Genomic DNA, 72,089 nt, shown 5'->3' on the forward strand with positions numbered 1-72,089 from the left:
AAACAACGGAGGAAAGCGAGGGTTTTGAGCAAGTGAGAGGCAAGGGAGGGTTGGGTTATGGTTGCGAGGACTGGCGAGGACGAAACAGGGAGAATCTTGGTTACTAATAAATTTTTGAAAAAGTCTTTCCAGTAGGATCCCAGTAAAGTACGATCTTTGAAAATGCTTTTTTCGAGTGTACATAAATTCTGCACACCTTGAAAACCTAACCAAGAAGTCGTGGTAGAAGGAAAATTGATACACATACCATAGTATACATACTGTTTGGTAGCAATCCTTCAATCCTTTGTCTTCCCTAGATTTGGCCTATGGCATTTTCTTACAATCTGAATGTTCTTAGATTGCTACAATTTAGATGATTAGTAAACGAATACTTTGCATTTGATGTGCCTCTTTGCACCAATTATCATTCTAGTACCTCAAGTCTGTTAGTATTCTCCTCCATCAAAGACAAGCAACTACATGTTTTATTGGACAACAGGATTGAGTGAGCAAAGAAAAAAACAAATAAGAGGAGGGAGAGAGAGAGAGAGAGAGAGAGAGAGAGAGATTCTAAAATCATGGTGATCTTTTCGATCTTAAACTTTTAAAAAGTTTGATGTTTTTATGGTAGGCTTTGTGATTTATCAATTTTTTTTAGATCTTTTCTATCTTAAACTTTGATGTTTTTATGGTAGGCTTTGTGATTTATCAATTTTTTTTAATTGAAAGAAAATTGATTCAGTGGTTGGTCCATCCCAGGCAGCATTAAACTCTCTCTCTCTCTCTCTCTCTCTCTCTCTCTCTCTCTCTTCCGCCCGCCCCCCCCACCCCCACAACACACACACATCATTAGACACTTAGGCTCATATCACACATATGACGGCCATGTGTGATAGGGCCTTACTTGGGCGAGTGTGGTTGATTGCCCTACCCAGTCACACTAAGTGGATGGTCGGTCCTTAGTAGCACTTTAGAAAATTTTGAAAACAGCTTTTGTGTCATCGACAAATGTGCTAACACAGCTCTGCGCGAGGGCTGGACGAGGGTAATGAATTGCTCATCATGAGGGTAGTGCTGGACATGAGATGGCAGCCACGTTGGAGTAGAAAGCCATGGCCGTTGTGTGTGATAGAGAACTGCCATGGCGACATCTTTGATTGGGCCACTCATACTCAGCGGCATCGTCCGAACTCATCTGCTGACATTTCCTTATTTGTACATGAACAGCCTTGTTATGTTAGGCCAAATACACACTATCGAAGCCTCTGCCAATCCCCTCAGGGGACGAGCAAGGACGCTTTAGACACTGATATGCCCAAGTTGCAATAAAATAATAAAAGAAACTTCCACTTGCATGAAAAGGTGCTTATTCTACTGGTTGCACCCCTTGCCTTTATCCGTGAGGCTTGAGGTTCAACTCCTGCCCGTGGATGGGCGGGGGAGCTTGCTTGTCCACGGAGTTGTCCAGCGCACATTTCACGGAGCAAGTAATATTTTGGCAGTTGGCCACCAGGTCAGTTCATGTACCCACTGCCCAAGTATGGGCAGCCGATCTGTAACCGCCCTTAATATACCAAGTTTTTTGTTGGGCATACTCAACTTTATGAACTTGGTCGCATGGAGTGCTACCCTGCTATTCAGTCGGTCACCAATCGATTGCGTAGAGAGAATGCATCCATTAACTCTATCAAATCACATAAAAAGGCCAACTTTTTGGTTTGCATTCCTTCGAAATTGGTGGGATCTTGGTTTCATTGAGGTAACATAGCCGCTAGGTAATAGTAGCGAACCCTTTTCCCACCCCTCTCACCGAACAGTTCATTAGCTATGTTCTATTGTGATGATGGCACTTAGTGGGCCATGCTGGCCCGAGGTTGGCCCGAGGTTCAGGCCCGAGGTTCAACATTTTATATCCAACCTCTATAGACTTTAATATGGTGGATAAAATCTTAGGCAGATTGAACAACTTAGGGAGAGTTGTTTATGGTATAGAAAGGGTTGCATTGAATAACTTGGTGGACTCTTCTTGTATGATGGACATATCATGGACATATCAGAGGATCCATGACATACATGAGCTAGCAAGCAATCAAATACCTACTTTAGTGCCTCAAGACCTGATTGGGTTTACATCTCCAATTTCTTGTTTCACAAGTTTCAAGTTGCAAGTGGATTTTTTATTCTTGTTATGTGATCATATCCATGTCTTATTTGAGTTACTTGTCAATTATGCGGTTGTGAATTGAGTGTGGCATCACTTGGATCAGTCTTTTCTTAAGCGTAAAATGGTCAAAGGTTGTGTATACTACTATGCTATGCTAAGCTACAAGAGTAATACAAGTGAGGAGATTTTTTTTTCCTCGTATGTTACTGTTGGAATTAGGGTTGCAGAGAAACACACACATCTTGGAGAAGACGAGGGAAGCTCAAGGCACACAATAGAGAGTGTATAACTTGATGTGCAATGGAAAGATAGATAGCCCTAGAGTGATGGGCGTATATACAATGCACGGGGAAAAAACCTCCTAAAGAGGGAAAAAATGCCCCGGCGGTCCTAGTGTGTTCACACACATCACTACCACATGTATATGGTAACAAATCCCCCCTGGAGTGATGCGGTGAACGAGAGCTAGCACATGGCACATGGGTAAAGGGAAGTGCCATGCCTTGAGGACAGGATCAGTCCACAAAGGGGAGTAAGCCCAAATCTTTGCGGAAAGCTTCAAGCTTCTCACGAGACAATGCCTTTGTGAAAAGATCTGCAAGGTTGTCCTGTGTTGGCACATAAGCCAAGATGATCTCTCCTGTTGAGAGCCTCTCCCTGACATAGTGGTAATGCACCTCAATGTGCTTTGTGCGAGCATGAAAAACTGGGTTCCTCGCAATTGCCAATGCGCTCTGACTATCAGTGTAGATAGTGTTGGCAGTGTTCTGTCCAACACCCAAATCAGCCATAAGGCGTTTGAGCCATACACACTCAACCGTAGTTGTGAAGACTGCCCTGTACTCAGCCTCACAACTCGAAGTGGCCACAGTAGGTTGCTTCTTGCTCAACCATGATATACATGAACTGCCAAGCATGAAACACAAAAACCACTTGTGGACACTCGCGTGCCAAAACAACCAGCCCAATCTGAGTCCGAAAAAGCATGTAAGTCTGGCGGCAATGATCCCCCCTTGGGATAAAACAAGCCAAGATGTAAAGTGCCACTAAGGTAGCGGAAAATCCTCTTGACAGCCTGCCAATGATTAGACCCTAGGCTATGCATAAATCTGTTGACCTGTGAGACTGCAAACTGAATATCCGGCCTCGTGTTGCATACATAAATGAGGCAGCCAATAGCAGTTTGGTAAAGAGTGACATCAGCAGGATCGCCAACATCATGTAGACTCAACTTCAAACCTGTTTCCATGGGAGTGGCAATAGCTTTGCAATCCTCAAGTCCAAACTTACATAGCAATGTCCCTATGTAACTTTTCTGACACAAGGCAATACCACCATCACACTGCTTAAACTGTATACCCAAATAATGATGCAACAGCCCCAAATCTTTCACCTTGAAAGTAGCATTCAAATCAGCCTTAAATTCAGCAATATGTCTCTCATTTGGTCCAGTGATCAACAAATCATCAACATAAAGAACCACGATGAGAAATACATCACCCTCACGCTTTACATACAATGTGCTTTCTGTTGGACTGTTACGAAAGCCTTGTTTGACCAAATGAGTGTCAGCTTTCTCATACCAAGCACGAGGAGATTGCTTCAACCCATACAAAGCCTTGTTACATTCGCACACTTTGTCCTCTTGTCCTTTTATGACAAAATCGCGAGGCTGCGTTACATAAACTTCCTCAAATATGTCACCATTCAAGAAAGCAGTAACAATGTGTGATTGATGTACATCCCAACCAAAATGAGCTGCCAATGCACATAGAAAAATCATAGTAGTCATACGACAAGTGGGAGCAAAAGTCTCTTCATAATCTATGCCTTTTTGTTGTGCATAACCCTTTGCAACAAGTCGAGCCTTATGGCGGATCTCACCATCCGGCTTGCATTTCAACTTGTAAACCCACTTCGTACCAATGGCCTTTTTGCTAGGAGGCAAATCACATAAAGTCCATGTGTCATTTTCTATAAGTGCATCATATTCTGATTGCATGGCAGCCATCCAATTTTTTGAATTCTATGCTTCATCAAAAGACAGAGGCTCCTCAACATCATGTAAACTAGACACAGCCAAAGCATAACAATCTGATGCATAAGATGCATGGTGAGAGCCTGAACGAGTACGACTAGACAAAGGTGCATCCAATTTACTGTCACGCAAAGTGTGCACCAACCATTTTGGCATACCTCTAGCCTGTTCATTTTCAGCCCTTTCCTCATCAAGTACATCATGTACATCTGCATCAGTAATAGGCTGATCTAAAACATTTTCAGAAACCCCCATAGCCTGTACATTTGCCTCATTGGAACTTACATTCGTATTTCCACCACTGAAAAGAGGCAACAAAGTGTCAGAAATGTCCTGTGAGCTTACATTACTGTCTCTAGTACATGACAACAAGGGCTGAACAGAATCTTCCACAAACACTACATCCCGTGAAACCAGAATACGTTTTGTTTGCGGATGATACAACCTGTAACCTTTGCTTTCAGCACTATAACCAACAAAAATACATTTGATAGCCTTATCATCCAATTTTCTGCGCTACACTTGTGGCACCAAAGCATATGCCAAACAACCAAAAACACGCATGTGCTCAATAGAAGGCTTTCTATCATGCCATGCTTCATATGGAGTAATAGACTGCAAAGCTTTCGTAGGTCACCTGTTAAATACATAAGTGGCACACATGATGGCCTCAAGCCAAAAAGAATGCGGTATGTATATATATACACACATATACATATATAAAGAATTCATTAATATATACGTGCGTGTGTATATATATATATATATATATATATATATATATACACGCACACCATAATAAAGGAAAGAAAAATTGATGAAATATGTGAGAACTTAGTTCAAAAGTCCACAAATTTATTTATGCTAGTATTTTTTGTTCGCTTCTTTGTAAGAAGGAAACTTGATCGCTTAGTAAGAAAGACATTCCTGAACAATGCTTCACCTTATATAATTCTAGTTAAACCTAGTGGAATGATTTTATCAATTTCTTATTGTTTTAGAATGCCACCGTGACCCTTTCACTTGTTTCCAAAAAATGTAATCTTACCACATGTTTTAAAATACTAGTGTCTCTTTCTATTCTTACCTCTCACAAAAAAGCCTTTATTATGAAACTCTTCTCGATAGCCTTATGTAGGCCATAGTGAATTTTCACCTTGTTTTGCTTGTATCTTGCATCAAGATGAGAGTTTATAACTTTGACCGTTCTAAGAAAAAACATTTGGATAGGTCAATATTACATCAATTTTTTATAAAGTTCGACTGTTCAAGAAATAACAGCTGGATACACCATCATTACATGGGGAGAATTTGACAGATCAAGAAAATTAGTTGAGGCTTGAAAGCTTAAGTATGTCCCTCAAACGATTTCTTCCTTTCTTTTTGTAGGAATCAACGAAGATGCTTGGACAAGAGTTTGGATTAAAAAAGGGGGAGGGGGGGGGGGTGGGGGGGGGGGGTTGGGGGGTGTGGGGTGTTTATGTGGAGGAGATAGAGAGAGGGAAAGAAAGAGATTTTTTGTTTGCACGAACGCCAAAATGAGGCAGATGTTTTTCGAACGCAAAGAAAATCACGAGGTCTTGGCGGGTGAGCCCCAGCTGTAAGCCATGGATGGAGCCACGCAGAAGGGTTTTACGCCAAGGTGGGTTGGAGATGCAGTGCTCAAAGCCATTGAGCTGGTCCTCCTTGCCGTTTTCAGCCTCTTTTTCTCATGGCGCTTTGCATGTGCTTTGATCATTCACGTTTGTATGCAGACACACTTGGGTGGGCAGCTCGCAAACAGAGAAAACAGAGCAATGGTTGAAAAGTAGTTGTGGAGGGGTTTGGCACATGTTGCTAATGGAAAGCAAGGGAGAGCAAGACGACGTCATGAGGCACAGGTAGCGATCAAAGCAGCTACAGGCATGAAAGAATGGAAGAGACTAGCGACGACTCTGTGTAGTTGGGAGGCAACGCGGTTCCTAGGTCTCTCTCTCTCTCTCTCGTGCGTTCGTTTGTCTACTGCAGGGATGGCCAACTCGCGGTGTGGCTTCATTGCTCCTTCTAGCGAAGCCTGCAATGTGTCACCATGCGCGCATAATCTCTCTCTCTCTCTCTCTCTCTCTCGTGATGCGTGGGAACAAGAGCAGACGAGCTTGTTTTGCTTTAACACTAGTGTCTTGAGGGAATCTTTGTTTCTAATTAATTAATGAATCGAAGAAGGACCTAGTATGCATATTAGTAAACAAATACTTTGCATATGGAAGAAACTTAGCTTTGAGCAATCTCACAACAATTGTATCAAAGAATTACACATAGCGATTATACAAATGTTCCGAGGTATCCAAATTAAGAATGCCCCAAGCATATCGGCACAATAAAGAGCACATATTAGCATAGGAAATCGTCAAAGAGTGTGAAAGTATGCATGTGCTGCCACTTCCACACTGTGTGTGTGTGTGTGAGAGAGAGAGAGAGAGAGAGCATATTAAATTGCTCACCCGTGCAATATTGTGCATGCACATTGCTTACAGCGCCTTGAGATAGCCAACCTCATCGTGCTTGTCTACCTTGACATCTATTCTCTAGATCGCTTCTTGCCTACCTCTACATCCATTCTCTAGCTGGCTTCTTGTCACCCTCGACCTCAACTATTACTCCTTGCTTCAAGCCTTCCTAACACCATCTCCAATTCCTCCCTTCTCTCCACCCTCTTGCTTTCTAGCAACACTCTCTGGCTCCAATCTCTCCTCTCTGGCCAACATCTCTCACGTCCTCTGTGTCGATCTTTCCTCCAATGCCGCCCTCACCTACTAACCTTCGTTGTGGTCTCGCTCGGCCTTCAACCTCCACATCCTCGACCTTAGCTAGTAAGCCTTATTCAGCCCCTTTCCTTCTTGGATTTCCTCTCAAACCAAGCACTATGTGGTCTTGAGGGTTGACTAGCCTTCTCAAAAGCTACGCTAAGGAGAAACCCACTGATTAAACTATGCAGCTGCAACACCTTCACAAGGATAGTGCCTTGCGACAAGCAGCTCTCATATCAAAATTGCTCATGGCCATGGCTTCGAGTCTTCTTGCCCTCTCCCACATCGATCTGAACTACCACCTCATCCATGGCAGCATCTGCGAAAAGCTCTCCTACCTCTATCTCACCTTTCGAGGCCACTCCCCTTCACTCTTTGGCTAAAAACAACCTATCCAGCCACATAGCTTCCTTGGTAACTTTGTGGGTAAAGTCGGGTTGTGAGAGTCTTGGTCTTCACTAGGTGCTGGGAAGACCTAAATACACATCACCTTTTTCTATAGGCAACTATCCTCACATGCTTGAGAGAGAGAGAGAGAGAGAGAGAGAGAGAGAAGAAGAAGAAGAAGAAGAAGATTGTTTTAATGGCGTAGGAAACTATCCCAAGAGACCTTAACAATCTATCCGACGAGGAGAGTTGAACTTAAGACCTGTTATTCAAGAAGGAAATGGCATAACCAATCTACCACAATTGGGTGATAGAAAGGTTATACCTTTTTATGAGCTCGCGCGCACCCCCCCCCCCCCCCCCCCCCAAACACATACACTTGAGAAGTGACAACTTGATTTCTTAACCAATAGGAAAATTATAATTTTAAACAAGGTGAAATTTCACTATGGCCTACATAAGGCTATTGACAAGAATTTCCTACTAAAATACTTCTAGATAGCGACACTATTATTTTTAAACATGTAGTGTCACAATACAATATTGTGTTTTTTTGAAAACCAATATAATAATGAACTATTAACATTTCAATATATTCCAAAGGCATAAAAAAATAATATTTGACACAAACTCAATGCTCCTCTTTAAAGACACAAGTACACAAATGTCAACACCCTCTCACAGAGCCTTAAAAAAATCATTTAAAATTATCATTAGCTTGCTATGTGGCATTAATCGGCAAGCTTTTTTCAAAGGTCCAGATTTGCACCGAAAAATCCACCCTTCACTAAGGACTCCTTAGTTCAAAAATTATCAGATGGAATTTTAGATTTAGCAAAGAAGAGTCATCACTAAGGCGCCTTCGGCAAGCCCAAAAAAAAAGAGGAGAGACAGAGAGGGGGAGAGAGATCAGCGCCGCCTCGATGGCACAACCACCTACAACAGATTCTCAAGTCACTAGCCACAGGAGCACGCATACGGGAATGGAGAGAAGAATAAAACTGAACTCAGACCAAAGGCGAGTACAAAGATCTTTCTGAGGAATTTTTTATGCTTTGCGCACCCGTACGCTTGATGAGCATGTTCGTCATGAAATAGCAAACAACCAAGCATTATCTACCCTAAATTATATGCTTCAACAATATGGAAAACGACTTGTTGACTATTCTGGAATGCCTAGGATAGATCAAGCACGTTTATTCCAACGTAGTGGTGGATTGCTAAGTGAGGAGACAATATTCAATGCACATGAACAAAATGATTTGGCAGATAGAATGGAGAGTTCTTTGAATCAAGGGCAACACATTGCATATAATGAAGTCTTGGAGGCAATTGAAAAGGCAGAAGGAAGTATTTATTTTCTAGATGGACCGGGTGGAACTGGAAAAACATATCTTTATAATGCCTTGCTCTCTCGCATTCGTGGTCAACAAAAAGTTGCTTTGGCATGTGCATCATCCGGCATTGCAGCTTTACTTCTTAGCAATGGAAGGACCGCTCACTCAAGGTTTAAAATACCATTAGAGTTGCATTCAGAATCATCATGTAGTATCAAAGTGAACAGTCAGCTTGCTGAACTTTTGAAGAGAGCTGCCTTGATCATATGGGATGAAGCTCCCATGAACTATTGATATGCTTATGAGGCACTAGATCGAACGTTAAGGGACGTGATGCAAAATGATGTATTGTTTGGAGGAAAAGTGCTTTTGTTTGGAGGTGATTTTAGACAAATCTTGCCTGCTGTCCTCAAAGGAAGTCGTGCAGATATTGTGAATGCATCTTTGTGTCACTCACACATATGGAAATATATAAAGGTTTTGCGGCTAACAGACAATATGCGTGTGTTTCAAGGCTCAAATAATGCACTTGCAAGAGAATTTGCAGATTGGATACTTTGCATTGGTGATGGTCATGGAGATTTGAATGACTGTGTCCCATTGCCAAATAACATGCTTCTTCCAGGAAATAGTCTTGAAGGGCTCATTGATTGTATATATGGAGATATGCAACACATTCAAGATTACAAGAGGTTTTTTAAGGATAGAGGTATCCTTGCTTCTCGCAATAAGGAGGTTGATGCCATTAATGACTTGGCCATGGGTAAAATGAGAGGAATATTCAAGGAATATGTGAGTGCAGACTCAGTATGTTCATTTGATTGTAGCAGTATTCTTTATACAACAGAATTTTTGAATTCTCTTGAGCTTGGGGGAGGTTTGCCACCACACTCTTTGCAATTGAAAGAGAATGCCCCAATTATGCTTCTTCGCAACTTGGATCCTCGACAAGGTTTGTGCAATGGTACAAGGTTGATATGTAAGCAGTTTCACCATAGGATTATTGATGCAGAAGTAATCATTGGGTCACATGCTGGAGAAAGGGTATTCATACCCAGAATAGACTTTTTTATAGGGGCTTCTCAGGGACTACCTTTTGAAATGAAGCGCAGACAGTTTCCTGTGAGGCTTGCATTTGGAATGACAATCAACAAGGCACAAAGTCAAACACTCGAAGTTTTGGGTTTGTATCTAGCTACACCAGTTTTCACTCATGGTCAGCTATATGTTGCAATGTCCCGTGTGAGATCTTTATCTGCCATCAAAATAGTTCTTGATGATGCTCAAAGATTGAATATAAGTGAATCCGTAGAGCCACCAATGGTTTACACTCGAAACATTGTGTACAAAGAGGTTTTACAACTAACAAATATATAAGGTTTGATACACAACATTGGACCGTGGGTATTCCACGTGTAAGCTTGAGTATATTTTGGGTCTTTGTCATTCTATTTTTCGTTGTCTCTTATTGAAGGACTATAATTGAAAGTTCTGAATTGGAAGAATTTATTGTGTTTTATTGATAGCTTTTGGGAATGTTCTCTTCTTTTTTGTTGCCTTGGTGGCTCCTTTGTTGTACCAAAATCTGATCACAAATAATCGTCACAAACACACACACTTGATTCAAACCAAATCATGTATGCTCTGACCAGTGTGCCCTGTGACCATGATGACATTGAGCACTGCAGAGAGAGAGAGAGAGAGAGAGAGAGGGGCCGTCGGAGGCGGCTGGCCATACTAGTGTGACATTAATCGACAAGCTTTTTTCAAAGGTCCAGATTTGCACCGAAAAATCCACCCTTCACTAAGGACTCCTTAGTTCAAAAATTATTAGATGGAATTTTAGCTTTAACAAAAAGAAGAGTCATCACTAAGGCTCTGCCTTCGGCACGCCCAAAAAAAAAGAGGAGAGACAGAGAGGGGGAGAGAGATCAGCGCCGCCTCGATGGCACAACCACCTACAACAGATTCTCAAGTCACCAGCCACAGGAGCACGCATACGGGAATGGAGAGAAGAATAAAACTGAACTCAGACCAAGTCGAGCGGCTCACAGGTCAGATTGACCAGTTGCAGGAGTTCAAGGACACTGCAAAGACAATGGCGGCCCATCAGGGTAGAGGGGTGCATGTGTGCACAACAAGCTATTTGCGCCTTCAAATGATGAACCTTGTGTGCAGATGCTGAGCTTAGCTGGTAAACAACTTGCAACTCCTGCTGCTTCAGACTGGGAGAATGAGCTGCCTTCCATTGAGGATCTCTTGTCTTCCTTGCATCGCTGCTGTGTCAAAAGGGACTTTGCCCATGCCAGGCTTCTGCATGTGCGTGTGTGCCACATTGGCCTGGAAGCTCATGAGGTCGTGGGTAATCATCTTGTCCCTGTATATGTTGCTTGTGGAAGTTTACAGGCTGCCCAACAGGCATTCTACCATGTCAATCTTGCCAATGAGCACTCTTGGACTTCTCTCATTCAAGGGTATGCTGAATATGGTGAACTTAAGGATGCCCTTACTACATACACACAGATGCAAAACAGTTCCCTGCAACCCAACTCCCAAGTTTTTATCGCTTTACTAAAAGCTTGCTCTGTGTCAAGGTGCTTAGATTATGGCTATGAGTTGCATTTAAATGTTGTGAAAGAGGATTTTTGTCATGATCTTTATGTTGGCAACACCTTGGTGGCCATGTATGCCAAATTAGGGCTCATTCTTGAATCAAAGGATGTTCTCCATGAGATGCCATTGAGAGATGTGGTTTCATGGAGTGCCCTTATGGCAGCATACAATGAACATGGGTACTATACGGAAGCTTTGCAATGTCTGAAGCTGATGCAACTAGATGGAGTGCAACCCAATGGTTTGAGCTTTATGTCTGCCTTGAAAGCTTGCTCTACACTAGGGGATATGGAGAAAGGTCAGGAACTGCATGATGAGGTTGTAATGAAAGGATTTGAGGAAGACTCCTTTGTTGTCAATACATTGATAGATTTCTATGGAAGCAATGGATTTTTACCGGAAGCACTTCAGGTATTCAACAAAGTGGATGCCAAAGACACAATAACTTGGAATTCCTTAATTACAGTTTATTCCAAGCATGGACTTGAAGAGGATGCACTGTTGTGTGCTCGAAGAATGGAATCTGATGGTGCGAGTCCTGTTCCTATTACATTCATTTTGACCCTAAAGGTTTGTGGCAGCAAAGGTGCCCTAGGTGATGGGCGAGCAATGCATTTAGATGCTGTCAAAAGAGGATTTGAGAAATTACCTACAATTGGCAACAGTTTGGTAGATATGTATGTGAAATGTGGCTCTATTTCTGAATCGCAGGATGTGTTTGACAAGTTGGAAGGATGCCAGGGGGTGTCATGGAACATTTTAATGAGTGGTTTTGCTGAGCATGGCTTCTACGACGAAGCATTATATTGTTTGGAGAAAATGCAATTAGATGGTGTATGTCCAGATGTAGTATCTTTTGTTTGTGCATTGCATGTGTGTAGCTGTACAAAAACTATACATAGGGGTCAGCATGTACATATGCAACTTACTAAAATGGGACTGGAGGGAGATGTGAATATTGGCAATACCTTAGTAGACATGTATGCAAAACTGGGTCTGATAATAGATTGTCAAAATACATTTGACACACTATCAACTCAAGGAGTGGTCTCATGGAATACCCTCATCACAGGGTATGTTGATAGTGGTCAAGATGAAGAGTCATTGGGTTGTTTACAGCACATGCGGAACATGGGTGTATGTCCTGATACCATCACTTTCATTTCTAGCCTAGGAGCATGTGGAAGGTTAGGCTGTATAGATATTGGCCAGGAACTACATTCAGAAGCAGTCAAGAAAGGCTTTGAGAAGGACAGTTTTGTTGATTGCAGTTTAGTGGATGTGTATGCGAAGTGTGGCTTTCTAGAGGAAGCAAGTGGGATTTTGGAGAGTCTACATAATCGCGATGTCGTCTGCTGGACTTCTCTTATTGCTGGCTATGCCAACCAGGGTCTTTGTGGTGAGGCTTTGGAGTGTTTTCAACAAATGCAATTAGAGCACATTGCTCCAGATGTTGCTTCTTGGAATGCTGTGATCTCTGGCTATGTTGAGCAAGAAGAACCCGTCTTTGCACTGCAACTTTATGCCCAAATGCTAGAGCAAGCCTTACTACCTAACATGACGACATTTATTGGCATCTTCAAGGCCCTTGGGAACATGACAGCGTTAAGTCTTGGATGGCGTCTTCATGCTGTTACTTGTACATTATATGCTGATGAAATTGATCTTGCCTATGTTCTCATTGATATGTATAATAAATGTGGCAGCATTGCAGATGCTCAACGGGTCTTTCAGAAAATGCCTTCTAAGAATCCCTCAATTTGGAATGCTTTAATAACTGCACATGCTCAAAGAGGAGATTATAATGGCGTTTTTTATCTGCTTGAAGGATTCAAGAAGAAAAGTTTGCAGCCTGATGAGATAACCTTTCTCGGTCTCTTGTCTGTATGTAGCCATGCTGGGTTATTGGACAAAGGCAAGGATTCTTTTCTGACAATGATTGAACAGCACCCCACCATTTGGACCATCAAGCACTGCTCGTCTATAGTTGACCTGTTCACAAGAGCAGGGCATTTTGCAGAAACTTTGGAATTCTTACAAAGAATGCCTTTCGAACCTGATTATGCATTGTGGTGTACTCTACTTGGCACTTGTTGGAGGTGGGGGAACATTAGACTTGGAAAACAGCTTTTTGATTGTGCAGTGCGACTGAGTAATAACCGTGATTCTGTTTTTTTGATGTTCAACATGTATGTGGATGCTCAGATGTGGGAATAAGCAAAAACTACAGAGGCACTTTTTTTGGATCTGTAGGATCATTACGGGTGTGCGGGAAGAATGAAAATGTTGCATTGGTGCCTATCTATCTGCGCAAAGAAGGATATAGAACATGATGAAGGGTTGGGACTTGAAGAAAACCCTTTTGAATGGACAGGGACCTGAGGTTTGGTAGCTCACAGGCAACAAGTCCCATATCGTGAGCAGAAAGCTGGGGCCTGCAACCATGAAGACCAGTAATGCATTTTGTATAAATTTCAAATTGTTATGGGGCTCTAAGTGCTGACCCAGTCAATGGCAGATTCTGAGGCGACCATACCAATGCTACAAGTTGAGGAGCTAGTTCTAGCAAGTACGTGGTGCAAAATATATGCTGGAGCTTCGTAGTGACAAATTGTTATGGGGCTCTAAGTGCTGACCCAGTCAATGGCAGATTCTGAGGCGACCATACCAATGCTACAAGTTAAGGAACTAGTTCTACCAAGTACGTGGTGCAAAATATATGCTGGAGCTTCGTAGTGACAATACAAAGAGCCTCAATTGGAGAGCAAAGCCTCCAGGTAAATGGTTTTTCTGGTAAATTTATTTGTAAATACATCTTAAAATTTATGGAGCGTAATACATTTGTAGTCTACTTTCCCATGATGTGTGTATACCATGATGTGTGCAACCCATTCCCATTTGAAAGAGTCATTCCAACCTACCTAAAGCCACTTGTATCATGTATGGCTTTTAGAGCAAGTCAAAACCCTCAGCCTATCTTCCTTTAGTCTCTACTTTTAGGTGAACCATACTTCAATGAAGGGAAACCTAGCCACACCCTCTTGCATATATAAGATTCCTATCTCTACACACGTATGAGAGCCATTGTATTGTCCATGAGTTAATCACGAGTTCACATTTTTGGTTGAATTCCTTTGTCTCCATCAAGTGGTTAAGTGTTGATTAAGTAAAGATTAAGTTACTATGAATCCCATTCTGATTTACCCACTTAGATGCCAACAATTGGTATGTAACGGGAAGGCACCACGTGCCAACGGAAAAGAACAGACTGAACAACTTTAAGCTCTTTAAATAACAATTGAACTCAAAAGAGATGGGCGACACACGAGATGGGGAGTGGTGGAGCTCCACCCAAGAGAGCAATGTCCCAAACCTTGACGCCCCTTTTGGTATTTCTTTATATTGCTTATATTGCTTCAACTCAGTACAACGCCGGTACTCCATCCTCTGCACCTTCACGCGGAAGCATGCCAAAGAATGAGCCATGGCACATATCTAAAGGCTCTAGGCCCATGAAAAGCAGTTTACATGAAAAGCTAAAACTCCCAAAAGCATTTGGCTCCAAAAGCACACGCTGAAAATCAGCCAGCCCAATTTCGGGGAATCGGTAGACCTGCCACATCAGCAGTCAACAATGCGAGTTGTGGAGGTCGGCACAGTCTGCCACATGACACTATTAGCGCAAAATGCAGGCATCCGCACGGCTGCCATGTCATCATCTATTACACAAGTCTTTGTGTGTGTTTGTGTGGGTCCCTTTAATTTAGGCCCCGTCGGATGGGGGTCTTCGAGTTAGCTGGGGGTTAGAATTATAATCCTAAGCCATCTTCTAAAATTGGGTCACTTGGCCAAACTCCATAAGTTGGTGGAACTTCTTCTGTTGCTTCTTCTCTTAGGATTTAGGCCCCTCGGCCGGGATCTGCAAGTCCGCTTAGGTCTTCAGTAGCTTGACACGTCAGTAGTTTGTGACACGGTATCATAGCCATAGCGTCACAAAATGATGATGTGGCAGTACTGCTTGGGATAGAGAAAAGCTGACGCGGCAGCAGGTTGTACGGACATACCAGGATTTGCGCTAATAGGCTGACGTGGCAAACAATATGGATTTTCGCGTTATGCGTTGATAGCTGATGACGTGGCAAGCTGTACGGAATTCCGTAATTTGCGTTGGTTGCTTTTTATGGCAGATTTTGGGACCAGATGCTTTTGGAACAATTTTCTTTTGAGTTTACTGCTTTTGGGGTATCCCTTGTTAGTTTATAAGAGCCCTTGGGGCCTCACTTTGCAGAGCATCTGGACGCAAAGTCTGAGAGCAAAGGTCCCTTGGGAGTTGTACTTTTGCAATGATTAATGATAAAGAAATACCGAAAGGGGCGCTAGACTTTTGGGGCCAATACCTCTGGGCACAACGGAACTCCACTAGGGCGTGTTGACTCTCTCTCTCTCTCTCTCTCTCTCTATTAAAGTTCAGTGATTTTTGAAGTTTCCGTTCGTGTGTTGCTATTGATTTCATGCTTGTCCAAGCCTGTTACATTGGTATCAGAGCTCAGAAAGATTCTTCTTCTACGGAGGAGCTGATCCTTTTGGTGTAAGGTGCAGCGGAAGTGAATGTTGACTTTGCTCAAGATGAGTGCTCTGAACTGTGCTCAAGGGTTTCTTTTACTTATGGAAAGGAGAGCCTTCCGTTCCTTAGTGAGAGAGTGCAATGATCACAAACAAGGTGCATGCTCTGTGAATGAAGGTGCTGAGACTGAGAGAGGGAGAGAGAAGAATACGACACCAGATGGTTCTCAAACCCTCCAAGGGCCCCCCTCTCTATGGCGAGAGAGGTCTATGCTATAGATTGCACAAATCTAGTACAATGGTCTAGATGCAATGGACTTGCTGTCGATGTCGACGGCAATGATGACGACGACGAGGACAGGTTGAAATCTGTTGACTGCTGACTCTCTGCTGAATACTGATACTGTGTCGGCGAGGACGGCGATGGCGATGACGTGACGAAGATGCACTGAAAATGCAGATGCCGAAATCTGCAGACAGCGGGCTGAATCTCAAAATGCTGGCTGACTTGACGGTACGACGAGGATCTGCTACGGGTAGGTGAGATCCGCGAGGCTAGGGGCTGTATCTGCTGTGTCTAAGTGCTGAAAACTGAAAACGCTGATGTACTGGGGCTGATCTGACGCTGAAAAGTGCAAAACTTTAGGCTAGGTCTGCAACTGAAAAATGCCACGTGAAATCTGCTATTGATGAAAAACGCTAGGATGAATCTGCTCCTAAAAACACTGTGGAAAGGAATCCCAAAAACGTTGTAAGTTTTGTTGGTTGAAAACGCTAGGCCTTCTGCCGGTCTTGCTGAGAAGGTGCACTGCAAGTTGCTAGAACTTCTTCTGCCTCTTCTGCCAGAAAGTGCTAGCGCTAGGTTTTTTTTATAGTAGCTTAACAAATTTGCCCTACTCACTTTTTCAACAAAGTCACATAAGTGAAAAATGGGTAAATTGGGAAAATGGGTTCTATGCACTGCAAAATGCTCATGATGGGTACTGAATGTCATGCTGATGATCATGCTGTGTGCAACCAGAGGATATGTAACTACTCTATATGCCTGGACACGCACGGCCTACGCACAGGCTCATAAAGGTGCCATAACTTCCTAAGCTGACCTGAACCCTAGACCTGAAGTAGCTACATGCACATAGGGTTAGATGTGCATATGACATCCCCTCCTTTTCAAAGTGAGGTACTGGTACTGAGCTATATGGCTTCCTTGTAGTCTGCCAACAACTCTGGATAATCTCTGAAAAATTATTCACCGGTCCACTCTGATGCATGGGTCATGCGATACTTGAACTTCATGAAGGTCTGCAACGCTTGCTTCTTTGGGTCGCCCCGAAAGCGAGAGAGAGATCTGTGGCTGCTTCAATGCTCCAACTGCGTCTATGGATGTAGGTCCACCTTCATCAAGAATCTCCGAGGAGGAAAATTCCTGAAACCACTTACAACACAAAATCATAATCATACCCATTCTATGTCGAGTAACTGGAAAAATACGATTCTTCCGACAAGACTGCGCATGCAATGCAGATGAACAAAGTGACGGAGTGCCAAACCGTTCACCAAACACACACAAAAAATGGGTCGAAACTTGACTTTTCGATCTAAACCTATCAACTGTGGGAAATCACAATGGAAATGCCGATGCTCGATGGACAATCTTTCTCGTGCTCTTTCTGAGACTGTGCCATGCCAAGGAACAAACATGGAAAAGCAATTGACAAAATGGATAATCGGAAATCAATGAGAATTCCTTGAATGAAAACTTTTTTTTTCTTTCGAGAGTGATCCGCATACATCCGTGCTCATCCATGAGTGAATCATGTGCATCGTACAATACGGCATGCCTGTGGAAAGGGAACACATAAAGACGGTGACGAAAATACAAGAAACCGTCATGAATGAAACACTCGAACAATGCGTGCTGACTAATCATGCTAACACACAATACTTCTGAAGTGGGTTCCTTGGACCTCGACTCGAGAGCCAAGATCGGTTTTGCGTGATTGATCGTATTTGCAATGAGGTTAGCTTCACTAGAAAAATCATAATCTAAACCATCATCCTTGTGAACAATCACATCTCTATCATGAAAAAAATGTGTGTTGTGCTTTGGAGAAGAAAGGACTGAGAGAGTCTCCTTCTCCTGTTTCTTTTCAAGCTTCGCCTGCACATTCGAAATGCGAGGTAAAGAATGAATAACCTCCTCCTCACGAATGATAATGGGAGAGTCACTTTTGGCATTGAAAGTGAGAGTATTGTCTGCCCAATCAATGAGAGGGTTATGCTCTCGAAACCATCGAATGCCTAGAATCATATCACATTTTGAAAGAGGAGACACTACAAATTTTCTGCGGAAGGACGCTTGTTGAACAGTGAATAACACATCAAGGCACTCTCGTGTAATGAGAGAGTCCATACCGGGATCGAAGCCCGACACCTCAAGAGGTCTCGTTTGGCTAACCTCCAAGCGGGCTCTTTCTACAAGAGGCACCAATCACATCATGCATACTTCCTGATCAAACAAGACCACCATGCGTTGACCATTCTCATGACCATAACACTTCATGAGAGACTCATCAACGAGAGGATCATGAGAAACTTGGGACACACTAGTGTTCTCATTTATGGCATTAACAGAGGATGTGGGTTCTATGGGTGCTTTAGGTTCGTTGGATGGGTTCTTAGGACATGTGCTCTTTATATGACCCTTGACGTGACATTGATAACGACCTTCCTTAGAATAAATGACTTGTTCTTCTGCCGTTATGTATCCTCCTATAATTCCTTGTGCAGCGTTTTCATATGGGGTTAGCTTAGGTTTAGCAGGTGTGTTAGCTTTACCCTTAGATTCATTTTGAGAGTTCTTTTCCGAAAGATTAGAGAAAGATTGGCTAGAAGAGTTTCTGTTCTTACCATGCTTACGTTCTTGCCGTTCTGTGGGTTTTGAGGAATCAAACGCTAGGCTAGGTCTGCATCTGAGAAACGCCATGTGAAATCTGCTATTGATGAAAAACTCTAGAATGAATCTGCTGCTGAAAATGCTATGGAAAGGAATCCCAAAAACGTTATCAGTTCTGTTGGCTGAAAACGCTAGGCCTTTTGCCGGTCTTGCTGAGAAGGTGCACTGCAAGTTGCTGGAACTTCTTCTGCCTCTTCTGCTAGAAAGTGCTAGCGCTAGGTTTGTTTTATAGTAGCTTAACAAATTTGCCCTTCTCACTTTTCCAACAAAGTCACTTATTAAATAATAAGTGAAACATGATTAAATTGGAAAATGGGTTCTATGCAATGCAAAATGCTCATGATGGGTATTGAATGTCATGCTGATGATCATGTTGTGTGCAACTAGAGGATATCAACTACTCTAAGTGCCTGGACATGCACGGCCTGCGCACAGGCTCACAAAGGTGCCAGAACACTTCCTAAGCTGACCTGAACCCTAGACCTGAAGTAGCTACATGCACATAGGGTTAGATGTGCACGCAACATTTTGCAGCACACGTAGTTTTTTTGTGAAAGAATCTTTGTGTCCCGGCCCCGGACTTATTAGCCACTCCCACCCTTCTACATCATGCATCGGGCGCGCTCCCGTCTTCATCGCTCTGTCTCTCACCAATTTGCTTCATTTGGCAGTGTGGTCCTACATCTCTGGCAACAGTGAGGACAGCACTGCGCGCGCAGCTGGAGAGAGAGAGAGAGGCGTCCGAAGGCCGCCGGCCACACTAGTAAGCCATAAAGAACCCCAGATTATACATGGGTTCTCGCGGAGAACCTAACAGAGATAACACTTCTTAGTGGGTAGGCAGAAGAAGAAGAGAAGAGAATTTTTAACACTTTCTCAATGGGTAGGTAGAGAAAAGTTGAAATTTGGCGTGGGAACTGAAGAAAAGAATGAAGATTTGGACAAATTCTTGGCAGAAAAGTTTACCAGAATGGAGTACAAACGTCAAATGCAGGTTGACATATGAGTACTCCAGAGACCCGAGATTTTCCAAACACCTTAAGAATTACCCGATTGATGAGATTTACTCGAGATGGCGTGAGGCCATTGATTCTCCTCTCAGATCAGGAGGAAAACTGAAAGGACAGACAAGCGCAAATGAGCGGAATTGATACTTGCAGAAAGAGCTGGACAAAACTCTTAAAAAGAAGATGAACCAAAGGACCACCAGAAGATAAGCCAGAGAGTTACAGAGTAGCAGTCAAGCGCGGAAGAAAAGGAAAGACGAAAGCAGGACTGGTACCAGATTTTGTGGGGATCGTCAACCTTGATCAGATGAGCAAAAATACCAAACTTTGCATAGCATGGGGCAAAGTGTGAGACCAAGGAACCCTTAAGGTCAACTTCAACCAAATTGGCAGCTCGATTTGGAATTACGCCAAGGAAATGGGGCTAGAAGCCAGGGCTATTCTGGAGGCACCTAGACGGGATGCTGCCATTACACCTGTCATTAGCAAACTACGTTTACATTGTCAGGGGTATTTAGGGCACGAGGACTTTTACATCATGCCTTTGGAAGGGTGTGACATCCTTCGAGGAATCCCTTGGTTTCCAAGTGGCAAGAACAATGCCGTGGTTGATTATAAGGCAAGGAAAGCTATCTTGAAGAATGAGAAGGGCAAAGAGATCGTACTTGATTGAAAGTTGAAAGACGGGTCCGTCCCAGTTTTTTTTGTTTACCCGACTTTCTTGAAAGAATTGAATGATGATCAAAGGTCGACTATGTCAGACCTCGAAAAAGAACGACAAAATTTTCTGCAAGCTCAGGTTGACTGTTTCTCTGAGGGCTTACCAGGCGAGTTACCTCCTTCACGTCTTGAAGATCACATGATTGATTCCCGGTAGTACACCACTGAACCGGCCACCTTACAGAGTTAGCCGAGCCCAAAATGAAGAAATAATGAACGTGAACATATCAATGATATACTCAACAGACTTCAGGGTTGTACTTGCCGAATTGATTTGAACAGTGGTTATCATCAGCTCCGAATTGCTCTTGGACACGTCTACAAGAGAGCTTTCAGGACGACTTTTCGTTTGCATGAATATTTGGTAATGCCATTTGGCCTTACGAATGCACCCGTTACAGTCAACCGTACGATGGACATAATTTTTAGAGAGACCGATCATTTGTGGGCACTTTCTTTGACGACATCATCGTCTTCTCCAAGAATGAAGCAGAACACAGACACCACCTATTGCAAGTTTTTAAGCATTGTGGAAACATAGATGGTTATCACCGCCAAAAAGAGCGAATTTTTTTGGCTTGAGATACACTCCTTGGGACACATTGTCTCAGCGGAAGGGGTAAAGATGGATCCGCCAAAGTTGCGAGCAGTCATGATTGGCTTGATTTAAAGAATGTTCAAGAGGTTCAAAGCTTATATGGGCTTGTGCTCATATTGTCGGCGGTTCATTCGGAAATTTGCAGAGATAGCTTCTCCTTTGCATATGCTGACGTAGAAAGGAGTTCCATTTACTTGGGGACCGACAGAGATTGCAGCCTTTCAAACTCTCAAGGAAAAGTTGACTACAAGACCAATGTTGGCCTTACCAGACTTGCAAAAGCCATTTGAAGTTTACTGTGATGCTTGTGGTCACAATTTGGGAGCAATCTTGATGCAAGAAGGCCATGTAATTGCTTATGAGAGCAGGATGTTTTTACGTCCGGAAATGCTTTTGGCAATTATCCATGCTCTTACGCAATGGCGACACTATCTTCTTGGAGCCGACTTTACAGTCTTTACAGATCACCAGAGTTTATGCTACTTCTTGTCGCAGAAGCAGCTTTTAGAAAAGTAGATGCGGTGGGCTAACATCTTGTCACAGTTTCTTTTCCAGATAGTCTATGTTTGTGAACAAAAGAATTTAGTGGCAGATGTGTTGTCTAGAAAGCCCTTGATTCTGGTTATTTACGCGATACATCATCAAAGATTCAAGGATACGGTAAGATCAGTATGCCACATATCCTGATTTTGCAGATATCTTTCATCAAATATAGAGTGGAGAGACAGTTCTAGGCTATTCCATACGGGATGGCTACAGCCTTTGAGGGAAAAGGTTTTGACAGAGTGCCATTGTCCACTTTTTTCCGGCCATCGCGGCATAGATACCATCTTGAACGGTGTTGACTGTTACTTTTATTTGCCGAGGCTCAAAAAGGATGTGGACATGTTTGTTGGCAGTTGCTTAGTATGCCAAAAGGTCAAGTTTGACAGGAATAAGGCACCAGGATTTCTATAGCCTTTACCCATACCCTCCCGTCCCTGGGAAAACATTGCATGGATTTTATTTTTGATCTCCCCAAGACTCAAAGTGGGCATGATGGTATTTGGACAGTCATCGATAGATTCAGTAAACAGGCCCACTTCATACCGGTAAAGAAGACAATTAAGCCCAATCATTTGGCGAAACTGTTTGTCTCACAGATTTTTCAAATATATGGCATGCCTGAGTCCATTGTTTCGGATGGAAATCCCCGGTTTACTAGTTTGTTTTGGAGGGCAATGTGGGAGAACATTGGCATGCGGTTGCAGTTCTCGTCCTAGCTCCACCAGCAGACAGATGGACAATTTTAGATAGCCACTTCAATGGTTTTGGATTTATATTTCGGATTAGAAGACTTAATGGGAAAAGTATTTGCCCTTGGTGGAGTTTGCCTACAACAACACACGGGGAAAGCGCTTTGAAGTATTCAAGGGTGCTAAGGTTCCTCAATTTCTAAGCACCAAAGATTTTTTTTTTTTTTAAGAACATTTTTTTTGAAAAAGTCTAGAAGGCATGGAACGCCATCTAGTAGTTCAGAGGAGAGCTCGTCCTCTTTTGACAGTGACCAGATCAACAAGAAAACCATGGAGTTCAAGGAAGGGAGGAAGGCCGTAAGCATTGAGACGTTTTCAGGCTACCAAGACACCCATCGAGCCCTTGAGTTTGTACGATAGTTTGACATCACCATTTTCTAGATTCAAGAGAAGATAAGTGATGTATCCTTCATACTGAAGTTTCCAGAAACTTAGAAGATTCATGATGCTTTTTATATGAGTCTCTTGAAACGTTTCAAGGGTGAGGTGCCAGTCGTTAGGGAGCGTGAGGAGCAACCTGGAGTGGAAGAGAGCGAGGAGATACGGTTCTGAAAGAGATACTGGCTCACAAGGAAAGGAATGTGAAAGGTAAAGTGAACGGCAGTTCTTAGTCAAGAATTATCCGGCATTGGTGCGAGTTGGATGGAGGAGGACGACCTAGCAGATACTCCTTAGATTTGGAACTTCACCTTGAGATTTTCGGTTTACCTTCGACTATTCTGAGAGATCATGTGGATCAACAAGGTTGAATCTGGTGCAGACGGGACTTTACAAAAGGGAGTCACTCGGCTCCTTTGTCACAGATTACCTGGATGGAATAAAGTCATTGATTTTCCTTTGGATTTCAAAGATATTGATGGATAACAGTATTCTGCTAGATGACTTTATGAAAGAAGTACTTCGAAATCGGAATTCCCGAAAATGAATCTGATTTTTGTGCTCACTCATGTGATTGTGTTGAGTGCAGGTTCGAAAGACGAAATGACTGCAACATTTCGGTCTTGAGAATCTATAGACATGATTGCAATAAGAATTAGCTAATCCGACATCAGTGAGGTCTGGGATGGATCTAGATGTGATTGCTAAATACGTTGCCAGGAATCATGGTCTTAGATCTGGAATCAATTTCTATGTGATTAATATGATGTGAATGTGCAGCCGTCTTTGTGCAAGTGCTAGATTTGTGTTTGTCTAGTTCGTTGGTATTTAGAGTCAGTTTCTACTGAATTGGTTTATGACCTTTGTCTGTTTTGTAGGCGTAATAGAGGGCGATTACAACTCTTTCAAGAGGGGGGTATGTCACAAAATGATGACGTGGTAGTACTGCCCGGGACAAAGGAAAGTTGATGCGGCAGCCAGCTGAATGCACAGGTCCGAGATTTGCGCTGACACGCTGACGTGGCAAGTAGTATGGATTTCCGCGCTATGCGCTGACAGCTGATGACGTGGCAGGTTGTATGGAATTCCTAATTTGCGCTAGCTGCTTTTTATGACAGATTTTGGGACTAGATGCTTTTGGGACAATTTGCTTTTGAGTTTACTGCTTTTGGTGCTCTGCTTTTGAGGCATCCCTTGTAAGTTTATAAGAGCCCTTGGGGCCTCACTTTGCAGAGTATCTGGACGTAGAGTTTGAGACTAGAGGTCCCTCAGGAGTTGTACTTTGCAATGATTAAGAAATACCAAAAGGGGCGCCAGACTTTGGGGCCAATACCTCTGGGCACGGAACTCCGCCAAGCCGTGTCGACTCTCTCTCTCTCTCTCTCTCTCTCTCTCTCTCTCTCTCTTAAAGTTCAGTGATTTTGAAGTTTTTGTTCGTGTGTTGCTATTGATTTCATGCTTGGAGTGTCTAGCCTGTTACACATAGTTACAAGGAACAATGATTTTCAGTTCTCCATTCCCCGTTCCCACTCCAACTTCTCGTTTTGAATCCCCGTTTCGTGTTTCAAACGTCTGGGTCCATAATGGGGAATGGCATTTCATACCCATTGCCGTTCCTCGTTCCCCGTGCCATTATAATATGATAAGCATGTCCTATTGCTCATTTAAAAAAAAAAGATTAGCGTTCTGGGTAACTATGATCATAGCCATTATAATAAGATAAGCATGTCCTATTGCTCATTTAAAAAAAAAAGATTAGCGTTCCTTAATCCAATCAGGTTAATCTATGCTAGCTCTTAGGGCATTTGTCTACGTCTCTAGTGGTCATTAGTAAACTCCCATAATAGGTCATAGTTACTCCATAAGTTTGATTAAGTTAGAAATCCCCGTACTGTAACAGACTTGGACACTCCAAGTCAAGAATCAACCGCGACAGCACCAAATAACCACTTCAAAACAATTCACAGATCACAATAGATTTGCACTGGCCCGGCGGGGTTCCGTGCCTAGAGATATTGGCCCCAAAGACTGGTGCCCCTTTCGATATTTCTTTTTGTATTAATCAATCATCAAAGTACAAGAGAGCGGTTAGGGTTTCACTCTCAGACTGTGCGTCCAGATGCTCTGAGAAGTGAGGCCCTCACCACTAATTTAAAGGTTACAAGGGATGCCCAAAAGCAGAGCCCCAAAAGCTTTTAAAATCAAAAGCATCAGATCTCTCTCTCTCTTAGAGAGTCTTTTTCTCTTTTTTTTTTAAAAGCAAAATTCGCGTCGCTCTTCATTTTTCAAAATTTTTTTAATAGCCTCCGCGATTTCCGGAAATTAGGGTTTTTGGCAAAAATTAGGGTTTCTGCTGTCCGCCACATCATCACTTTGTGACATACCCCCCTCTTGAAAGCATTGTAATTGACCACGATTACGCTTGCAAAACCGACAAAAGCCATAAACCGTCTTAGCAAACACTGACTGTTAGTACCTACGTACTAGGAACACACATCTAGCACATGTACAAAATCGACAGTCACATCACACGACATCACAGGACATCACATGACATTCAACATTCATTCGGATCTTAGACCATGATTTATCGGCAATGTAGCTAGCAATCACATCTAGGTCCAATCAGGACCTCAACGATGTCCGATTGACTAACCCCTATTGCAACCATGTCTATGTGAGATCAATCAGACCAAAATGCTGCAGTCATTTCGTCTATCAGTTCCTGCACTCACAAGAAGTCAAGAACAAATCAGTATCATTATCAGGAATTCCATTTCATAAAGTCATCCAGCAAAATACTGTCAGCTCTCAGTATCCCTGAAGCTCAAAGAGACATCAGTGACTTTAGTATCAAAATCGAGGCATCTGTTGACAAAGGAGCGGAGTAACTTCCCTCTTGTGCATCCCACTGCACCAAATCTTCAGCCAAGCTGAGTTTCTGGGTTCCGTTTGGAGTAGACTATGCTAAACCAAAACATCGAGGTAAAGTTTCAGAATCTGAGGAGTATCTGCTAGGTCCTCCTCCTCCATCCACTTTGCATCAAATGCAGGAAAGTTCTTGAATTTAACCAAGAACCACCTTCGGACTTTACCTTTCTTCGTATCGTTATGTGCCAAAATCTGTTCAGGAACAAGGATCTCCTCGTTTTCTTCCACTTCGGGTTGCTCATCAGGCTCCCCATCATCAGGCACATCACCCTTAACAGGTTTCAAGAGACTCACATGCAATGCATTGTGAATCCTCCAAGTATCTGGCAGTTTCAATCGGAAGGAGACATCATTTATCTTGTCAGTGATCTGGAAAGGTCCGTAGTATCGCATACTAAGCTTTGGAAAAAGCCTCTCCTTTCCCTTTTTCTTTCGTAGGCGTGCCTTCTCAAAAGTAAGAGCACCCAATCATCCTCCTTCAGTTTCAAGTCGCGACGATGGCGATCCGCTGCCTTTTTTTGTCGTTCTTGAGACTCTTGCAAAGTCTCGCGAACCTTGGCAAAAGCCGTATCCAAATCTCGCGAATATTCATCCGCTTCAAATATCTAATCTTTCGTGCTCAGGAAGGATGGAACCTTCACAGCACTTTCAACAATCTCACATGGCGTCTTCCCCGTCGAAGAGTGTATCGTGTTATTGTAGGCAAATTCCACCAAAGGTAAGTTCTTTTCCCATTGAGTCTTCTGATCCGAGGTACAAGACTTCAATAAATCTAAAATCACTGAATTGGCAATCTCAAATTGCCCGTCAGTCTGCAAGTGGAACGATGACGAGAACTGCAACCGCGTGCCAATGTTCTCCCAAATTGCCTTCCAAAACAAACTCATAAATTTGGGGTCTCTGTCGGAGACAATTGTCTCAGACGTGCCATGTAATCGGAAAATCATCGTGATCATTCTGTGTTCTTGGGAGATCAAAAATGAAATCCATGTAATACTTTCCCAGGGGTGGGTGGGTATGGGTAAAGGCTGTAACAATCCCTGTGCCTTATGCCTGTCAAACTTGACCTTCTGGCATACCAAGCACCTGCGCACAAACTCTTCCACATCCTTTTTGAGTCTCGGCCCAAAGAAGTATCTCTCTACCCCCTTCATGGTGGTAGCAATGCCGCGGTGACCCGTAAAAGGTGGACAGTGGCATTCAGTCATAACCCTTTCCCTCAACGGCTGTGTAACGCACAACATAGTCTTTTTCATCAAGTAGCCTTCCCGAAGGGAGTATCCAGCTACTGTCTCCCCATCCCGTATCCGTGTGAAAATATCTGCAAAATCTGTATCTGTGGCATACTGATCGACCATATCCTCGAAGCTCCTATGATGTATCGCGGAAACAGCCAGAACCAACGGTTTCCGAGAGAAAGCATCTGCCACCACATTCTTCTGTCCCTGCACATGGACAATCTGGAAGTGGAACTGTGACAAGATGTTCGCCCACCGCATCTGCTTTTCCGAAAGCTGCTTCTGTGACAAGAAGTAGCACAAACTTTGATGGTCTGTAAAGACAGTAAAATCCGCTCCGAGTAGGTAATGCCGCCACGGAGTAAGAGCATGGATAACCGCCAATAGCTCTTTCTCATAAATCTGTGCTGTCATCTTTGGCTTAGAGAACAAACGGCTCTCGTAAGCTATGACATGGCCTTCTTGCATCAAGACCGTACCCAGACTACGACCACAAGCATCACAATAATACTTCAAATGACTTCTGCAAGTCTAGCAAAGTCAAAACAGGTCCTGTAGTCGATTTCTCTTTCAATGTCCGAAAGGCAGTCACCTTTGTGGGTCTCCACGAAAAAGGTACTCCTTTCTGCGTCAAGGTATGCAAAGGGGAAGCAACCTTTGCAAACTTTCGTATGAACCGCCTGTAGTACGAACACAGTCCCAAGAAGCTTCTAACTTCATGGACATTCCTCAAATCGGGCCAATCACGGATAGTCTCTATCTTGGCCGGGTCCATTTGCACTCCAGCTGCTGACACAATGTGTCCCAAAAAGTGTATCTTTGGTAGGAAAAATTCACTTTTCTTTGCATTAATCACTAACGTGTGATCTCGTAATGCCTGAAAGACTTGAAGCAGATGATCTCTGTGTTCTGCCTCATTCTTGGAGAAAACAATGATGTTGTCAAAGAAAGTGCCAACAAATAGCCTGTACTCTCGAAAAATCCAGTCCATCATCCGGTTAAAAGTCGCAGGAGCATTGGTTAAGCCAAAAGGCATCACCAAAAACTCAAATAACCCAAAAGTCGTCTGAAAAGCTGTCTTGTAGACATCTCTTGGCGCTATCTTGATATGATGATATCCACTCTTCAAGTCAATCTTGCTAAAGCACGAGGATCCCTGTAACTTGTCGAGTATATCATCGATCCTAGGAATCGGAAATCTGTTCTTGATGGTGATTTCGTTGAGAGTGCTATAATCGATGCACATTCTCCAAGATCCGTCTTTCTTCAAAAACCAACAACACTGGAGAGCAATACGGTGAAGTACTAGGTTGGACAAGACCCTTTTCCAAGAGGTCTTTCACTGGGTTCATAATCTTTTCATTCTGTACTCGGCTCACACGGTAAGGTGACCGATTCGGTGGCGTGCTTCCAGGTATCAGATCAATGGTCTGACCTTCAGGCCCTCTGGAAAGCAATCGGCATGAGTGTGGAGAAAAATCTTGGCGTTCTTTTGATCAGGTCAAAACATATTCAACCTTTATCCATCGTTCAGTTCTCTCCCAAAAGAATGAGTAAGAAACTGAAGTTCATCAAGTACAATCTCTAAGCCCTTCATTTATCAAAGTCGCTTTCTTGGCCCGGTAGTCAACCACGGCGTAGTTCTTGTGGTACCAAGGGATCCTGAGTAGAACGTCACTCGCGTGCCCTGAACACCCCTGTCATTGCAAATGAAGTTTGCCAATGCTCGGTGTAATGGCAACATCCTATCTGGGTGCCAGTTGAACTACCTCTGCCTGTGGCGTCAGTCTGTCGCGCGCAATTCCAAATCGAGCCGCCAATTTCAAGTGAAAAGAAGTTGGCCTTGGCTCCTTCAAAAGAGCTTCCTGATCCTTCACTTTGCCCCAAAAGCGGCAAAGTTTGTACTTCCATTCATTAGATTCCGTGCAGGTCCCACGCCATGTGGTATCAGTTCTGCTTTTCTATCTGCCTTTTCTGCCACATTCCTCAGCTGCTCTTGAACTCTCAGACATGTCGTAGTCTTTATCATTCTGTTCTTTCTGTGCCTTTTTAGGGCACTTCGTGGAGATATGTCCATGTTCCCCGCATCCAAAGCACTTCCCCTCTCTGATGAAGCGAGTTCTCTCCTCAGGAGTAAGCTTGGGTCGTGCATCCTTTTTCTCTCGGTTGCTCTTTTTCTTTCTACTTTCATTCCCAGAAGTCTGTTCGGCTCGTTGTGTCATGGCCTCATCTATTGGGTAGGTAAGACTGCCAGAGTGAATGGCAAGGCCCCGCTTCGCATGACTCATCAACTCCTCAATAGAAGTTGACTTCTGTTCCAAGCAGTGATCTCGGATCTCTGTAGGTAGACCCAAGGTAAACCGCTCAATCTATTCTCTGAACGAGATCTTCTTGAATGAAGAGGCGGGTAGAAAGGAGCTCCAGAATCTTTGACAATAAGCATTGATTGTATCTTTCTTGGTCATCCGAAGATGGTTCCAAGCAGCTCGTACATCTCGTTCATATTCTTGCGTCAACCAAGAAGAAATAAAAAGCTTCTTAAATTTCAGCCATTTAACTGGCGCACTCCTGTTAAAAGAAGCGTGGACCACCGAGTACGAGCATTCCCCTTAAGGTAAGAGGTAGCTCTCCGAATCTTGGAGTGCTCTGAATAGCGTCCTCCCGCGAAAGCGATGTCAAACTGCTGTATAAAAGACAAAGCCTTCGAAGCATCTGAGTATCGTGAAAAGTATCAAACTTGATCGAGTGGCCACCTTCCTTAAACTCTCGGACTTTCTTGCTTTTATCTTCAAGAAAGTCATATTGGTTGGCTTTGTAAAAATTCTTCTTGTTCGCATAAAACTTTCCGTCATCGGAATCTGAGCTGTCTGTAGACGAGTCCTCAGTAGAACTGTCAGTCTCTGGGCGAGATGTAGCCTTCTTTGCCTTTTTCTTGCCCTTTCCGAAGCTTTGTTTCTTGCTTCGCTTTTTACCTTTTCTGTCTTCTTCGCTCGAATCCGAGGAGCTAGAAGAACTATCAGAAGAAGAAAAAGAAGAACTGGGTACTCCTTCAAATCGAACACGCTTCTTCTGTTTCTTTGCCTTGTCAAAAGTCGACCGACGACCCAAATAAGCTGGAAAGTCAGTGCTTTTCTTCTGCTTTTTTGCCGTGCTTTTTGGCTTTCTTTTGCGCATCAAAAAGCTGAGCAATCCGTGCATCAACCATGTTCTCCAGTTCCTTCTCCGTATATTTTCTTGGAGGCTGAAGGTTTCTTGAGAGCGGGTTTCGGGAGTGGTGTTGTGGTTCTTTGCCACTCCATCTGTACCTCTTCCAAAGAGGTCTGGTTCATATATTTTGCCATCTTCGGGTCCTTGGCAAAATTGAGCATCATCTTTGTTGCATCGCCGATCAATTGACGACGCTCCATCTCTTGCTGCTCCGCCTGAGTAGCCCGAGGCGGGCCATACTCTCTGTCTGAATCTTCGTTGTGATCCCAGCCCGCATCTCCAGATGCAGAGGGAGTCGACTGATCATTGCTTGAAGCCATAGGTGCCGCGGGAAAAAAACTTCAGGGATCGGATTTCCCGTAGAAGAGTAATCGGCCGTGCTCTGATACCACTGTAACAGACTTGGACACTCCCAAGTCAAGAATCAACCGCGACAGCACCAAATAACCACTTCAAAACAATTCACAGATCACAATAGATTTGCACTGGCCCGGCGGAGTTCCGTGCCTAGAGATATTGGCCCCAAAGACTAGCGCCCCTTTCGGTATTTCTTTTTGTATTAATCAATCATCAAAGTACAAGAGAGCGGTTAGGGTTTCACTCTCAGACTCTGCGTCCAGATGCTCTGAGAAGTGAGGCCCTCACCACTAATTTAAAGGTTACAAGGGATGCCCAAAAGCAGAGCCCCAAAAGCTTTTAAAATCAAAAGCATCAGTTCTCTCTCTCTCTTAGAGTCTTTTTCTCTTTTTTTTTTTAAAAGCAAAATTCGCGTCGCTCTTCATTTTCCATTTTTTTTTTTAATAGCCTCTGCGATTTCCGGAAATTAGGGTTTTTGCTGTCCGCCACGTCATCACTTTGTGACACGTACATTCTCTCTTACACCATAGAAAAAGTAGATATCCTCCACTGGCTGGCTTCTCCTGCTCAAACGGTATCAAATTGGAGCTTGACATTCAAAAGAAAAGTGTAAACCAACTCCGTCCCATACCACCTTTTCTAAAGATTAGGTTATTATTAAGCCAATGTTGCTTAGTTTGGAACTGCTTTTCCCCCAGCATCCTCTTCAACTTCTGCACTTTACCCACTCATACGAGTTTGTTACTCTTCTCCTGCTAGCTGTGGCTGACTCTCCCCAAATGTTACGGTTCACGTTGCCAAGAAGGTTATCTCTTTGTATACATACATAAATAGATACACATGTGTAGACATGTTGCACATTATATGTTTATATTTGTGTGTATTCACACACACACACACACACACACAGACGTGTCTGTGAGTGTACATATAGATATATGTACACAGATACATAAATGTGATACGAGTGTGAATAAGTGTATGTATATAGGTTTGAGAAGAAGATGATTTGACGAAATGTGAATGAGACTATAGGGATTGTTGTGGTTTTGGATGCTAGTAGTACAGGGAACTCAAGTTGATGTGAATCCATGGTTCATAATAAGGCATTAAAGTTTTAGAAGAAAGACAATTTATTATTAAGGTTGTAGCCAACTGCGCGGTTTTCAATTTTTCTCTGCCTACTTACATAGGACCCTCTCTATCTCTCCTAAAATTTGAGGTGCATTTTCCAAACTCTCTCTCTCTCTCTCTCCCTCTCTCTCTCTCTCTCTCCATGCAACTTCGTCAAAGTCTTCTGTTTCCCCAATCTTTTCATCCACATACTGATAATTTTCTTTGCTGCTTCGATAGTCGATTGCTGCAGTTTTGGACTCGATTATTCTGAGAAGAACAACTGCCTAAGTTATAATACCATTGTAACCTAAAATCACCTGACAAGGTGGTTTATCACTGCAAAAAAACACAATAGCGAAGTTTCACTCCCAAAAGAATTGGCTCTCAACCAGGTGCCCCTTGCAATATTTCTTTATTCATTGAACGAAGTACAAGTTACTATATGGCTGTGCCCGGTGAGAGTGAGGTAGTTTTCTCATTTTGGGGTGTGTATAGCCATGTGTAGTGCGGGTTTTGGCTCTATACACGGCCAGTGTTGTCTTGGGATATTTTATTCGAGGGTAAACTCCAACAAGTGAGAGGTTGCGCTCGTCGTGGAACTCCTACGCTGTGAGACAAAACTTCTTTTGCTTAGCATTGGAAAGATACTTCCTTTTTTTTCCGAGAAAAAGATCCTTCCATTAGTTAATAAAATTGTCCATAGGGCTACAACCGCCTCTGTTAGAGAGGGCTACATCAAAAAACAAGGGGAGACTCTCTCAGTGAGAAAACAGAATGTGTACAATGGGGGCTAAATCATGAGATGGGAGGAGGAAATAGCCACAGGTGGATGGTAGTGCCATCTGGGTGCACCTTGGACCATGTTGAAGAAAGGCCTTGGGTGCCAGAGTCTTAGGAACGCCTCTCTGCGCTCCCGCATGCGGTCGGAGCTGCCTTGGAGTCTCTCAAATTGACCCCTTAGAGTGTGAATCAGCTCCAACCAAAAATTACGAACAATCTTTGTCGGTGGAATAGGGCGAGCCTCGGAGATGCGGAAGCAGCGGGCCCGCCAAATGAACCACCTCTCTCTCATTGCATCACTCTTAGGGGGTAAGCTCTATGGCAGGCTGAAGTGTAGGTCGACCATCTGGGAGCTTCTGCCTCTAGAGGGGTGAGCCAATCAGCTTGTAGGCCTTAGCCAAAGCTTTAATGACAGGAGGATGCCCATGCTTTGATTTTCCATTTCCTCTAGGATTGTATAAAGTCTCTGTGATATCTGACACATGCTTTGCACCCCCCTCATACCTCATAGCTGGACGCTTTGAACCTAACCCTGAAAACTGGAGCGAGTCACCAAGAGTGCGGGATGGACCCCCTCTGCCATGGGACCCCAAGAAACATGAAACCTACTACCAACCAAGTGGCCACTTTGGGTACTAACCAAGGGGTTCCAAACAAGGGGCTCTCTCAAGCGCTCCTTCGTGAAAATGAGCTGATGCTGCTGTAGGCCACTCCTCAACTGCTCCTAAGACCTAAGCAGGTTCACAACAAAACGATCCTCTAACCTCCTTCTCAGACCAACTCTGTGCATCTCTGTAAAAATCCACCTGATGGAACGGCTCCAAAGGCCTCCTACATGAGGCACTCAAGCTCGAAATCGGTGAAGCAACAACTCCTTACAAGGCTCCTCCCCTCGAAGCAATCCTCTGACCACAAACTTCCAAGAAGGGATCTGCCTTGCTTTGTTGGGTCGATGACCCCTAGCCTACCCTGAGAACACGGTAAGGTGATGACCTGCCAGGCTACTTTGGCCTGTGCGAACTGTGTGTCGCACCGTGACCAAAGAAAATTCCTGATTAGCCTCTCCAGTTGGTTGACACAGGAGCTCGAGAAGATCCAGCAAGACGTGATGTACCACATAGTAGCCAACAACACCTGGTTGGCCACTACAACTCTACCTGCCAGAGAGAGCTGTGCCAAATTCCAATGCAACAACTTTCTCTTAATGGACAGGATGAGAGGAGCTGTCTCGGGGACAAGTCCAGGCCAACCTAATAGCCCAGATAGCGAATTGAAGTCCCTAGGGGAATCCACCTAAAACCCTCACTTGGCGACCAATGAGGCGTAGGAGCACTGCCAACCCAGAAAGCTATTGTCTTCCTCCAATTGATCACTGTTGGAATTAGGGTTGCTGGAAAACACACAGCTTGGAGAAGACGAAGGAAGCTCAAGACACACAATAGAGAGTGTATTACTTAGTGTGCAATGGAAAGATAGATAGCCCTAGATTGATGGGCGTATATACAATGCATGGGGAAAAGAACCTCGTAGTGAGGGAAAATATGTCCTGACGGTCCTAAGTGTGTTCACACACATCACTACCACATGTATATGGTAACAAATCCCCCCTGGGAGTGATGCGGTGAATGAGCTGGCACGTAGAGTATAGGGAAGTGCCATGCCTTAAGTATATTATCATTCCACAAAGGGGAGTAAGCCCAAAGCTTTGTGGAAAGCTTCAAACTTCTCATGAGACAATGCCTTTGTGAAAAGATCTACAAAGTTGTTTTGTGTTGGCACATAAGCCAAGCTGATCTCTTTTGCTGAGAGCCTCTCCCTGACATAGTGGTAATGCACCTCAATGTGCTTTGTGCGAGCATAAAAAACTGGGCTTCTCGCAACTGCCAATGTGCTTTGATTGTGAGTGCAGATAGTGTTGACAGTGTCGTGTCCAACACCCAAATCAGCCATAAGGCGTCTAAGCCATACACACTCAACCGTAGTTGTGAAGACAGTGTCGTGTCCAACACCCAAATCAGCCATAAGGCGTCTAAGCCATACACACTCAACCGTAGTTGTGAAGACTACCCTATACTTAGCCTCACAACTGGAAGTGGCATCAGTAGGTTGCTTCTTGCGCAACCATGATATGCATGAACTGCAGAGCATGAAAAACCACTTGTGGACACTCGTGTGTCAAAACAACCGGCCCAATTTGAGTTCGAAAAAGCATGTAAATCTGATTGCAATGATCCCCCCTTGGGATAAAACAAGCCAAGATGTAAAGCGCCACTCAAGTAGCGAAAAATCCTCTTGACAGTCTGCCAATGCTTAGACCCTGGGCTATGCATAAATCTGTTGACTTGTGAGATTGCAAACTGAATATCCGGCCTCGTGTTGCATACATAAATAAGGCAGCCAACGAGAGTTTGGTAAAGAGTGACATCGGTAGGATCATCAGCATCATGAAGATTCAACTTCAAACCTGTTTCCATGAGAGTGGCAATAGGTTTGCAATTCTCAAGTCCAAACTTACGTACTGTATACCTAAGTAATGATGCAACAACCCCAAATCTTTCATCTTGAAAGGAGCATTCAAATTAGCCTTAAATTCAGCAATATGTCTCTCATTTGGTCCAACGATCAACAAATCATCCACATAGAGAACCAATGAGAAGCACATCACCCTTACGCTTTGCATACAATATGCTTTTTGTTGGACTGTTACGAAAGCCTCATTTGACCAAATGAGTGTGAGCCTTCTGGGAGATTGCCTCAACCCATACAAAGCTTTCTTACATTTGCACACTTTATCTTCTGGCCCGCCGGTAATGACAAAACCACGAGGCTGCGTTACATAAACTTCCTCAAGTATGTCACCATTCAAGAAAGCAGTAACAGTGTCTGATTGATGTACATCCCAACCAAAGTGAGCTGCCAATGCACATAGAAAACGCACAGTAGTCATACGACAAGTGGGAGCAAAAGTCTCTTCATAATCTATGCCTTTTTGTTGTGCATAACCCTTTGCAACAAGTCGAGCCTTATAGCAATCAATCCAGTGTGACGTGAAATGTTTCGAGGTTTCGTGTGTTTTGGGGTTTCGAGGTTTCTGAAACGTTTCGTTTCGGAGCTCAAAGAAAACGAAACACAGGTTTCATTTTATATGTATGTTCTTATGATTAGACATTGAATACACATACAAATTCACTTGTAAAGACATGAAATACCAAAATCTAGATGTGAGACTTGAGTCACGAGTGTACAAGGTAAGTCAATAGCCAGTTGCAACAATGTGGAGGTAAAGACGAGGGGGCCATGGTGACGTGTAAGAGAGAGAGAGAGAGAGAGAGAGAGAGAGAGAGAGAGAGAGAGAGAGAGAGAGAGAGAGAGAGAGAGAGAGACATTATTCGATGTGCGTGAGGGTCAAAAAATCCATCGATTTTTTGAGGCGGCCTTTGTGCATGGCTTAAAAAATCCCCGAACAGATGGCTTGAGGTTAACTGGTCAAAAGGGGGCAAAAAAGAAAAAATCAACTCGTTTCGCACCTTTCGCCAAATCGTTTCGGCCGTTTCGCAGTTTCAAGGTTTCAGAGGGTTGAAACGGGTTTTTATGTCACCATGGATCAATCTCACCATCCGGCTTGCGTTGCAACTTGTAAACTCACTTTGTACCAATAGCCTTTTTGCTAGGAGGCAAATCACATAAAGTCCATGTGTCATCTTCTATGCATCATATTCTGATTGCATGGTAGTCATCCAATTTTCTGAATTCTGTGCTTCATCAAAAGACAGAGGTTCCTCAACATTGCATAAACTAGACACAGCCAAAGCATAACAATCTCATGCATAAGATGCATGGCGAGAACCTGAACGAGTACGACTAGACAAAGGTGCATCCAGTTTACTATCACGCAAAGTTTGCAACAGCCATGTAGGTATACCTCTAGCCTGCTCATTTTCAGCCCTTTCCTCATTAAGTACATCATGTACATCTGCATCAGTAATATGCTGATCTGTATTATTTTCAGAAACCCCCATAGGCTATACATTTGCCTCATTGGAATTTACGTTCGAACTTCCACCACTGAAAAGAGGCAACAAAGTGTCATAAATGTTCTGTGAGCTTACATGATTGTCTCTAGTACATGACAGTAACGGTTGAACAGAATCTTCCACAAACACAACATCCCGTGAGACCAAGATACGCTTTGATTGCGGATGATACAACCTGTAATCTTTGCTTTCAGCACTATAACCAACAAAAATGCATTTGACAGCCTTATCATCCAATTTTCTGCGTTGCATTTGTGGCACCAAAGAATAAGCCAAACAACCAAAAACGCGCATGTGATCAATAGAAGGCTTTCTATCATGCCATGCTTCATAAGGAGTCATAGATTGCAAAGCTTTCGTAGGACACCTACTAAGTACATAAATGGCACACATAATAGCCTCAAGCCAAAACGAATGTGGCAAAGCTTGACTCTTGACCATACATCTTGCCATTTTGTAAGAGACCTGTTTTTCCTCTCAACAACACCATTTTGCTGAGGTGTATACGGAACAGTGCATTGGTGTTTTATCCCACAACTCGCCAGAAATGCATTAAATTCATGAGACATATACTCCCCCTCTCGATTGGAATGGAGGGTGTCCATAGTACATTTCGAGACATTTTCAGCCATAGCCAAAAATTGCTTGAAGCACAAAAACACTTTGGACTTTGCCTTAAGCGGATACACCCATGGATGCTTGGAGTAATCATCAATGAAAGTCATGGAGTAAAGGTAATTGCCCAAGGACGGAGTTTGCATGGGCCCACAAACATCACTATGTACAAGTTGCAACCTGCATGTGGCCCTAACTGAACCATCCTTTGGAAACTTTGGCGGTGCATCTTACCCAAAATACAAAGAGAGGTGCCTCAACAGGCAGCAAAGAAGCAACCTATATCAGATTTCTGCAAACGCAGCAAACTGGCAAATTCAAATGCCCAAAACGTGCAGGCCAAAGTTTTGCATCCGACATAGCCTTAGAATCCACAACTGCATTTGCAAAATTCTGCCCACACTTGTCATACAAAGTGAGCTTATACACCTCACGACATAAAATGCCTGATGCAACAATCTCTTCACCAAAACTGAGATGGTGTACTGTACATCTGTTATGCCACAAATTTTACAACAAGACCAAGTCTAGCAAGTGCAAATACAGACAACGCAATCAATGCATGAGCTTGCACATCTTTTACATCCCAACGAGCTTGCTCAGCCGTAGGCAAAACAACTATGGCAACAACAACCTTGCCACCAAAACCTACAACATCCTCAACATCGCCTACATCCTCTGAACCAGGACGTACATCAATATCCTGCACAATGTTCCAAACGCCCTTTGACACTACAAACAAATTGCATCATATAAGCCCACATAGGATAATTGTCCCCATCCAATCTATCCTCAACAACAAATATCTTGAACACATCTGTGTTATTGTCAGCCATAGTAAATGCTGCACCTGATGTGAAAACTGCTCGAAAAGAGGAGAAACAATGCGGGAACAACACGTGCTATATAGCACAAACCGTAGAAGATTGTAAGGACCTGTTATGCCGAAAACGACACTGACAAAAATTCTGCACAAAATGATGGAATAGCTTGCGCAGTACCGTTAGTAGTGGAAATTGGAGAAAGTGAGTAGGCGTATGCTAGAGTTTCTGGTGACTAAGGCCGGGAGGACGCAACCTGCTCTGATACCAATTGTTGGAATTAGGGTTGCAGGAAAAAACACAGCTTGGAGAAGATGAAGAAAGCTCAAGGCATACAACAGAGAGTGTATTACTTAGTGTGCAATGGAAAGATAAATAGCCCTAGAGTGATGGGCGTATATCCAATGCACGGGGGAAAAAACCTCCTAATGAGGGAAAAAATCCCCTGGTGGTCCAAAGTGTGTTCAGACACATCACTACCACATGTATATGGTAACAATCAGTGTGCCTGATGCACAACAAAACACCTCAAGAGCCTACTCACATCGATGCAGATTGGCCTCCTGGCCCTCAAGTACAAGACTAAGTGGTCGGCAAACTTAGCGTCCAGTAGCTCGTCTCCCCTAACAGGGAGCTCTAAACCACCCAAGCCAACCTGCTGTGAAGTCAAAAATTTATCACAAAATGATGACGTGGTAGACAGCCCGGACACGCGCAAGTGACGTAGCAATGTACGTCAGGCTGACGTGGCAGACTGTACAGTCAGTTCCGTAATTCGCACAAACAACTGTACAGATTTTCGCTTTTTGCGCTGCTGTCTTAAACTGGTGACGTGGCACCCTAATAAGTGTTAAGACTTACATCACTCTGCTGCTTCACAGGTCTTGGGCATACTTGTACGGCTAGTATGTCTCCAGGCTGCTGGCCACCCATAGTCTAGGTTGCTCCTGGTCCGACTGCCCGAGTTTGGGACCGACCGCCCACTTTTGTCCGGGCGCCCACATATATTTCTATATGTCATTTTTCTGTCGTGTCGTGGGGATTTTTATCAGGCCTTGCCCTACCTCCCCTTGGGCACCTATTTATGGGGCCAGGGGGGTACCCACTTCCACATCTCTCATCTCACAAAGGTCACACATCTGATCATTGTACAGGTCTTCTGCTCATGCTAGTCATGGGGGGACTGATCGCCCCCTCTTCACCATCTCTAGCGTTTGTGTCTAGTGTCTCTCCTCTCCTCTCTCTCACGCTTCCGCACACGGGCACTCTTACATGGTATCAGATGCCGGTTCACATGGTATCAGCAGCTTCAAGCTCTCCATGGGACCAACGCTTCATCACCTGCAAAGGTTTTTGGCGGTTTTATTGGTCACTTTGTGTCGTTGACACCTTCCACAAGTTGCTGGGCACCTAGGGTACCCATCAAGCCTTTGTTTTTTCAACAAACAGAAGGTTTTTGGTGCCAAAAAGTGTAGCAAAAGTGGGCTGCAAATTGACATGCGTTTCTGCAGTAGGAGGGTAGCGCTCAGTTTCTGGACCTTGGATCTCGCCACCACCTACCCGGCTTTGCATCTGGTGCATTGCCGGCGAGTATCCTCTCCGTCCTCATCAGATTTCAGCCATTACTCCATGCTGTTTTCTCTGCTTTCAGCCCTCCGACGGACATGCACACAAAGAGTAACCTTCCCTACACCCTCTGCACCGCTCTGGATCCTGCCTAGAGCGTATGAGCATGCTGAAAATCGCTGGACAGCAGCGTTTTCATCACCTCGCTGTTGCGTTTTTGGGTGGAAAGTAGCCTCTTGGCTTGTGTTTTTCACAGAGGATGAAGTTACCTCCTGCCAGGACACCATCCGGTGGTGGTCTGTGCGGTCTCTTAGTGACTGCTGCAGTACACGGTAGTTTCGACATCGGCTTGATCACCTACGAACGTACGATCCTTGGGAGGTCCATTCATTCCAGCCATCATTCGGCGGTTGCACACTCCAGAGGGGGTGGTGACTTGTGGTTTGCTATGGACACACCTATGCACTCATCAAAGGAGTTCACACGAGATATGGCCATGCTCATGGCATAAAAAGGGATTCTGACATTCCCAGAGAAGACACCACTATCTTGGGTGGATAGACACTTACCACTTGACCTCGACACATCAGATCACTTGCTTACACAAGAGCACCTACATGGACTTAGGGAGAGGATTTTGGATCTCTCCTTGGACAGGTTCATTGCTTGGATCTACAGACTGGAGTGGGACTTCAGTGCTTTAGACTCTCTAGGAGAGTTTACCCGCAAGATGCGGGAGATCAGGCATCATCACGCGACTACATCCGGAGTCACCTGGAGCTTGGCTTGGATGGTAGTGCAGTTGCTCTTCTACACTCCTGATCATTCGGATTGCTACCTTCATAGTTGCTTACACTCACCCTCGGGAACCTTACAACAGACTTATCCCCCGACCTGGGCAGTAGGCCACTCCCAGCTCCCACTCCCAGCTCATTCAACCGAGATGCGGTTTGGTGGCGTTGGTGCGGATTCTGTTTTGGTTGACATTCGAAGATAGTACAAAGTACCTCTCTTAGACCCTTTTGCAACAAGCATAGAGCCCTTAAGCAACTTCCATGAACCCCCAGCAAAGATGGTAGTATAACCATGTGCATCTAACTGGCCAACAGATAGCAAACTTTTCTTAATGCCTGGTACAAACCTGACATCATTCAACACAAGATCTTGACCATTGTTAAGAGCCAAACGCATAGTACCCATTCCCTCAATATTGCAAGCAAAATTATCACCAAGGTACACCTTGCCATAATTGCTTGCAATATATGTAGCAAAACACTCCAAAGATGGAGTCACATGGAATGAAGCACCAGAATCCACTATCCATGACTGGGATAGGCCATCATTAGCACTGAGCAATGCATCAATGACATCTTTCTTCGAGATAAGCATGTCTTCTGTATTAGCTATCACCAAATCATAGGGGCATGAAGCCGCAACCAAGATTTCCTCAACGTCTGACAACTCCTCAATGACCACACTAGAGGATACATTTGCATTCTCAGCATCCCTGGAGGAATCACCTGTTGATTTTTCCCCTTTCTTCTCATCTTTCTTCTTCTTATCTTACGTTTCCTTCTTCTTTTCCTTCTCTTTCTTGAAATACCTGCAATCGGGTTTCTTGTGACCCTTTCTGCCACATTGATAACAAGTGACATCCTTATCCTTTGTCTTGCTCTTCTATTTTGAGTCCTGTTGCCCGCATCACGCTTTTGATTTCTACCTCTTGCATTGTAAGCAGAACTGCCACCTTTCCCACTAGATTTGCGTTTAATCTCTTCATTGAGAATAGACCCTCTCACACCGTTATACGTGAGGGTGGGACTGTTGCTCAAGGAGACAACCAAGGTTTCCCAAGTATCTGGCAATGTCATAAGCAAGAAAATAGCTTTCAGCTTATCATCGAATTGCTGAAGCCCACTGTCCTGCAACTGACTCAACACACCTGTAAAAGCACTTAAATGCTCAGAAGCTGACTTCGAGTTATCAAGCTGCATATTCACCAACTTTCGCATCAAATACACTTGGTTCACGGGCGTGGTGTTTTCATAATTGGACTTTAGCTTTTGCCATATTGCATAAGCAGAGTCCAAACGCTTGATGTCCATCAAAATGTCATCATTGATAGCCATTTTGATGTAGGCCATAGCCTTCTTATTCAACCTGGCCCACTCTTCGTCAGACAAAATTGGCGGCTTATTCTCTTCCAATGCATCTTCACAATCCTTTAAGAAAAGAATACCTTGCATGCGTTCTTGCCAGAGGTCGAAGCCTTGACCATCGAACCGTTTGATTTCCATCAAACTTTTAGTGTCAGATGCGGAAGAGGAAGAAGCCATTTTAATTCAACCACAAGTGTGTATACAAGAGAGATGCTTTAGGCTGAAAATTTCAGCAAATAGGAGCAACCACAAGACTTTGCATATGATAGACCACAATTTCTTTACATGAAACTGTCCAAATCTGAAATTTCAGCTGAAAAGTGCAATTTCAAGCACCTGTACTCAGCTTTTCACTCAATTTATCGCGATAAACATCAATACATGTGATCCCACAACTTTGGTACACGTGCGTATTGCTGTTTTGACCTGTTATAACCTGTAAATCACCTGTTTTGACCTGAAAACAACTTTTTTTGGACTGTTTTGGTGATCTTTTCGACTCCGGAAGTAAGGGGCTTCGCGATGGAAGCGAAATTGATCGCGGGAGAGCAATTTTAACTCGCTGTCCAGCAGACTGTGCAGGGCTATTTTGAAACCCTAGGGCTCTGATACTAGTTGAAAGCGCGAAGCAGAAGGTACCGGTAGGTGCGCGTCGCGATGTAGTGCAGGAATGGGGCAAGAAGCAGCAGGCGGAGTGCAGCAGAGAGGAAGCGCTAGGGATCGAAGCAAGGAGAGAGAGAGAGAGCTCACGTTTTTGGGGAAAACTCAATAAGTGAGTTTTTGGTTTTCTCACTTTTATTATAAGTGACTTTAAAAAAATGTATTCAGGTTCACATTGAACCTGGACAAAGTATAAAAATATACAAAACGGGGTTATTTAGGCCTTTAACCCAACAAGAAGGTCTCTCTTAAGGAACAGATTGAGCGGCTTTGTTGCGGACTCCCTACAGAGATCCGAGACTACTTCCAAGAACAAAAGTCAAATTCCATCCAAGAATCAATGGGTCATGTGAAACGGGGTTTCTCGATACATACCCCACTGAGGAGATCTTGACTCAAAGAACCCGACAGACCTCCAACAATGAAAGTAGAAAGAAAAAGAGTTCCCAAGAAGAGAAAGATAAGGATACACGACCCCGACTGACTCTTCGAGAAAGGGCTAACTATATCAAAGAGGGGAAGTGTTTTGGTTGCAAGGAGCAAGGGCATATCTCCGCAAAGTGCCCCAAAAAGGCACCGCAAGGACCGACTGAAGATAGGCCAGAGAGTTCGAGAGCAGCAGGGGAATGTGGTAGAAAAGGCAAGATGGAAGCAGGACTGGTACCAAATTGCATGGATACTTACCCAAGCCTGATTGATGAAAGTACATAACTTTGCCTAGCTTGGGGCAAAGTGAAAGATCAAGAAGCCCCGATTTTCTTGTTGATGGAGGAGCCAAGGCCAACTTCATTTCACTTGAATTGGCGGCGTGGCTCGAGATTACACCCGATAGGATGGGACCACCATTAGAGGTAGTTCTAGCGGCATCCAGACGGGACATAGCCATTACACTTGTCATTGGCAAACTTCGGTTGCATTGTCAGGGGTATTTAGGGCACGAGGACTTCTACATCATGCCTTTGGAAGGCTGTGACGTCCTCCTAGGAGTCCCTTGGTACCATACGAACAACGCCGTGGTCGACTATCGGGCAAAGAAAGCAACCTTGATGAATGAAAAGGGTCGAAAAATTGTACTTGATGTAAAGCTGAAGGGCGAGTCTGTCCATATTGTATCGGTTTTGGCCATTTCCAAATTAATGAAATCCAGTCTCTTTGTTTACTCGATCTACTTGAAAGAGTTAAACTATGAACACAGAACAAACATGTCTGAACTTGATAAAGAACGCCAAGATTTTCTCCACACACATGCTGATTGCTTCTCAAAGGACTTGCCAGGCGAGTTACCCCCATCTCGTCCTGAGGATCACACCATTGATTTGATTCCTGGAAGCACACCACCAAACCGGCCACCTTATCGTGTTAGCCGAGCCTAGAATGAAGAGATCATGAACCAAGTGAAAGACCTTCTGGAAAAGGGTCTTATCTAGCGTAGTACTTCACCCTACTGCTCTCCGGTGTTGTTGGTTTTAAAGAAAGTCGGATCTTGGAGAATGTGCTTTGATTACAGAGTATAGATCATTTGTCGGCACTTTCTTTGATGACATTATAGTCTTCTCCAAGGATGAAGCAAAACATAGACACCATCTGCTACATGTCTTTCAGGCATTGTGGGATCACAAGCTAGTTATCAATGCCAAAAAGATTGATTTTTTCTTGCCAGAGATGCACTTTTTGGGACACATTCTCTCAGCAAGCAGGAGTACAGATGAACCCGGCCAAGATTGACACTATACGTGATTTGCCAGATTTGAAGAATGTTCAAGTTAGAAGTTTCTTGGGCTTGTGTTCTTACTACCGGTGGTTCATTCGAAAGTTTGCAGAGGTGTCAAACCGGCAATTAAGAAACCTCCTACTCCAAGGATGTTCACTGAAGAAGAACTCCAGGACTTAAATCAATCAGTTTCTGGACACGAAGAAGCCATCGAAGAAGCGCAATAAGGGGACTGACTACCCCGGTTACTTGGGCTGTCAATCTTCTTTTGCATATGCACTAAAATAGAAGAAGCATGTGTGTTTCGATGGACTACCCAATTCTTCTTCCTCTTCTTCCGACAGTTATTCTAGTTCCGACTCAAGCAAGGAGGACAGAAAGGGGAGTAAAAGATCAGGAAGCCCTCATCTTCTTTGATGGAGGAGCCAAGGCCAACTTCATTTCACCTGAATTGGAGGCTTAACTCGAGATTACACTCGACAAGATGGGGCCACTGACGGAGGCAGTTCTAGTGGCGCAAGGACGGGATGTAGCCATTACGCCTGTTATTGGCAAACTTCGTCTGCATGGTCAGGGGTATTTAGGGCACGAGGACTTTTACATCATGCCTTTGAAAGGGTGTGACGTCCTCCTAGGAATCCCTTGGTACGGTAATAACAATGCCATGGTCGACTATCGGGCCAAGAAACCGACCTTGACTAATGAGAAGGGCAAGAAAATTGTACTTGATGTGAAATTGAAGGGCGAGTCCGTCCCTATTGTATCAGCTTCGGCCATTTCAAAATTAACGAAATCCAGTCTTTTTGTTTACTCGATCTATTTGAAAGAGTTGAATAATGAACAATGAACGAACATGTCTGAGTTGGACAAAGAACGACAGGAATTTCTGCACACATGTTGAAATTTTCTCAGAAGGCCTGCCAGGTGAGTTACCTCCATTTCGTTGTGAGGACCACACTATTGATCTGATTCCTGGAACCACACCACTGAACTGGCCACCTTACTGTGTTAGCCGAGCCCAGAATGAAGAAATCATGAACCAAGTGAAAGACCTTGAAAAGGGTCTCATCCAGCCTAGTACTTCACCTTACTGTTCTCTGGTTTTATTGGTACTAAAGCAAGGCGGATCTTGAAGAATGTGCATTGACTATAGAGCTCTCAATAAAATTACCATAAAAAATAGATTCCCGATTCCAAGGATTGATGATATTCTTGACAGACTTCAGGGATCCTCTTGTTTCGGTATGATTGATTTGAAAAGCGGATATCATCAGATTAGAATCGCTCTAGGAGATGTCTACAAGATAGCCTTTTGGACAAGCTTTGATTTATCCGAATTTTTGGTAATGCCTTTCGGAATTACCAATGCTCCAACAACTTTCATTCGAATGATTGGATAGGATTTTCTGAGAGCATCGATCTTTTGTGGGCACTTTCTTTGATGATATTATAGTTTTCTCCAAGGATGAAGCAGAGGATCGACACCATTTGCTACAGGTCTTTCAGGCATTGCGTGATCACAGATTGGTTATTAATGCCAAAAAGAGCGAGTTTTTCTCGCCAGACATACATTTCCTCGGACACATCGTCTCAGCAGCAGGAGTACAAATGAACTCGGTCAAAATTGAGACAATTCGCTATTGGCCTGACGAAGTTAGAAGCTTTTTGGGCTTGTGTTCTTACTACCGGCGGTTCATTCAAATGTTTGCAAAGATAGCTTCGCCTTTGCACTTATTGAATCAGAAAGGAGTCCCTTTCTTGTGGGGACCGGCAGAGGTGACTGCTTTTCAGTCACTTAAGGAAAAACTGACTACTGGTCCAGTATTGGCTTTGCCAGACTTGCAAAAGCCATTTGACGTTTATTGTGATGCTTGTGGTCGTAGTCTGGGAGCGGTCTTGATGCAAGAAGGCCATGTGATTGCTTATGAAAGCAGAATGTTTTCAAGGCCAAAATTGGTAGCACAGATTTATGAGAAAGAGCTATTGGCAGTGATCCATGCTCTTACACAATGGCGACATAATTTACTCGGAGCCGATTTCATGGTCTTTACTGATCATCAGAGTCTACGCTACTTCTTGTCACAGAAGCAGCTTTCGGAAAAGCAGACGTGGTGGGCTAAACATCTTGTCACAGTTTCACTTCGAGATTGTCCATGTTTAGGGACAGAAAAACTTAGTGGCGGTCTCGGAAGCCCCTTGTTTTGGCTATTTCCGCGATACATCACAGAAGCTTCGAGGATATGGTTGACCAGTACGCCACCGATTCTGAATTTACTGATGTTTTTACTCGGATACAGAATGAGGAGATATTCCATACGGGATGGCTACTTGATGAAGAAAACAATGTTGTGTGTTACACAGCCTTTGAGGGAAAAGGTTTTAACAGAGTGCCACTGTCCACCATTTACGGGTCACCGTGGCATCGACACCACCTTAAAGGGGGTGGAGCGTTATTTCTTTTGGCCGAGACTAAAAAAGGATGTGGACGACTTTGTTTGCAGTTGTTTAGTATGCCAAAAGGTCAAGTTTGAAAGGCATAAGGCACAAGGATTATTACAACCTTTACTATTCCAACCCGCCCTTGGGAAAGTATTGCAATGGATGGCATTTGGACTGTCATGGACAGATTTAGCAAGCAATCTCACTTCATTCCAGTGAAGAAAACAATCAAGCCAGACCATTTAGCGAGACTGTTCATTGCACACATTTTTTGGTTACATGGCATGCTTGAGACAATCGTCTCTGACAGAGATCCACGATTCACAAGTTTGTTTTGGAGGGCTATTTGGGAGAACATTGGCACACAGTTGCAGTTCTCGTCATCTTTCCACCCGTAGACAGATGGGCAATTTGAGATCGCAAATTCAGTTGTTTTGGATTTGTTGAAGTCTTATATCTCTGATCAAAAGACTCAATGGGATTTTTTTTTGCCTTTGATGGAATTAACTATTTAGGAGAACATTGGCACACGGTTGCAGCTCTCGTCATCTTTCCGCCCACAGAGATATGGCAATCTGAGATCGCAAATTCAGTTGTTTTGGATTTGCTGAAGTCTTAAATCTCTGATCGGAAGACTCAATGGGATTTTTTTTTGCCTTTGGTGGAATTTGCCTACAATAACATGGTTCAATCTTTGACAGGGAAGGCGCCATTTGAGATAATTGAAGGTGCTAAGAAGGTTCCACCCTTTCTCAACACTAAAGACAAGATTTTTGAAGCCGATCAGTACACGAGGGACCCGGACACTGCTTTTGCTAAGGTCCGTGAGGCTCTAGAGAAATCTCAAGTACGACACAAGAAGGCAGCAAAGCGACATCGACGAGACTTGAAACTAAAGGAAGACGATTGGGTGCTCTTACATTTTGAAAAGGCACGCCTAAGGAAACGGAAGGGAAAGGAACTGCTTTTTCCAAAGCTTAGCATGAGGTATTATGGCCCTTTCCAGATTAAAGAAAAGATAAAATGATGTCTCCTTTCGACTCAAGCTGCCACATACTTGGAAGATTCACAATGCATTACATGTGAGTCTCTTGAAACCTTTTAAAGGTGAGGTGCCAGTTGATGGGGAGCCTGATGAGCAATCGGAAGTGGAAGAGAGCGAGGAGACACTCGTTCTTGAACAAATTTTGGCACACAAGGAAAGAAAAGTGAAAGGTAAAGTGATTGGCGGTTCTTAGTTAAATTCAAGAACTATCTGGCATTAGATGCAAAGTGGATGGAGGAGGACCTAGCAGATACTCAGATTTTGGAACTTTACCTTGCTATTTGTGAACAGATAACGGGATTCAGAATGAGACCTGATTTTGGAGGAGTGATAGCTCTGGAATGAACCTGATATCGAATTATGACGTTTGAATCACGAATGATTCAATGGAACTGTCGTGAGCACATCAAGAGTTCCTACGGGATGTAGCTAGAACTAAATGATTGGACCACCCTGTTCATTATGAACTTAGTGACGATTGGGATCTCCTGAAATGATTACTCGCACACGACAGTACTTGAGTATAGATGGAATGATCACTCGCAATGACAGTGCTTGAGTGCAGAAATCTATGGACATGATCGTAATATGGGATTAGTCAATCCGACATCATTGAGATCTGGATAGATCTAGATGGATTGCTAAATATGTTACCAGGAATCATGGTCCTAATCAGAACGGAATCCATGGGCGTGATCGCGATATGGGATTAGTTAATTAGCATCAATGAGGTCCGCTGCGGATCTAGATGCGATTGCTAAATACGTCACCAGGAATCACGGTCCTAGATTCTATGTGATGTGATCTGACTGTGATATGATGTGACTGTCGTCTTTGTACAAGTGCTAGATTTGTGTCGTTTAGTGTGTCGGTACTTAGAGTCAGTGTCTACAGAACCGGTTTATGGCTTATGTCTGATTTTGCAGGCATGATTGAGGGCGATTACAATTCTTTCAAGAGGGGGGTATGTCACAAACTGACGATGTGGTGGTACTGCCAGGCACATAACAATGACGTGGCAGCCTGCACGACAGCTTGCTAACATGGTAGAAGCGGACAAACGATAACATGGTAGTAGTACGGATTTCTGTAATTTGCGCTACTTGCTTTTTGGACCAGATTTTTGAGTAGTTGCTTTTGGGACTGTTTGCTTTTGGATGTATAAGCTTTTGGGGCTCTGCTTTTGGCATCCCTTGTAAGAATAAAAGGACCCTTAGGGGCCTCACTCTTTAGAGCATGTGAAACGCAGAGTCTGAGAGCAGAGGACCCCTTTGAGAGTTGTACTTTGCTCAAGCATTAATATAATAAAGAAATACCGAAAGGGGTGCCAGGTTTTGGGGCCAATACCTCTGGGCACGGAACTACACCGGGTCGTGTCGACTCAACTTTCAAAGTTGTGAATTATGTTAAGTGATTCTCTTGTGTGCCGTGGTGAATTCTCTGCTCGGGGTGCCCAAGACTGACAATCTCTCATGGGTAGACTGTCAGAGTGAGAGTCCATATTTAAAGGCCCTTGGCAGTTTACATGAAAAGCATAAGTTCTAAAAACATCTGGTCCAAAAGCTGGCAGCGCTAAAAACAGTCGGCGCTTTTTGCAGGTGTCCGTACTGCCACATCTACAGGCTGTCAGTGCGTTTTTTCGGGTATTTGTACAGTATGCCACGTCATCAACATCTCAGCACGTTTTGTGGGGGCTACGTACAACAGTGCCACGTCATCCTTCTTTTATGCTGGGTTATACTGTGGGTCTTGCTTAAGTTCTAGGGACTTGGGCCCCATCAGACGGGGTCCTATAAGTTGGTGGGAACATCTCTAAAATTAGGCCCACTCGACAAGGACTTGTAAGTTGGTGAAAACTTCTTCTGCTTCTTCTTCTTAGGGTTTAGGCCCCTTAGCCGGGATTTGTAGGTAAGCTCAGGTCTTCAGTTTTTTGTGATAGAGAGGCCATAGGGTGCCACTTTCGCAAATCAGCCACGTAAACGACGACTTTGTGGAATGACTCAGTGGAAGAGCGTGGTTGTCGAGTTGTATCTTCAACTTTGATCTTATGGAATAAAGAACTACCACAAGGGGTACCTTACCTATTTGAGGGACTCCGGCACTGTGTCTCGTGTCCTTGTTCTCTCTCTTTTCAAGTCGAAGTGTTTGCTTTTCTGGTTCAGTTTGGTGTTGTTGCAGTGTTTCTACCGCCTTGTCAAGGTTACTCGTTGGTTATAGTAGTATGGCAGCTCAGGCGATTATTCTTCTTAGAGCAATCAGTCCAGAACTGCATCGATCTACTGTGGAATCAACATCTCCTCATCTTCAGGGGTAGGAAGAGGATTAACCGTATAAGAGGAAGAGATTGTGGCAACAGAAGACTTTTGACGAAGTTGCAAAGTTGAAGTGGACGCTAGGAAAAAGCAGTTCTAGGTGGAGGGAGCAATGTCTACTTCCAGAGCCAGAGAAGGACAGAAAAGCAGTCGTTGATTTGTACTACAGTGTCTGACCATGGGGGAAGGCAAGAAAGTAGAGGACAGAAAAGCAAAGAAAGCCAAGGCACGAACAAATTTTTTGTCTCAGAAGATATGGTAAAAGGGATTGTCAAGATTTCTTGAAAAGTTGCAATTGGCAAGAACTTTCTGGAAAAGATTCAGAGAGGATTCTTCTCAGCTACTATTGAAAGGAGCTGTGGAGTCGGAAGTTTGGATTGGAGGGGGATCACTTGACAGTCCTCAATGGAAAAGACCTTGTCTCAGAATCGATAGAAGTGAGGAGCTTCTTTGTGTAGAGCTCATCAGGAATTCAGCAATTGAGTCTGGTGCAGTGCCTGCTACATAAGGAAAGCAACTCCATTCGCCATAACAGGTCAACCGGATTGGAACGGACAGTTTTATGGTTGAGCTTCATGCCCACCACGATGGTCATGGCTTTGATCCCAGTGTGAGCATCGGGTAAGCAACGTTCATAGCCAAGGCCCCCGAAGGGGCTCCCTCGAGCCCTCCTAAAACCCATAAGCTAGAGTCTCTAACAGTATGAGAACATCCGCTATGTGCCTCCTGGTCCTCCTCCATTGTGCTCAATTTCCGGTACAAAAAGCTCACGTTTCTGGAAAGCCTCCAAGGAGATTTTCCTAAGCCAAGCTATGGGAGACTTCCTTGAAGGAAACCTTTGGCAAAGCGCAGTTTTTGTTTTGTATGCAGTGGCCTGATGGCGAAGCTGTTGTAGTCAAAACAGCATGAAACTTGTTATATGCTTATATACAGGTGGAAAAGCTTTTATAATGCTTCAAGGTTTTAAGGCTTTCTATCACCTTGGTGTGAGCACTTGTTAGGGCAGAGCAAAGAAAGGATTACGTACTTGATGGGGAGTAAAAAGACCAAAATATTGTTGTTGACAATGTGGAGAAGGTGGATGATGAGAGAGAGAGAGAGAGAGAGAGAGAGAGAGAGAGAGAGAGACTTTTGAATCAACCAACCAACCTTGGCAATAAATTAGTGATTGACAATGGGGGCTTGGGTGCTCCTTACATACCAGCTTTGGGGGCCACAAGTACCCCCCTCAACAAATGGGCCTACCCAAGATTTCATAAATAAGTAAAATAAATAACTAAAACCAAAAATAAATATTGGGATCACATTGGGCTCTTCACTTGAGATGCGATAACTTCAACACCCTCTCTACTGACATAAATAGTGAGACCAAGACGATGAAAAAGGTACCATGGACACTCTAGAAGTGGACCCTACTGGATAGACCTTGGATTTGTGACCTCCAACTTTTTACCTTAGAAGAACGCTATCCTTAGAAAATTGAATAGTAGACCACATTATGTCCAAGAATCTCCATTCGTGAACGGTGAACACATCACATCCAAACTTTCCAACAATGAATTTTGAAACACATCTTGTCCATAATCCGGCCAACAATAATCGATTGGTGCACTCATCCATAGTGTTTTAGATATGTCGCATTGGTTCTTGCCAAATGCATGTCCATTGAACTTTGACCCACGGGCTTAGACATTGATAACTTGAACTCCAAGACATGGGTCCAAATCATTTGTAGGGAGTACTATTTGCCTCTCTTTGCCACTCACAAGCATCTCCCTGGCTGAAGCTAGTGGTGACAACGACATCCACTTGACTAGAAGGCTGGAGGCCTTGCCAATGTATTCTCTACCACAAGCAGACTGCTTGGTATCCTTCTGTGAGTCATTATCACTGTGTTTCTCATCATACTTGCCTTTGCCTTTTTCCTTTGTAGGTCTTTTTTCTTTGCCTTTAGATCTGTAATCTTTAGCCAAATGACCACGCTTCCCACATTTGTAACAATGGCTACTTCTTTGTGGAATCTGAAGCAGCAAGTGCTTCACCACCTTTATTAGAAACTCAAATTTTGCCTTGAGTGATTAACACGGCTTCCTCTTTAATGAAAAAAGAGTTGAGATCATCAAATTCCAGCTTTTCCTTCGTGATATGTAAAGCGCAGTGTCCTAGACACCGTTTCATGCTTCTCAGGCAATTTTGTGAGTATCAAAGCAGCTACTTGAGTACTAGTTAGTGTACTTTTCATAGCCGATAGTTGATCATGAATAATCTTAGCCTTCATAAGACTGCATGAAACTTCTGATTGGAAACTTGATGGCAAATAATTGTCCAGGAAGGGTGACCGCTCACATCGTAGAATCTTGATCAAACGTTCCGACGAGCTTGGACCACATGGCATTGGCAGTCTTCAAAGTATGTAACAATGGCTACTTCTTTGTGGAATCCGAAGCAACAAGTGCTTCACCACCTTTGTTAGAAACTCAAATTTTGCCTTGAGTGATTAACACGGCTTCCTCTTTAATGGAAAAAGAGCCGAGATCATCAAATTCAAGCTTTTCCTTCGTGATATGTAAAGCGCAGTGTCCTAGACACCGTCTCATGCTTCTCAGGCAATTTTGTGAGTATCAAAGCAGCTACTTGAGTACTGGTTAGTGCACTTTTTATAGCTGATAGTTGATCATGAATAATATGAGCCTTCATAAGACTGCATGAAACTTTCGATTGGAAACGTGATGGCAAATAATTGTCCAGGAAGGGTGACCGCTCGCATCGTAGAATCTTGATCAAACGTTCCGACGAGCTTGGACCACATGGCATTGGCAGTCTTCAAAGTATGTATGGCTAGAGAGATTTCCTTAGTAAGAGATTTCGCAATGGCTATCATTGCATTCACATTGCTCGCATCCCAATCAACACATGGTTTTAGGTGCTCATCGTGAAGGTGGGTGTACTCATTGTTCGTATCCCTTGTAGAACGTAGCTCCGAGTTGTCGACTATATCCCTTAAGCTTTTCCGCGTAAATGAGAGTCGCATGATCAAATAAGTGAAATAAATACCTAAAACACCTCACCAACAAACGCTCCAAATTTCCCTAGGCCAAAGCCTATCTGTAGTTCACAGCGCCTCGATCGTCATTGGGGTACACTCACCCAAAGCCAACAACATCAGGACCAACGTTTCAAAACACTGGGAGGATGGGCAAAGCAAGAGGCATTGCACTTTGAGGAAGGGTGTTCCAAACTTTTGGCTCGCAAAAGGGGGGGGGGGGGGGGGGGGGGGGGTAGAGGGCAAAAAAGGGACGCGTCTTAGAACACTTGGCAGGTAGCATAGTTGGCCTAGTAGCGATGCCCTGCGTATCAAAACACAAGGGAAAGGGGGTGGCTCTTGAGCGCTACCAGGACGGCTTATGGATTAGCATTTTGAAATGCCACGGCAAGGGGCCACGAAGAGGCATACTCCACGCTCCTAGTGCAGTTTGGTGTCAAAAAGGCTGCACTTTAAAACGCTGCAGGAGAGGATAAGAAACACCAGGGAAGTAAGCTTCGCCTTCTCTTCAAACCCTCTCAATGGTGCTGATTACTCATCCAAGGCTCTGATACCATGTCAAAGTTGACAATGTGGAAGCAATGAACCAAGGAGAGAAGCACGAGAAAGAGAGAGAGAGAGAGAGACTTGTGAACCAACGAACTTTGGCAATGAATTAGTGATTTACAATGGGTGCTCCTTATATACTAGCTTTGGGGACCTTAAGTACCCCCCATCAACAAATTGCCCTACCCAATATTTGACAAATAAGTGACATAAATACCTAAAGTCAAAAATAAATGTTGGGATCACATTGGGCTATTTACTTGAGATGCTATAACTTTAACAAAAGTACAAAGTAACTCTAGATCCGAGGTCTTGGCATTTCTCTGAGTCATCTTTGTGAGCATCCTTATGAGTTTTTCATTCAACCTTTCATTGATACCATTACATGGAGAATAATGAGTAGTAAACATGCACTGCACATAACATTTTCACACAGATAATCTATCAACTCTTGACTAAAACTTGGACACTTACTAGAAAGTAACTTCAATGGCATGCCAAATTTGTGGCAACTATCTCCATACAAAAATTGGAAAACATCTTTACTTGTAGCTGGCTTAACAACTTTCGTTTCAACCTACCTAGATAGATGGTCAATAATATGAGCATGTAACATCTTCCTTTAGCTATTATGGATAATGGGCCTATTGCATTGATTCTTCATTTTTCAAAGACATCATAAAACTAAATCGTGTCTCTAATTTTTTATTTTAACACCCTTTGAGATTGCTTACGTGACCTGCACCAATGATGAACATCATGCTAGACGCTTGGCTATACATACCACTCTTGAAAAATTTCATGCAAAATGGTCTTTGAAGCAAAATACCACCACAAAAACCTTCATGGATTTTTGTTAAAATCATTAAATTTCCTTTTTCCAAGGCACTCTTTTTTTCACATAGGGTATCACCAAGAAGCACATACCTTTTGACACAAGAAAGGAAGGCATATTTCTTTGATTTCTTCACCTATGATGGAAGTATACTTGTTTGTAACAATTATTCCTCCTCTAAAACATCTCTTCTCAAGCAAAGAGGAGAATCTTATTTAATAAGATACAATATCCCATCATAGCTTGTGCCTCTTAAAAAATGTCTCAAACTCCAAACTTCAAATCACTTAAGCAAATTCTTCACTTGAAACACATATTTTAAAGCTTTTGTATTCTTGATTTTCTACACCACAAGTACTTGCTTAACCACCAAAAGAGCATCACCTTTTACCTTCAAGCGATGGATGCCAAGCTCAAGGCAAAGATGTAGTTCTTTCTTTAAAATAGCTTACTCTAATTCATTTTTCCTTTGTGATATAAGCTTCAAACCCCTTTCAGTTACCAAAGTGCCTTGATGACATAAATAATAGTAACTCCTAAAGCTTCACCATGCTTTTCCTATATGAACCGTTAGAAACAATAAAATAGGTAGTCTTTGTTAGGAGCTTTGATGTGATGTTTCTTCACTATAGCCTCCTTAATGAGAAAAGGGCTCTCTTTATAAGTGAGAAACTTTCGACAATTTATCCCTTGTACTTTCCTCCATAAGAAAAGAGAATTGGAGTTCATGTACCTTAGCAATTCACCCTATGAGTCTCTTTGATAACATAGGGCTATTCGCCAATTGGGATAGAAGAGTGTAGCTAGTGAGCAATGTGAAAGGTTTAAGAAGATGATAGTGTCTAAACCCTCTATATGCATAAAACACACTCACTATACTGAGCTCCATGTCTGTGTAGCCTCTTTTACCTCCAACTATCACTAATTTTGGCCATGGCAAGGTTGATCTACAACTATCACCATTTTAGCACATGGCCATGGCTAGGGTTGAATATCTGTAAGCGCTGTATGCTTGTTGATTTTGTAGGAACCACTTGAGAAGCTACGGGAGATTCTGCTGCTTGTGAAGCTTCGGGTGCTTGACCTATGCAAGGCATCCAAGAGAAGGAACATTGGCAGAGCATATATTGCGACACTTAGACTAGCAAAGAAGGCAAAGAAAGGAGCAAGACTATTGGCGCGTAGAAACTGAAGAGCATGCAAGTAAGGGGAGACTTAGATGGTCTATGCAAGTCAATCGGAGTCCGTGCATGTCAATTAGGAGTCCATGTATGTCAATTGGAGTCCGTGCATGGTAGGTGGGAGCCCATGCAAGTAAACTAGAGTCCATGCATGACATGTAGTAGTTAATGCAAGTCAATTGGAGTCCATGTATGGTAGGTGGCATTCCATGCAAGTCAATTGGAGTCCTTGCATGGAAAGTACTAGGCAACCCTTGAAACTAGCATTGCAAGCAAGGCAAATACTAGACAACCCTTGAAAGTGGTAGTAAGAGGTAGTCAAGGAAAGTGGCAGGAGACCCTAGTGAGGGGTAGTTGAAGCATGGCAGGTGCATGACAACACCAAAGTTGCCATATTTAGCTAGGGCGACCACACATGCATGCACTTGGAGTTGGAGAAATGGCTGTTTTTCCAAAACAGCCCATAAGAGGCCCAATTAGAAGAAGCAAGTGTGTAGAAACTTGGCGCTTGGACTATGTGTAAACACACACATTCACACATGTCTATTTATAGGGCTGATTTAGCCCATTGTAAGATTCTTTTGGCACTGTGTGTGTGTGTAGGGGGGGCATCTCTCATGAGCATTATACTAGAATACTTTATTTATAAAAGAAATACCAAAAGGTGTGCCTATTTATAGGCGAGTATTGCATAGGGGAGGAACTCCATCTCTCCATCTCTCTCAATCCCATCTCTAACTCTGTCACTCTATCTCTCAATAATGTTGTGTTATATCTACATTATGTAAGTGATGAATTCTTGGTTTTCAAAGCTGCAAAGTACTATTTATGTTGTCCATCATTGCCTAGGGCAATCAGCGAGCCGGTTACACCAACTTTACTCTAACGTGAAAAACGTCTTCGCATTCATTGGTCTAGCGTAGATGATCCAATTTGGATGCTTGTTGTTGAGGATAAAGAAGCTAAGAGGATAAGGGAATAACCTTGATATATACTTCACCTTTTGAATAAAGATAGCTAGGGTCTTGTTATCCTTGGATAAAGCCTCCACATTTTTAGCATTTATTTCAATCCCATTTTATAGGATCATATATTCCAAAAACGTCTCCCTTGGTTGAGCAAGATGACAGTTCTTTGGGTCTCCACTTTTATTATAATTCTTGAATGCAATCTTGGGGTTTGAACAATGATCCTTTCTAGAGCTATGAACTCAAAATTCATCAATAAGATCCCCCTCAAACTTTCCAAGGAAGGGAGAGAAAAACTTATTAACCCACTTTTGGTAGTAAGCACATCCATTCCAAAGATGCAAAGGAAGCACACGATAATAGAAAGCATCCCCATGGCATGATAAAAGTGGTTGTCTTTTGATCTCTTTGGAGCCAAAGTGAATTTTGCAAATATTAAGTGAAGCCAAAAACACTCTTATCTTTGCTCCACTCATGAGGTACAAGCTCTGTGGGTGGTAGGCTGGAGTGCTGACTAAATTTTCTAGCAATGTCGACTATGTCAAAATTCATGATAATTGGAAATCTTCTCTTTTGGCTTCAAGGGTAGTGCCTACCCCATTTAGAAACTTGTTGTGTGTGTGATATGTTGAGTGTTAAAGTGATCACAAATTTGGGCCACTCTTTCCTCTTGTGCTTATTGCTACAATGGAAATATCTTAATCCCATACACACGGATTGGTAATATATATATACTTTGGTTTGCGGTTTTGATTGCTTTTAAATGCTCTCGGTAAAGGAGTCCTAGTCTTTAAGCTTATCCACAAAGATATCTTTTCCAAGCATTCACAAAGCTTCTTTAGCCATGCCTCTAAAAAGAGGGCCTTTGAATAGGTGCACACCCATTGGGATCATCTTTTTGGACCCTTTAGGAAAAGAAAAATCCTCAGAATGGGACGGTCTGACTATGGATTTCTTTGTTGAATTTTGGGAGGATTTTAAGTCCTCGATCACGCAACTGGCCAATTGAGCCTCGAATTCAAGCATTACCAGGGACCTCATTAAACCCATCCCAAAGCAAACCAGTTGCTCTTGTCAAGTCAATTTTCTTAAGACTCTCTCCCATTTTGGATAAGGCTATCACTCCTCACCAACACGGTTTTATCAAAGGAAGAACTACTTATGATCATGACGTCCTGGCAACTATGGTCGGAATAGAGTATGCTTCGTTCACTAGCCAAGATTGCGTCTTGCTCCAACTTGATCTTGACAAAGCCTATGGTAGAATTGCTTGGTCTTTCATTGAGGATGTCATGAAAGCTTTAGGATTCAAGCCATGAATGTGTTAATTAGCTACCACTCCAAGTGTTGGAAGCCAATCTGAGCTTTTGTTTAACAACAAAATTGTGGACGCTTTTGAGGTCAAAAGGTCAATCAAGCAAGGATGGCCACTTGAGGGGTTCACCTCTTAAACATGTAAGTTACCACGTGAGTTCAAATGAATGGATATTTAAATTGTCAAAATTTTAAAAGGATTATATTAACAAAAGGGGGGTTTTAATTGATTTTAGAGAAAAACCCTTAAGTTTTTAAGAAAAAGGGTCCATTTTATTACCTTAAGCATTTCAATCAAGGGTTTTTTTAATACCCTTTGAACGCTCGTTATATGAATAGTTGCTTAAAGATGCACCGTCGAGGGTGCTCACTTGCCCCTCTGCTGGTTACAATGCTATAAGACAATGCCGCGAGAGGGGAGATCCAAGACATGTCCCTGTCTAACAATAACCATCTCCTAGCAAAGCTGTTTGTGGATGATTCCCTTCAATTCCTCAAAGCCTGTCCCTAGATAGTAGAAAGGCTCTAGAGACTGTGCAAACATTCGTAGTAGCCTCATGGTCGAAATGCAATATTGGAAAATCAAGGTTTATTTCTTTGTCAAAAAACGATTCTTTTGATCCATCTATGTGGACCAAAGAGGTAGTGTCAAAAGGTATGATCTTTAGACACCTTGGTGTTCCACTAGCAATTGGGGTAACGCACAACCAAAGATTCCATTGGGTCCAAACAAGGTTAGGAACAAGATGTGAAGATGGGAATATGTGTTGCTCCCCCTCCCGAGCATGATGAAAGTGATCAACTAACTCATTTATACTCCCATACACAACCTTCACTAGCATGATCTAAAGCTATCCAAGTGCCATTGAAAGGAGTTCTTGAAACCAGTGAAAAGATTCCCGCAAAAAAATAACACCAAAGATGCGTCGCCCTGGTAGTGGGCATGGTGGGATACCATTATGAGACCTATGGAGCAAGGAGGGATGTGGATTCTCAACCCAATAACACAGAGGCCCAGTGTGTCAAATTTGTGACGGCAATCTCTAAGTAAGATCAAGCATGGGCTATTATGGTAAGGGGCATGATTGAGAAGGCATATAAGACCTAGGGGAACTGCCTTAAGGATTCTCCATCCTACCACCCTTTATATAAGCCCTTAGCCGTCCATTATCTAGAATCCCCTGTCCACATCTAGCAGCCGGTCCTTGGCTTGGGTCCGTGACCCCCTTGGGTTTGCCCTTGGCCTGTTGCCCTTGGCCTGACATTACTCCCCTCTTGGAGAAGCGTTTTCGTCCTCAAAAACAAAAGTGGAAAAATTCTTCTCAAGAACATTAATATTTTTTGTAGCGGCATACTTCATGGATCCAACTGCCCCATTTGATCGGAATATGATTTAGTAGGAGGTTCAATGAAATCAAGACGATTATCTTGATTTTTCAAATTGTTGTCCCTTTGCAACTATCTTGTGTAACTGTCCCATATCCAACATAGCGTATAGACTCCATTTTAAACTCACTTGAATATGCTAAATTAGTTATCACAACAAAGAGATATCTAAAAGAATACATCTTCTCACTTTCCATGAAAGTAACTAGTTGACGTAAGTCATTAGCAAAGTACAAGTCCTTAACTTAATATCATTCGTCATCAGTAAACAACCCCACCATAACTAGTATTCAAGTTTGAGAACCTGATTTAAACATGAAAAGGTAAACTTAGCCTCGCAACATGCTTTGCCTCACGGTAAGAAAACCTCAACTAGAGAGATAACCAATCCAATTGGATTGCTTGGTGATGGCATACGCACTTAGCATATCCTTTAGCATAAGCACTTGTAAGCTTCCTATCCTCTTTGGATAATTGACAATATTGAGGTGTTTTTTTCCACTGTTTATAGACTTTCCTTTAAAATCACTTGTAAATAGGGCTCACAATTCCTTGCACTATTGTTGATTAATCAATGATTTTATGAAAAATTATCTTGGTTAACTATAGGGAGATGATCTACAAGTACCCAAATTGATGCATGACCTCTGTTGTTGATTGATAGATCTAAAATTAATCTCATAAAGATATTGCATATAGAGTGCGAAATGTTTTAGAAGCTATTAATGTCATGGATGTGCATACCGCTCCAAATCAGCCTTTGCTAAACACTAGGACCCATAACACCTAGTGTGCATGTATTTAACAAAAAACAGCATATCCATAACCGTACTTGCCAATTCTTATGGCTAATGTTATGCTAACGGTTCACCAAAGAAGAATCAAGTACTTCTCACGTGAAAACCGTGCTAACACCTTTGGACCATAATAAAATGTGAAAATCTATCACATCTAGAATTAACTTATTCATTAATAGAACATAATTTTGCTATGTGTATAAACAACCATTTATTAAAGTTATTTAACAATACTTGTAACCTTAACAAGTCTTACAAAGTATCCAACAATTTCTAGCCACTAAAATTGTTCCTGATACGATGTGCTCAAAAGGGTCTAACAAACGGATGTGGCCAACACCAAGGACTCCGTCGCAACACATAGTTAAAATAACGGGTCCCAATGTCAGTCCCATAGACACATATTCTCCACATGTGGAATATGTCTTATATAAGGATGTCCAAAAAATGACATCCATCAAGTATGAGGTGTACTTGTGTGTGGAGGTAACTATAAACACTCAGCGACATGAGTGAGAGTGACCCTCATAAACCTTGATCCACACTCGCTAAACCGAACTCCATGAGTTCTTAGACCATGTTGCATCCCATGTGACAACATGTGTCAAACAAAACCCTACATGTAGGTCCAAAACTGCATACTACAGAAATATATTTCAAACACTACGGCCCCAAATACTTTGCTCCTACATCACCTTCTCATGTCTCTGAAGAGAAAAATGGATGAAAGCGTTCAATCTGACACATCCTACTTAGAAAATTCAATCAAAGCATATTTAAAAATAAAAATAAACCAAATCAGATGCGTACCTTGAGCTTGAAAAGGCCTAGTAACACTTCAAGTAGTACTAAGCTAATAAGTCTGGGTGTTGCCCTTGCAATCCAAACCCCTTGGTTAAAATCTGTTGTAATGTAGTTGGCCTATTAACTTGAGAGTAGCGGAAATTAACGAGAATACTTTTAAGAAATTACTATGTGAGCATAGCGGGTGAACATAGTTGAAGATAATAACATAATCATAGCAATTAGTTAACTTGGCACGAACAATACTTTTGCAAGAGAGAGAATTTAGAGAATATGATAACAGTTGAGGACCGGATTTATGTGGAGCCGGCGGTCCCCCCTCTAATAGGCATTTGTATTATGATTTCTCCCATTAAGAGAGACTTGTTACAATACAATCTTTGTGTTTCCTTGTGACCTAGGTGATGCAATGAAGATGGAAAGCTTCATGCATCACAAGCATAACATAAACTTTGAAGAAAGCTTTAACTATCCCAAGCCTCCCAAGACCTCAAACACCTTTGAAGGTGGAGAGAGCTAGTGGGGAACGAGGGTAGGGAAGAGGAAGAAGAAACATTTCATAGGAGAAAGAATTAGTTCCTCACTTATAAAAACTCTTCTTGCTAGCATACATAATAGCATAGTAATGAAGATGGAGAAGATGGCAAGCTTAAGCATTGAAGCATGGCTCTTGGTTGGATTTGCACTCCATAGCCAAGAGTGTTGGTGTAGGCTCTCAACCACTACTTGCTTGGAGAAGGAGAGGGAGCTCTTGCACTTTGCACAATGCATAATGAGTGTGTGTGTGTGTGTGTGTGTGTGTGTGAGAGAGAGAGAGAGAGAGAGAGAGAGAGAGAGAGAGAGAGAGAGAGAGAGAGAGAGAGAGAGAGAGAGAGAGAGAGAGAGAGTATACCCCCTAAGCAACCCCCTAGCTTGCTTTGGTCGACCCTCCCTTGTAGCTCATGCTTGAAGCTCATTGGACCCCTCGAGGCCTAACCAACCACAAGCAGGAGGTATTACAAGGAACAAGGGTAGCCTTGAGACAAGTGTCTCCCTTTCTCCTTTGAGAGAGAGGAGTTGATAAATGCAAAGACAATTAATTAAATCTCGTAAATTATCATTGGATCTCTTGGGTGGCCAACCAATAGGCTTCAGGCACACAATGAGGGCAACATGAGGAGGAACTTGACAGCTGTCCCCTTTGCTTTCTTTGTACTAGGCATGCCTTGTGTGAGTGTGTGTCTGTTCTCTCTCATCCCCCCTCATGTAGGGCTTGCCCTCTCCTTGTAGGGATTGAATTTTGACTTTTGACACCTCAAGCCCCTCAAGCCTAGGCCCAGTTCCCACCACCACAACCTTGGCCCTGAAGCACTTCAAGCTTGGGCTGGGTTCTCACCTCAAGTATAGCCCTAGCATCTCAAGCATGTCAAGCACCTCAAGCACCTCAAGCATCTCAATCATCAAGCACCTCAAGCATCTCAAGCACCTCAAGCACCTCAAGCACCTAAAGCTTGGGCCGCGGGTTCCCACCTCAAGCACCTCAAGATCGGGCCGGGTTCTCATCAGTCCTAGCTTACCGAAGGTCAAAGGACTTTTATACTAACTATTGGAGGTCTTCAATGAAGCTAACCCTAAGGTCTTATGCTCCATTGGTTAGCCTTGCTCTTTGATATACCATCTCTCATTTGGACCCCTATACCATTGGCCTTGTGTTGAGATAGATCTTTAAGCACATGTCTATATCTTAACCCTTGTTCCTGTTTATTCTCCCACATTAAATGATTAGTTTAATATGATAAAATCATTTGGGTTGGTTAGATATTAGATTGTATGACATTACCTCTCTTTCTCAACTAGAGGTAGAAGAGTTAAAGCCTTAGTCATTAGTCAATCTTACTTAGCGGGTAGAGGATCCCTTTTTACCATACGACATCTTGCCAAGATGGATGACTAATTTATTTGGTGCTTGGGAGACATAGTTGCTGCAAGCATGTCCGCTCTTTAGTCCATTTCATTCTCCCAAAGTAGAGTGACAAATTCTACTTAGTGTTTGAGAGACATCATCATCACAAACATGATTCTAAGCATGCATACTATTTAAATTTGCGTACAATTAAAAAGAGAACTAGTCTTCGGGTTGTAGCACCTCTTCTTGGTCTTCAACGTCAGGAGGGTTTTTGATAATTGGTTCACTTGGTGGCTCTCCTTTGTAGGGCTTAAGTAGGATCACATGAAAGGCATTGTGTATGAGCCAATGGCTGGGCAACTTGAATTGGTAAGCCGTCTCATTGATGGGCTTCAGGATTTGGAAAGGACCATAGTACCTTTTTGCTAGCTTAGCATAATACTTTTGATGGCCCGTAGGATTTTTGCTAGTGGTTTGCCTTAATTGACGAACCTTAGGAAACTTAAGCAAGACCTAATCATTTTCATTGAATGTTAAGGCCCTTCTGTGCTTGTTAGCAGCAACTTTTTGCCTTTGTTGAGATATGGATATAGCTTCCTTAATTTTTTGAAAAGATTCTTGTAGGTCACAAATATACTCATCGACGGCGAAGAGCTTCCATCAATGATCTCAAAAGGTGCTTTTCCCGTAGAAGTATGTACAATATTATTGTAGGTATACTCTACAAGTGGTAAGTACTTTTTCCATTGTGAGCGTTGATCTACTTCAGTAACATAAGTCTTGAGTAGATTGAGTATCGTAAGATTGACTATCTCACTTTGGCCATCCGTTTGTGGATGATAGGCCGAAGAGAAATTCAATCTTGTTCCTGGATTTTCAAAGAGACCTTTCCAGAAATTATTGGTCATTCTAGGATCTCTATATGACACGATGGACGTTGGTAATCCATGGTGTTTGAAAATTTGTGATATGAAGAGAGTTTCCATTTGGTGTGCCTTAATAGTCTTTTTGACAGGAATAAAGTGTGATTGCTTGCTAAATCTGTCGACTATTGTCTATATTCCTGTATTCACATGGATAGACTTGGGCAATCCAAATATGAAATCCATGGATATACTCTCCCATGGTGAATTTGGGATAGGCAATGGCTGGAGTAATCTAGGTTGCTTCCCTCTATTATATTTGGTCTTTTGGCATACTACGCATTTTGAAACATACTCTTGTATGTCCACTTTCATGGTAGGCCTATAGAAATACGTCTCTACTCCTCGAAGAGTAGGTTGAATACCTCCATGCCCCGCATAGGGAGGAGCATGGGATTCATACATAACTTTCTCACGAAGGGAATGGGTAACACGTAGCCTATTGCCGTGGATAAGATAACCATCCTGCAAGGTGAATGGTTCCTCTTTCTTCCCCAAAGCAAGGGCTGACATTATGTCTCTAAAGTCAGGGTCAATAGCATACTCATCTATCATAGAGGATAGATCATTGTGAGTAGCTATAGGCACCGCATTAACTTTTGGTCGTCGTGAAAGTGCATCGGCCACTTGATTGGGCTTACCAGCAAATATGGAAATTAAATTGCGAAAGAAAATTTGCCCACCTCATTTGTTAGTCGGAAAGCTTTGTTTGCGTAATGAAATACTGGAGACTTTGGTGGTCGATTCGTAGGATAAATGGAGTCCCCAATAGGTAGTGCTTCCACGTGTCCAGGACATGTAGAACACCTAAAAGCTCTGTCTCGTAAATGCCCAAGACTCGTTCATCCGTATTGAGCCTTCGGCTCTCATATGCTATGGCATGCCCTTCTTGAAGCAAAACTGCTCCAAGGCAATCACCACAAGCATCACATTGGACCTCAAATGGCTTTGAGAGATCTGGAAGCATGAGGACTGGTTGGGAGGTAAGCTTCTCCTTGAGCTTACCAAAAGCATTTTGCTCCTTAGCAGTCCATACATACATAACGTTCTTCTTAGTTAAGTCATGTAGTGGTCCTGCTATTTGAAAGAATTTTGCTATGAAGCATCTATAGTATGCGCACATACCAATAAAGCTTCTTAGCTCATGTAGATTCCTTTTATTAGGCCATGCTTTTATTACCTCTAACTTTGATGGATCCATACGGTTACCATCTTGAGAGATAATATGACCTAGGTATTGAATCTCTTGAAGGAAAGATTCGCTTTTCTTTTGGTTGAGAAAAAGTTTAGTCTCCCTCAATGCTTGAAAAATCACTTGGAGATGTTGCTTATGTTCCTCCAAAGACTTGGAGTAGATGATGATATCATCAAAGGACACTCCAATGAATTTGCGGTAAGGTCTAAAATTTTCTCCATTAGACGATTGAACGTAGCTGGTGCATTACTCAAGCCAAAAGGCATGACTAGATATTCATAAAGACAAAACGTTGTGCGAAACGCGGTCTTTAGGATATCTTCATCCACTATCCTTATTTGATTATAGCCACTTTTAAGGTCAATCCTATTGAAGTAGGTAGAGCCTTGTAGCTTATCAAACAGATCTTCTACCCAAGGCATGGGAAATCTATTTTTGATAGTGATATGGTATAGTGCTCAATAGTCCACACATACGATATGTTTATCTTTCTTTTGCACTGTTTTTGATAGTGATATGCTGTAGTGCTCAATAGTCCACACACATACGTTATGTACCATCTTTCTTTTGCACTAAAAGGACTGGAGAACAAAAGGGAGAGGAACTAGGCCTCACCATCCCTTTGTCTACAAATTCCTGTACTTGCCTTATTATCTCCTCTTGTTGAGCTTGAGAGACTCGATAAGGAGACTTGTTAGGCTGTGAGCTTTCTGGAAGGAGCTCAATACGATGGTCATCATCCCCTCATTTTGGAGGTAAGTCCATAGGGATATCATCGATGAACACATCTTGGAAACCTTTTAGAGAATTAGACAAGTCTAACTCCTTGATTCCTACCATTTACATTTGATGAAACATTAAAATCTTTTAGAGACTCTTTGACAAAAATCATGTACGCAGAAACTGATCCCTTCATTGACTTTTCAAAAGCAGGAGGATTTACAAGTGGAATAGTGCGACCACGCTCACTAGCATCTATATACATGTTCTTTCCCCTGTAGGTGAAGTACATCTCCTTTCAGGGAACTTCATATTGGCAGCCATGCAATCAAACCATGGCGCCCCTAGGATAGCATCCTCATGTTGGAGAGGAGAGATGAAAAAGTTTTCTTTGTCGACATAGCTTTGGACATGAAGCCTGAACTTCCCAATTAAGGGAGTAACAGAGGATTTCTATCCCTTGAAAGTTGTGTGAGCCATTACCATATCTCCCATCTTGAAAGCTTGAATGCCCAATTTGGTGGCCAACTCCGTTGATATGAAGTTGTGAGTAGAGCCAGGGTCCAACAAGATGAAGGCATCATGCTCTCTTACCATTCCCCAAGCATAGGAAAGTGATGATCCTTTGCAATGAACATCCTCTTTTGGAGCTTTGATGGTGGAAGCCCTAGGAGTCTCATTGTGAGCATTCTTCTTGAGACAAGAACGATAGCCATGTCCTTGCTCCCCACACTTGAAACACTTGTGGTTCTTGTGAAAAGCTTCAAGCTCTTCAAAAGAGAGTTTGTTTTTGCCTTTGTAAACTGCCTTCTCCTTGGACCGATTGTTGTTGTTGTTGTTGTTGGAAGTGCCTTGGGAAGAATTTTGAACAGTTTCTCCCCTTTGCATCATTTTTGTCTTTGTTTTCCATGGGCTTGACATTCCGTCTAGCCCCTTGATGGAATTTGACGAGTGAAGCAACCATGGTGTTATGGATTACTTCGTTGATAGAACCAGGCCGTTGAGAATTGATGTATTTGGCCATCTCTTCACGTAATCCCGCACATAATTGCTATCTTTGCTTGGCAAAGTCTATCTTTTAAAAGATAGTATCCTTGAGATGTAAATTCAAAGCCTTGTCTACATAGTTGTGGATAGACTCATGAGAGAGAAGCTTCAAGCTACGCCATTCGGTAAGCACTTTTTCCTTTACATCGCTTGCAAGGAATTGCTTCATGATGGAAATGCGTAGAGTTTTCCTTGTCTTTGGGGCTTCTCCATTGTTGCCATGAAGGCTAGCCCACCATCGACGAGCTGATTTTTGAAAGTGCATAGCTACATGGAGTAGGTTGGAGGACTCCGTGAAGCCCTGGTCTCCAAAGGCCACATCAAATTGCTGGATGAAGGCCAACACTTTGTCGGTAGCACCAAAGTGCCATCATAGGTGAGAAAAGAGATACTCTTTTCTCCATCCTTGAACTTCTTAGCTTTTGGGACCTTCGCCATGCAGGGTATGATTTTCTATGTCCTCCCCTCCTGTATTCGCTAGGAGAATAGCCATAACTTTCATCGGAAGAGGAGGAAGGTGAAGAAGAAGGAGAAGAGGGTGACCTCTTCCTAGCCCTTTTCTTCGCTTTTTTCCTCTCTTCCCTTTCAGAATGACGAGGAGAAGGACTATGTGTTGATCTTTTCCTATTGGGAAGAGTGGGCGATCGTCTAGACCGCCGTCTTTGTGGAGCCACATCTTCAGAGGAACTTAAAGTTTCATTGCTTTCTTGCTCTTTAAATTCCTCCTCTCAAATGGAAGAGAGTCTTCTTTTGGGGGTCTCTTCAAGGGGCCTCCTAAGCTCTCCCCCTCTTGGAGAGGAAGGGAAATCCCATAAGCGCGAAGTTGTTGTGTAATTTTGGCTTGCAAAGTAGGGTTGCCCATAGCTTGCTGCAACCTAGTAATAACGAGATAATTGACAAACATGGGGGCATCATCATTAGCACCTTCATGTGCAAAATCAAAGCTATCAATGTTCATTCTACTCTCTTGATTATTGTTAGCCATGTTAACAAAAATTTATATATGTACTTAGTGCATGCTTTGGCAATTTAAAAATTTAGTTGCCACTCCTCTTAGCCTTTGAAAATTGGCTCTTACGTATCTACACCCACATATCATTGTGGTTAATTATAGAGAGTAGTGGAGTAGAAGAGTTGCCGAGGGCTAGCTTCTTTCGGACTTCTTATGGCTCAATCAGGTAAAGCCGTAGGCAAGTCTAGAAAGACTCCATTATTAAGTCCAAATCTCCCGAGGTGTGCACCATATCCCACACAGTGGGCTCATCAAAACCGATAATAGATCCCAGTTCCACTTACCCTAATATAATTAACAACATCAACCATTTATAAGCTACTTAAGGACCTCTCTCCTTAAGAAAGAAAAGAGAAACCAAATGCTCTGATACCAATGTAATGTAGTTGGCCTATTAACTTGAGAGTGGCGGAAATTAACGAGAATATTTTTAAGAAATTACTTTGTGAGCACAACGGGTGAACATAATTGAAGTTAATAACATAATTATAGCAATTAGTTAACTTGTCATGAACAATATTTTTGCAAGAGAGAGAATTTAGAGAACATGACAGCAGTTGAGGACCGGATTTATGTGGAGCCGGTCGCCCCTCCAATAGGCATTTTTATTATGATTTCTCCCATTAAGAGAGACTTGTTACAATACAATCTTTGTGTTTCTTGTGACCTAGGTGATGCAATGAACATGGAAAGCTTCATGCATCACAAGCATAACATAAACTTTGAAGAAAGCTTTAACTATCCCAAGCCTCAGTCCCAAGAGCTCAAACACCTTCGAAGGTGGATAGAGCTAGCAGGGAATGAGGGTAGGGAAGAGGAAGAAGAAACATTTCATAGGAGAAAGAATTAGTTCCTCACTTATCATAACTCTTCTTGCTAGCATACATAATAGCATAGTAATGAAGATGGAGAAGATGGCAAGCTTAAGCATTGAAGCATGGCTCTTGGTTGGATTTTCACTCCATAGCAAGAGTGTTGGTGTAGGCTCCCAACCTCTACTTGCTTGGAGAAGGAGAGTGAGCTCTTGCACTTTGCACAATGCATAATGAGAGAGAGAGAGAGAGAGTGTGTGTGTGTCTGTGTGTGTATGTGTGTGTGTGTGTGTGTGTGTGTGTGAGAGAGAGAGAGAGAGAGAGAGAGAGAGAGAGAGAGTACCCCCTAAGCAACCCCCTAGCTTGCGTTGGTTGACCCTCCCTTGTAGCTCATGCTTGAAGCTCATTGGACCCCTCAAGCCCTATCCAATCACAAGCAGGAGGCATTACAGGCAACAAGGGTAGCCTTGGGACAAGTGTCCCCCTTTCCCCTTTGAGAGAAAGGACTTGATAAATGCAAAGGCAATCAATTAAGTCTCCTAAATTATCATTGGACCCTTGGGTGGCCAACCAATAGGCTTCATGCACACCATGAGGGCAACATGAGGAGGAACTTGACAAGTGTCCCCTTTGCTTTCTTTGTACTAGGCATGCCTTGTGTGAGTGTGTGTGTGTGTTCTCTCTCATCCCCCCTCATGTAGGGCTCGCCCCCTCCTTGTTGGGATTGAATTTTTACTTTTGACACCTCAAGCCCCTCAAGCATAGGCCCAGTTCCCACCACAAGCTTGGCCCTTAAGCACTTCAACCTTGGGCTGGGTTCTCACCTCAAGTACAACCCTAGCATCTCAAGCATGCCAAGCACCTCAAGCATATCAATCATCAAGCACCTCAAGTATCTCAAGCACCTCAGTCATTAAGCACCTCAAGCACCTTAAGCTTGGGCCGGGTTCCTCCCTCAAGTACCTCAAGCTTGGGCTGGGTTCCCACCTCAAGCTTCAACCCTAGCTTACTGAAGGTCAAAGGACTTTTATACTAACTATTGGAGGTCTTCAATGAAGCTAACCCTAAAGTCTTATGCTCCATTGGTTAGCCTTTCTCTTTGATAGACCATTTCTCATTTGGACCCCTTTACCATTGGCCCCGTGTTGAGATAGATCTATAAGCACATGTCTATATCTTAGCCCTTGTTCCCATTTATCTCCCACATTAAATGATCAATTTAATAGAGAAAATCATTTAGGTTGGTTAGATATTAGATTTTATGACATCTATAATATCAAACCTCTTGTTTAGACGTCGTATAAAAATTGCTCAAATTAACAGTGGAGCGTGACCAACACAGTCTTCCGTATTTAATAGTGATTGGAATCAACTTGGGAATTTGAACATGTCCACTATCCCTTGACAGATTGCAACATTCTTTACTTGAAAGTACAATTGTGATGAGATTAAACCATGATCCTCAGTTTCTATGGAGTGACTTTGTATTAACTAGGTCATACCCGTGAAAATAACATTGAAACTAAGCACATATCTTCTCAAAGTTGGAATCTTATTCACAACTAGATCTTGAAATAATCTAATCTCTCTATGAACAAAAGAGAAAGATGTGCAACACCCCAAATAAGGAAGTTATACTAAATTTTCTTGGGTGTTCACACAAAAGATCTCCTACTTGGAGACTGTCTTAGTCTATTCATGTCGTTTGATAAATAAACTGCTTGATAGCTAGGCCATGCCTACTTGCTACCACGATAAAGTGTCATCTATATTGGCTGCACCTTGTGCATGTATTCAATATTGTATAGTGCTTGTCACTATAGAGACATACAACAATCCCAAGCCAATCTACAAGTCTCCATTCTTCCTGAACATAGTAGTTGATGTTATAGCAGAAGTGTAAACAAGGATTTTGTGGAATGAATCCCAGTGTATTGGCATGCCATGCATGCATAGCAAAAAATAGTGTGATAAGTCCTTGTCTGTGGTAAGCCCTTGGCTTTAATGACAGTCTCGACAATTTGAACCGATGTTATACGTGCCTTGCACAATTGCATTGGCATTACATCACAGTTCATCATTGCCAAACGGAATTGTGACCTTATATCCTCTTATTGCCAAACTCGTGTGCCATTATCTTTGATCCTAAGTCAATGGATAGTATTGGGACACAAATAGAAGCTTTGCTTTGCAGTAAGTCTGTCAAAGCACTTTGCTTTGCACAGTAGAGAAGAAATCTTATTCAAATGAAAATTGAAATATAGAAAAACAAGTAGAACTTGAAATTGTCTAACCTTGTTGCCCCTCTGAGAGCAATTGCCTTTGCTTGAATCAGACTCGTAGCCATGGATGCTCAGAAATTTAGAGTTGTTGAAGGTACCCTATATGCCCTCGTGGCTTGGCTCATACCAACCTCCAATAAAAAGTAGGTAGACATGTTGCCAAGGTTCCCCAAGTTCGTATGCTACTAGCATATTCCAAGCTTTGGAAGCTTCTAGGAAATATGTCCTAAAGTGAAGCCTTTCTGCGCATAAGTTCATTGAGGAGATGAGATAGAATGGATCTTGAGTACTCTTAGCTAGCAGGTGCTCAATTTGACACACAAATGTCAAAGCAAAAGAGCTTTGCTTGTCATGTTGGCATGGAAAATAATCATCTACAAGATTAGTTCAAATCTATACTATATATAATTGAGCTTAAAATTTTCAAGGAAAGAGAGGGCATCCATGTGTCAAACTCTCCTTCATTTCAAGAACTTAAAGAAACATTTAGTTTGAAATGTAAAAGTGAAGGGTAAATAGCAAGTACAATGATGGTAGAAAATGAAAAGACTTAGTTTTGACTTATACACTGTCAAAAAGTCACAATACTTAGTACTATATTTTATTTTACTTTTATTTAAACTCTTTAGCAAAGCCATGGAGTTTCAATCCAGCTTTCAATTTTGAAGGGTGAGTACTTTTTTTTTTTTGGTAAAGGGTGACTGTACTTCGCAGGTTGGAAAAATCACGAGCAATGAGCTCTATCACACATCGATAAGTTGCCTTGAATACGTGCGCATGTGTGTGTGTGTGTGAGAGAGAGAGAGAGAGAGAGAGAGAGAGAGAGAGAGAGAGAGAGAGAGAGAGAGAGCGAGAGATGTGTGGCACATCTTAGGTCTGAGAGAGAGATTGGGTTTCATTTTCTACTTCACCGTTGTGTGTGTCACACGTCTTAGTGTGTGTGTGTGTGTGTGTGTGTGTGTGTGTGAGAGAGAGAGAGAGAGAGAGAGAGAGAGAGAGAGAGAGAGAGAGAGGACTAATCCCATTTAGTCCCGTTGAGGACTGTGTATGTCTATTTCTATTTGAAAGAGAGAGAGAGAGAGAGAGAGAGAGAGAGAGAGAGAAAGAGAGAGAGAGAGAGAGAGAGAGAGAGAGAGAGAGAGAGAGAGAGAGAGAGAGAGAGAGAGTGCCATTGATTGGCCTTGGCGCTTGACAGAGAATGCTCCCCCCCTCCCCTTCCCTCCTTAAACTCGATCATGAACACAACCCACCACTTACTTAATGTATAACTTCTCAAATGTTGCCGCAACATGCCTCATGTAGTCTCCTCTATCAACACCCCTGGCTGCCAAGAGCTGATCCGCCATGAGCCCCACACTCTTATACAACCTCAATCCTCTACTGCCAGGACGCCAAGACTATGGATCCAATACATGTCTCACTAACCACAAGCACTTGCCAAGCCACCTACTCCTCTATCGTTGCCTGTCCACCACCCTTGATCCTGACGAGCTCCATTGTTGCCTTGCTGCGGCCCTCCACACC

At 43.0% G+C, this 72,089-nt stretch overlaps 2 protein-coding genes across 3 annotated transcripts; both read left to right on the plus strand.

Moving 5' to 3' along the window:
- Positions 1 to 9,027: 9,027 nt before the first annotated feature.
- LOC147456188 (uncharacterized) lies at positions 9,028 to 10,071 on the plus strand. Its single transcript, XM_086513821.1, has one exon. It carries the CDS (start codon positions 9,028 to 9,030, stop codon positions 10,069 to 10,071), a length of 1,044 nt encoding a protein of 347 aa, XP_086369947.1.
- Positions 10,072 to 10,563: 492 nt separating this feature from the next.
- On the plus strand, positions 10,564 to 50,794 carry LOC147456189 (pentatricopeptide repeat-containing protein At5g27110-like). 2 transcript variants are annotated; one of them, XM_086514736.1, is made up of 2 exons: positions 10,564 to 14,084; positions 49,724 to 50,794. In XM_086514736.1, exon 1 carries the CDS (start codon positions 10,873 to 10,875, stop codon positions 13,522 to 13,524), a length of 2,652 nt encoding a protein of 883 aa, XP_086370862.1. In that variant the 5' UTR covers positions 10,564 to 10,872; the 3' UTR covers positions 13,525 to 14,084; positions 49,724 to 50,794. The 2 variants fall into 2 exon arrangements, with proteins under 2 accessions (XP_086370862.1, XP_086370861.1); XM_086514735.1 differs by having other exon boundaries at positions 49,812 to 50,794.
- Positions 50,795 to 72,089: the final 21,295 nt, after the last annotated feature.

The sequence above is a fragment of the Adiantum capillus-veneris genome, chromosome 6 (assembly GCF_014529385.1).
Source record: "Adiantum capillus-veneris isolate H3 chromosome 6, ASM1452938v2, whole genome shotgun sequence".
In the NCBI taxonomy this organism is placed as follows: domain Eukaryota; kingdom Viridiplantae; phylum Streptophyta; class Polypodiopsida; order Polypodiales; family Pteridaceae; genus Adiantum; species Adiantum capillus-veneris.

Coding starts and splice junctions, on each gene's coding strand:
- LOC147456188 (XM_086513821.1), top strand. CDS start 9,028: ATGCAAAATGATGTATTGTTTGGAGGAAAAGTGCTTTTGTTTGGAGGT.
- LOC147456189 (XM_086514736.1), top strand. CDS start 10,873: ATGCTGAGCTTAGCTGGTAAACAACTTGCAACTCCTGCTGCTTCAGAC.